Source organism: Anomaloglossus baeobatrachus, chromosome 10 (genome assembly GCF_048569485.1).
Source record: "Anomaloglossus baeobatrachus isolate aAnoBae1 chromosome 10, aAnoBae1.hap1, whole genome shotgun sequence".
Classification (NCBI taxonomy): domain Eukaryota; kingdom Metazoa; phylum Chordata; class Amphibia; order Anura; family Aromobatidae; genus Anomaloglossus; species Anomaloglossus baeobatrachus.
In genome coordinates, this window is record NC_134362.1 from 156,222,505 (window position 1) to 156,294,593 (window position 72,089).

Here is a 72,089-nt window from a genome sequence, read left to right on the forward strand (position 1 = left end):
GCCTCCTAGCCAAGGTGTGTGGGCTACGAACCTCACACCTGTCAGTTTCCGCTGCAGACCTGTCACCACAGGCCTGCTGCACTCAACTTTTCTCAACTCCAACTGACTACTGTCACTGTCAACTAGCCACTGGCCACCGACAAACTGCTGTTTCTCCTGCCTCAGGCCCTCTAGACTTCTTGGTGGGTGTGGCCAACCTCCTGGCACTGCCCCCTGGTGTGACCATCAAGCTCAGAGGGAGGTGACTAGGTTTTAATGTGATTGGCTGCTGTTACCTTTTTAGGGGACCATTGTTATGCGGCTAGTCCAGGGCGTCACACTAACATACTTGCACAAGGGTTTTCAAGTGATTTCTAAACATCCATTAAACTTCTAACACAGTTAGCAAAAACAATGTACCATTAGAACACTGGAGTGGTGGTTGTTGGAAATGTGACTCTATACACCTATGTAGATGCATTCAAAACCAGACGTTTGCAGCTAGAATAGTCATTTACCACATTAACAATGTATAGGGTGTATTTCTGTTCAATTTAATGGTAGCTTCATTGAAACAAATGTGCTTTTCTTTAAAAAATAAGGAAATATCTAAGAGACCCTAAACTTTTGAACTGTTGTGTATGTGAAATCACTCCAGAGTGCAAAAAGGAGACTTGATTACATTTGCGCGAACATTTGTGGCTTTTATAAAGAAATTGTTATTGATGAATCAACTGATAACATCTGGAAATCCAACTAGAGATGAGCAGACCCTTGGATGTTGGGTCCTGTGGGTTGAGCCACACTTAAGATAAAGTTCTTGTCATGTGGTGTTCGGTTCCACACTTGCGTGGTGCCACTACAGTGTCGGACTCACATTATAGAGTCTGATAGGCAACCTGAGATCTCCTAGTTGCTCAGCCTCAACGAGTGTTGGCTGATTCATTTCCACTGCTGCCCAGCCCAGGAGTTAATTCTTGTGGATTTGTGTGTGGCTCCTAGGAAAAGGTTGGAAGCTTGTGTTTCTGAGCCGATATTAGCTTCACCATAGCTCCAGCGATTCTGGTCCTTTGTGGTGCTCTAGTTCTTGGTGATCTGTAGTTGCTATTTTGAGTGGTGTGGAAGTTTCCCAGTTGTGTGTTTCCTTCCTTCCTTTTTCTTTATTCCCCAGCATGTGGCTTCCTCTGTTCCGAGCATCGAGCGTACCCAAGCACAGTGATGCTCAATCTAGTGGTTTGCATAAATACACTGTGCAGAATTATTAGGCAAGTTGTATTTTAGAGGATTTTTTTTATTATTGATCAACAACTATGTTCTCAATCAACCCAAAATATCAAAGCTTAACATTTTTGGAAGTTGGTGTGGGTTTTTTTTAAATTTGGCTATCTTAGGAGGATATCTGTTTGTGCAGGTAACTATTACTGTGCAGAATTATTAGGCAACTTAATAGAAACCAAATATATTTCCCTCTCACTTGTTTATTTTCACCAGGTAAACCAATATAACTGCACAAAATTTAGAAATAAACATTTCTGACATACAAAAACAAAACCCAAAAAATAGTGACCAATATAGACACCTTTCTTTATGATGACACTCAAAAGCCTACCATGCATAGATCCTGTCAGTTGCTTGATCTGTTTACATTCAACATTGCATGCAGCAGCCACCACAGCCTCCCAGACACTGTTCCGAGAGGAGTACTGTTTTCCCTCCCTGTAGATGTGTACCACCCCGCTCTCGGCTGCAGCCGAGCCGCTCGGATCCGGGCTCGTTGGTGGGTGGCTCGAGCGTCTCCGGACCCGGGGTCACTTCGCTCTGAAAGGGTGCTGGCGCTACTCAGGGGGGTGGTAGGTAGGTGTACGGCCGGAGCCGGGTTTAAGTTTGCGACGCCACCCATGGGTTGTGGTGAAGGTGGACACCACCGCTGCGGTTACTGGGCACCCGGGGCAGATGGGAATGCAGCAAGGTCTTAACCTCTCCGTGGGCAGGAGTGGTGGCCCCGGGAACCGTTGGGGAGAGCTTGGTGGTGCAGGGTGGTGCGTGGCCAGATGGCTTTGTTGTACTCACTGTTATTGACACACACAAGTCTCTGGTAAACAAAGTTGATGGTGGTCGGTGCTCGCAGCCGGCTGCGTCTGGTCCCCCACCCGGTTCGGTGGTCTTTGCCTTTCTCCTGCACCATGTAGTGTATGTGTAGACTGCCTGCGCTTCAGCGACGGGAGACCGCTCCCTGGCTTTGTGTACGTCGGGAGAGCCCGTTTGCCTGCAGACGCTGGCCTGTGGGATCTCTCTGCCTGTGCGGTGGCTTTCTATCCCAGTTGGTGGGCTGTTGTCTTCAGTCAGGACTTGGGTGGGAAAGGACATATAGTCCAGACCGCAATCAGTTAATTAACTCAGTCCAGTGGATTCTGGACCTCGTTTCAGGGTCTGAGTACCCCCCTGTGTGCTCCAGTTTCCAGTCGGTTCCCCGGGTCGGTACCGGCGGGTCACTACCCTGTTCCGGTCTACCACGGTTCCACCGAGCCGTCTTCCCGGCTCCTGCAGGCTGAGGCCACCGTATGCCTCTTAGCCAAAGGTGCCCGTGCTCCAATCCCGGCACCTGTCAGACTCCTTTACTCTTCACTCACTACTACTCACTGACTGACTGACTGACTCTTTTCCTGCCTCAGGCCCTCTGAACTCCTCAGTGGGTGTGACCAACTACCTGGCTTCGCCCCCTGGTGTGTTCATCATGCTCTGAGGGAGGTGACTAGGGTTTATTGCTTGGCTGGTGTTACCTAGTGAGGGATTGGTGTTGTGCGGGGCGCTATCTGTGACTACCTGGCTAGTCCAGGGCGTCACACTCCCCCTTGGTTAACTACAGACCATCCGCGGGCTGTCCGGCCACCACCGTTTATTTTTCTGAACTGCAAAAGATAAAAGAGAACATGTATACAAGTATACCAGTAAAATATATCTTTGTACCGTGTTAGCCAGTAGAGATAAAAAAATTGTTTAAAAGAACAGAGAGTCCTCAGTGGTTGATACCTTTTAATGGCTAACTGAAAAGATGGTAATAATTGCAAGCTTTCGAGACTACTCAGGTCTCTTCATCAGGCATGGTATAACACAAAATCTGAAGAGTCACGTATTTATACACAACAGGACTTAGAATACCAACATATTTACAATTACGAAAATGTTTGTTTCTTCCCTTAACAGGAGGCATTTTGCTAAAAAAACGTTGCAAACAGGTAAAAATACATTTTTATTAACCGGGAACGGGACCGGGTCCTTTCAGTTGCCCACCCAAGCAAACCTGAACCTTGATGCTGCCTCTAAAAACAGGTCAGCACCCCTTTTTCCCAGTCCAGGAATCAAGTTCGGGTCCGGGTGTTGCCCAGGTACAAAGTTCCATACCCAGCAGTCTCTCAGAGGCCCCACGTCCAGGGGACGGGCAGTATGGTAGCCGGGAACCGCTACCTTTTTTAACAGGCTTGGAATCAGGTGAGAGTCTCGGGTGATTGGCATTCATTCACACACATATGTACATAATCAACATGTTGCACCCCTAGATGGCAGTTTCCCTGTACCTAAGCGGGGGCTGACCTAGGTTAGGGCGCGTGGACCTCCTAGTCCCAACGCTTTCTGGTGGAAGCAATGGGGGAGAGGGGACAGCCGGTCCCTCTTCCCGAGTGTCAGCTATGGCGGGTAGAGACCTGCGGTGGCATGGTGTCGGTGCATCCCTGGGCGTTTGCTCGGGTGGCTCACTGGCGGGCATCTCCGGCTCCATTTCTTCCGCTGGTTGTGGGAACATTATCACAGGAACAATCACCGCGCCGTTCTGTGTAGGCCAATCAGCTGGAAAGTCACCCATCACTGTATGGATCACCCCTTTTTTTTCCTCCACGCTCGGCGTAGGCACAGGGACCTCATCTACCAGTCTCAGGAGACCCGGGCATCTCTTCAGGTGATCCCTGGAAACAGTGGCCGTAATTTTCCCCTGGTCGCCACTAATCAAGTTGGTCTTCTCGTTCTCCCATCCAGTTGGCTGTATGACGTAGGAGGTCCTTTCCCACTGATCGTCGAGCTTATGTGTTCTCCTTTTGTGCTTCAGAACCACATCCCCGGGTCCAAAAGGGGCAGCCTGAGCCCGCTTGTTGAAGCGCTGCTCTTGCTTTTCTTGATTTTGACGCAGATTCCTTTCCACGTACTCTTGAATCCGTTGGTACTGTGCCTGTCTCTTGGCATCCCAGTTGCCAGTGGGAGGAAGAGTCTCGGGCACTTCTATGTCCATTTCTAGATCTACTGGCAGCTGTCCCGGCCGGGCTCTCATCAGGTACGCGGGGGTGCACTTGGTGGAGCTGCAGGGGATGTTATTGTATATATCTACCAAATCAGGCAGCTTCTCCAGCCACAGATTCCGTTCTTCCAGGGTTAATGTCTTGAGGAGGTTAAGGACCAGATGGTAGATTTTCTCGCACATCCCATTAGTTTGGGCATGGTAGGGTGTGGTCCGGATCTTCTTCCACCTGTACAAGTGGCAGAACTCCTGAAACACCTCTGCTTCAAGGTCCTGATCTGTGAGCACCTTCTCGGGATAGCCATGCGGCCGGCAAAAGTAGGCCTGGAAAGCTCTGGCTGCAGTATGGCCTGTCAAGTCTTTAACGGGAACAACCACCATGAATCTTGAGTAGTGGTTGACAATGGTCAGGGCATAGGTGTACCCGCTTCGGCTGCGCTTGAACTTGAAGTGGTCCAAAGCGAACAACTCTAGTGGCTGGTGGGTGACAATTGGCTGTAGCAGGGCCTTCTGGCTGGCTTCTTCCCGTCTTCTCAGCGTACAGGGACCACACTCTCGGCACCAGGCCTTCACAGACTCTCGCATCCCACTCCAGTAAAACCGCTCCCTCAGCAGCATCTCCAGCTTCTTCCAGCCGAAGTGTCCTGCGCCATCATGGTAGGCCTGCAGGACCTTGGGTACACATGCCTGGGGTACCGCCAGCTGGCGAACTTTCTCATGAGTCTTCGGGTTGATCAACCACCTATACAGCTTCCCTTGATGCAGGTACAGACGGTCTCTCTCTTTCCACAACTGCTGAGCTTTGGAGGGGGCTGTGGGGTTCATCCTGGAAGAACCCTGGGCAATCATTGTTTTGACCAGCTGAACTGCAGGTTCCTGATCCTGGGCTTCTTGCCACCCCTGGCTGGGCAGCGGGTCAAGGTTCGCCTGCTGTTGGCTAACGCAGGGATTCTCACCCCGTGACCGATGGAATGCGGGTAGCTCGATCTCCTCCAGGCTGTCTTCCTCCATTCCCTCATTGGGCAAGTGTGGCATCCAAGACAGCGTATCCACATTGGTGTTCTTGCGGCCAGCCCTGTACTTGATGGTGAAGTCGTAATTGGACAGTCGAGCCATCCACCGCTGCTCCAGGGCGCCCAGCTAAGCCGTATCCAGATGTGTTAACGGGTTGTTGTCCGTGTAGGCAGTGAACTTCGCCACCACGAGGTAATATTTACACCTTTCTGTTATCGCCCACACGAGGGCCAAGAACTCGAGGAGCTGTAATTCTCGGGGTTCCTCTCTGTTGGCAGGAGCTTCCTCAGCTGCTGGAAGGACTCCTCGTGCTTCTCACCCCAGACAAACGGGGGTCCAGGAGATCTACCATTCTTGGCCTGTCCCACGATGAGGTCTTGCATGGGCGCGGCCATCTTCGTGTACCCCTTGATAAAACGGCGGTAGTAGCCCACTAGGCCTAGGAACTGCCTCACCTCCTTCACCCATGGTTGGTTGTGGCCAGCTCTGGATAGTGGTAATCTTCTCAGGATCCGGGGCTACACCTTCCACACTCACCACGTGACCGAGGTACTGCACTTTGGGTTTCAACAGATGGCACTTAGAGGGTTTTAGCTTTATCCCGTACTTGGCGAGGGCCGCAAACACTTCTGCCAGATGCTCCAGGTGGGCTTCATATGTCTTGGAATACACAATCACGTCGTCCAAGTACAGGAGAACAGTCTCGAAGTTGAGATGCCCCAAACAGCACTCCATAAGCCTCTGGAATATCCCCGGGGCATTGCACAGTCCGAACGGCATACTGTTGAACTCGCAGAGTCCCATGCAGTCTTCTCGCGGTCTTCCCATGCAACCGCCACCTGCCAGTAGCCACTAGTAAGGTCAAGGGTAGAGAAATAATTAGCAGTCTTCAGCGCAGCGAGTGACTCTTCAATACGAGGAAGAGGGTAGGCATCTTTATGCGTTATCTGGTTGATCTTCCGGTAATCCACACACATTCTCATGGTACCATCCTTCTTCCTCACCAGGACCAATGGAGCTGCCGAGGGACTACAACTATCCCGAATGACCCCTGCCTCCTTCATGTTCCTCAACATGTCATTGGCGCACTGGTAGTGTGCAGGTGGGATTGGCCTGCACCTCTCTTTAATGGGTGGATGCATACCCGTGGGGATATGGTGTTGAACCCCTTTAACTCTCCCAAAATCTAGTGGGTGCTTGATGAAAACCTGTCCGTACTCCTGCACTACCCTGTATACCCCTTCCTTGTGGTGCATAGGTGTAGCCTCGGTGCCGACATGCAACTCCTGGCACCACTCCTCTAATTGTTCGGGTGGAAGGTCACTGCCTGAGTGTGGTGTAGTGGTTGTGGGGGTTGTTTCGTGGATAGCATGTGCGTCTACGGTGAACAACTTGGCTATGGTGGCATAGTGGGGGAGCCTGACCTCTTCCTCTCCACAATTCAGCACTCTCATGGGCACTCTCCCCTTTTTGACATCAATCACTCCCCTGGCTGCCATTACTGTGGGCCAGTGCTCCGAAGGCAAAGGCTCTACCATTGCCGGGTAATCCTGTCCTTGGGGTCCTAATGCTGCCCTACACCAAATCATCATCTCACTCCGCGGCGGCACTACCAAAGGCGCAGCGTCCATCACCCGCACACCACCAATCTCTCCACCTGTCATGTTCACCTGCTGTCTCTGCAGGAGGGGCCGGATCTCACGCTGCAGTGCCCTCTGCCGACTCCCTCCCGCAGTGGCAGACAATTGTTGCAACAGGCTCAACACCTCCCCCATACAGTGCTCAATCACGTTGGTCTCGAGGACCACCTTTGGGTTACGGTCACTGGAATCATTCAGTACCACAATCATCCCTTGACATCTCAGCTCTGTTTGTCCCACAGTCAGGGTCACTTCCTTTAACCCCACCTGGATCATAGGGAGCCATTGGCCGCAATGATAGTTAAGCCATCATCCAGAGGAGCAAGTTCACTATCAGCCCAGTATCGCTGGTACAACGAGTAAGGCATAGTCATTACCTGTAATCCGGTGTCAAGCAGGGCCATGGTCGGGACACCATCCACCGCCAGGGAGATAATGGGGCGGCCTCCAACGTACTGATCCCGCCAATCAGCTGGGCCTTGAGGATCTACTCCTGAGGATTGGCCCTTGGCCTCAGGGGTTGCTCGTTTAACGGACACCGTCTGGAGTAATAGCCGGTCTTGTTACACTTGTAGCAGACAGCAGGTCCATACCGTGGGTCGTTGTTCCTCCTCCGCTGCATCCAAGGGATGTCCTCCGGGCTGTCGGCGAGCTGGATCTTCTCCACGGGCTTGACTCTCATCAGTAGCTGGAGAGCGGCGAGGATCCGGGTGAAGTCCTCATTCAGGCGCCGGACCTGCGATGTCAGATCTTCCGGAGCTCCGGTGGCTGCAGCAGGGGCCGGCAGGGCCAGCAAGGAGGGCGATACCGAAACGGGAGCGGTATCAACCGGCCAAGATGGTGGATCGGGGGCGCCGGCTTCTGATGTTTGTAGGGCCTTGATGGCCCGCTCCTTCAGCACTGCAAAGTCCAGGTTGGCGTGCTCCAAAGACCACAGCCGCAGTTGTTTGCTATCTTCGGCGGACCCCAGTCCCTGCAGGAACTGCTCCACTAGTGTACTACCACGCGCTCAGCTGTAGCCGAGCCACTCGGATCCAGGCTCGTCGGTGGGTGGCTCGAGCGCCTCGTGACCCGGGGTCACATCGCTCTGAAAGTATGTTGGTGCTGCGTAGGGGGTTGTTAGGTAGGTTTACGGCCGGCGCCGTGGTTTGAGTTAAGATTGTGACGCCACCCACGGGTTGTAGTGAATGTGGACACCACCGCTGCTGTTCACTAGGCTCCCGGGGATGGTGTTGCGCAGCTAGGTGTTGACCCCTCTGTGGGTATGGGGTGATGGTCCCGGGGCCCGGTTGTGAGGGTGCGGGTGGATTGGTGTGGTGCGGTGCGGGGCGGTGCGCGGCCCGAAGGCACAGTTGTACTCTGACAGATACACCGGAGTCTCTGGTAAACCAAAAAGACGGTGGTTGGTGCCTGCAGCCGGCTGCGTTTGGTCCCCCACCCGGTTTGATGGTCCCCGCCTTTCTCCTGCACCTTGTTTTGTAGCTGTGGACTGCCTGCGCTTCAGCAACGGGAGTCCACTCCCCGGCTGTGTGTGTGTCGGGAGAGCCCGTTTGCCCGCAGACGCTGGGATCTCTCTGCCTGAGCGGTGGCTTTCTATCTCCCTCGTTGGGCTGTTGTCTTCAGTTGGGACTTGGTTGGGAAAGGACCTAAGGTCCAGACCTCAATCAGTGAATGAACTTAGTCCGGTAGATTCAGGACCTCGTTTCAGGGTCTGACTACCCCCCCTGTGTGCTCCGGTTTCCAGTCGGTTCCCTGGTTTGGTACCGGCAGGCCACTACCATGTCGCGGTCCCTTACGGTTCCACCAGGCCATCTTCCCGGCTCCTACAGGCGTTGACCACCGTCTGCCTCTTGGCCAAAGGGTGCCCAAGTTATGACCCAGACCCCTGTCAGACGTTACCTCTCTCTTTCACCTCCTAAACTCGACTCCTCAACTTGACTGCTTGCACTTCCTGCCTCAGGCCCTCTGAACTCCTCGGTGGGCATGGCCAATCGCCTGGCTCCGCCCCGTAACTCCGCTTCCGTGCAGATCTCGAAGGCGACCTGGAGTTTATCAAAAATGGCGGTTACTGAGGCCCGATCCGCGTCTGCCCAAGTCTCCACCTCCCGCTCGGCCGCGCGATCAGCTGCCCTAGCACTACTGCTGCACGCTGCTTGCCAGTCATGGCATACAAATCGAGAATCGTGCATATCTTTTTCTAGAACACCTGCAAGGTGTCAGGCTTCCCATCGTACTGGGGTAGCCAGGCAGCATCGGGCACGTAGGGCAAGGAGATTGGCATTACCTGGGCGACCGTCGGAGCTGCGGTCTCCCTCGCTCCTGCGACCGGAGCGAGCACCACCACGTTCCCATCGTCGGGCACACCTGCGGGCGCCGCCGCTCCAGCGACTGGCGCCACTCCGCCGTCGGGGTTAGGCGCGGACATCTTCCCGCTTCTCCCCCTTGGTCTTTTCGCGGCACTCCCTTTTTCTGCTGGGCAGTTTCGCTTTTCGACCGCTCACTTTTCTGCATGGCCGCGTTCCCAGGGGGCGGAGCTTTGGCTTTCGTGCCCTTTCTGCGAGGAAGAAGACTCTGGCGGGAATCTTCGCGCCAAAAGATGGCGGCAAGATGGCGGATTCTGAGAATTTCACAACGGATCACCGCTGACTTCACTTCACTAGGTAAGTGAATAGGTAAGTATCCTGTTCGTGATGCCAGAAGAGTCGATGTGTACCGCCTCGCGCTCGGCTGCAGCCGAGCCGCTCGGATTCAGGCTCGTTGGTGGGTGGCTCAAGTGTCTCCGGACCCGGGGTCACTTCGCTCTGAAAGGGTGCTGGTGCTACTCAGGGGGGTGTAAGGTAGGTGTTCGGCCGGAGCCGTACTTAAGTTCGTGACATCACCCACGGGTTGTGGTGAAGGTGGACACCACCGCTGTGGTTACTGGGCACCCGAAGCAGATGGTGATGCAGCAAGGTGTTAACCCCTCCATGGGCAAGGGTGGTGTCCCCGGGACCCGTTGGGGAGAGCTGGGTGGTGCAGGGCGGTGCGCGGCCGGATGGCACTGTTGTACTCACTGTTATTGACACACACAAGTCTCTGGTAAACAAAGTTGATGGTGGTTGGTGCCCGCAGCCGGCTGCGTCTGGTCCCCCACCCGGTTCGGTGGTCTTTGTCTTTCTCCTGCACTGTGTAGTGTATGTGCAGACTGCCTGCACTTCAGCGACGGGAGTCCACTCCCCGGCTTTGTGTATGTCGGGAGAGCCCGTTTGCCCGCAGATGCTGGCCCGTGGGATCTCTCTGCCTGTGCAGTGGCTTTCTATCCCAGTTGGTGGGCTGTTGTCTTCAGTCGGGACTTGGGTGGGAAAGGACCTATAGTCCAGACCGCAATCAGTTAATTAACTCAGTCCAGTGGATTCTGGACCTCGTTTCAGGGTCTGAGTACCCCGCTGTGTGCTCCAGTTTCCAGTCAGTTTCCCAGGTCGATATCGGCGGCCCACTACCCTTTCCCGGTCCACCACTGTTCCACCGAGCCGTCTTCCCAGTTCCTGCAGGCTAAGGCCACCGTATGCCTCCTAGCCAAATGTGCCCGGACTCCAACCCCGGCACCTGTCAGACTCCTTCACTCCTCACTCACTACTACTCACTGACTGACTGACTGACTCTTTTCCTGCCTCAGGCCCTCTGAACTCCTCAGTGGGCATGGCCAACCGCCTGGCTCCGCCCCTGGTGTGTTCATCACGCCCTGAGGGAGGTGACTAGGGTTTATTGTTTGGCTGGTGTTACCTAGTGAGGAACTGGTGTTGTGCGGGGCACTATCTGGTACTACCTGGCTAGTCCAGGGCGTCACAGATGTTACATTTTATGAGGGGCCACAGGTTCTCTATGGGGTTAAGATCAGGTGAAGAAGGGGGCCATGTCATTATTTTTTCATCTTTTAGACCTTTACTGGCCAGCCACGCTGTGTAGTAGTTGGATGCCTGTGATAGAGCACTGTCCTGCATGAAAATCATGTTTTTCTTGAACGATACCGACTTCTTCCTGACCACTGCTTCAAGAAGTTGTTTTCCAGAAACTGACAGTAGGCCTGGGAATTGAGCTTCACTCTATCCTCAACCCGAAAAGGTCCCACAAGTTCATCTTTGATGATACCAGCCCATACTAGTATGTCACCTCCACCTTGCTGGCGTCTGAGTCAGAGTGGAGCTCTCTTCCCTTTACTGATCCAGCCTATTTCCCATCCATCTGGCCCATCAAGAGTCACTCTCATTTCATCAGTTCATAAAACCTTTGAAAAATCAGTCTTAAGATATTTCTTGGCCCAGTCTTAACGTTTTATCTTATGTTTCTTGTTCAAAGGTGGCCGTTTTTCAGCCTTCCTTACCTTGGCCATGTCCCTGAGTATGGCACACCTTGTGCTTTTTGATACTCCAATAACGTTGCAGCTCTGAAATATGGCCAAACTGGTGGCAAATGGCATCTTGGCAGCTTCACGCTTGATTTTCCTCAATTCATGGGCAATGATCTTGCAAAAAGGTTGTTTTCAGCTCACCTGTCATCTGATGCCATGAAGATCTTCAGGGTGCACAGAGTCCACCAGCCAGTCCACGCTGGTATAGAAATGAGAGGAAAGGAAGTGTTATGGACTCGGCACAATAGCCTTAAATATATCTTGGGTCCTTTATTGAAAAAATACTTTAAAAATCAGCCAGAGAACGCATTGCACCAAGTATCATCTGGCTGATTGTTAATCAGCCAGATGATACTTGGTGCACTGCGTTCTCTGGCTGATTTTTAAAGTATTTTTTCAATAAAGGACCCAAGATATTTTCAAGGCTATTGTGCCGAGTCCATATCACTTCCTTTCCTCTCGCAGTTATCTTGTGCCTTTTTTGCCCAACACACTTCTTGCGACCCTGTTGGCTATTTGCCATGAAACGCTTGATTGTCAGTGATCACGCTTCAAACGTTTGGCAATTTCAAGACTGCTGCATCCCTCTGCAAGACATCTCACAATTTTGGACTTTTCAGAGCCCGTCAAATCTCTCTTCTGACCCATTTTGCCAAAGGAAAGCAAGTTGCCTAATAATTAAGCACAACTTATATAGGGTGTCGATGTAATTACACCACACCTCTCCTCATTACAGAGATGCACATCACCTGATTTACTTAATTGGTAGTTGGCTCTCAAGCCTATACAGCTTGGAGTAGGACAACATGTATAAAAATGATCATGTGATCAAAATACTCATTTGCCTAATAATTCTGCACACTGTGTAAAGCACCTTAACTCTAAACTTGAACACTAATTTTTTGGGTCAAGTCTGTGTACAAACACCAAACGTTACTGTTTGGGTCCGCTCATCTCGCAATCCAACACATTAATCCCAAATATAAAAAAACCCGAAAAAAAAACCACTTGTGCAAGAAGCAAGGAAAAACAGACACAAGATACCAGAAACTAGACATAAAAGATGCAAATGTAATAATGAATTGTGTCCTATCACCTTTATAAAATAAACAAGTGATAGAATCGATAAAGCAGCTTACCACCTCTTGTGCTCTTATAAACACTTTGGCTTTACTGTAGCCCCTAAAATTACTTCTTCAGGAGTTTCAGTGTGTCTGTTCTATTTATCAGCTATAGAACAGTGTACAACTGTGTCCAAGTAAATATCTTTAAGTAGTTACTTAAAGAGGTTATCCACTGGTGTTATTTTGATTGCCAATCCTTAGGATAGGTCATCAATTGGCCGGAGTCTGACACCTGGCACCCCCAGGTGTTCACCAATCAGCTGTTCTCGGTGCCGACTTGAAATGCTCAGTTCCGTCTTCAGATAGGCCGAAGCTGGGTACTGCACATCCGCTCATATTTATTTGAAGGGGAAATGGATGTGCAGTAACTGTTGACTGGGCAGCTCCGGAACAGTGCATTTCTGGTGGCCTGCTATCGCCAGCACCAACAACAGCTGATAGGTGGCTGTGCAGGGTTTCAGACCCCTGTTGATCAGACATTGATGACCTATCCTAAAAATAAGTCATCAGTGTAAAATCAGTGGACAAACTCTTTACGAGAATTTCTCAGTAGGACCAAATTTCCTAAGTCGTCTATATGGGCATGTAGATCATAGGAAGTTGAATAAAATGATATCTTGATATCTGTGATCTGATTTCTTAAGCCAGAGAAATCTACGTTTTTCTTGTATGTAAATGAGCTCATAAGGAACTGTCACCAGATTTGGCGACTATAAGCTGCAGACACCACTAGAGTTGAGCGCGGTTCGTGGTTTGTGGTTCTCCAGTTCGCAGTTCGAGTGATTTTGGGGGCTGTTCTAGATTGAACTAGAACTCGAGCTTTTTGCTAAAATGCTAAAAACTCGATAGTTCTAGTTACGTTCGAGAACGGTTCTAGCAGCAAAAAGCCAAGCTAATTACTAGCTGGCTTTCTGCTGTAATAGTGTAAGTCACTCTGTGACTCACACTATTATGAAATTTCAGCGTAAAATGTACGGGAACAGCGCATTCAGATCACTGCTGCTGGGATAATGGCGATCGCCATTTTTTTTTTTTTTTCTGTTCTTCCTTCCCTCCCTAAGCGCGTGTGTAGTGGGGCGGGTCAGCATGTCAGCCAATCCCAGAAACACACACTCCTAAGTGGACTTTTAGCCAGAGAAGCAACGGCATGTGTGATAGGATGTCCATGTCACATGTCCCTGCATTATAAATACGGGCATCTGCCCGTCTGGACGACATTATCTGCCTTCTGCGTCTGGGTGTCAGTCACCGCTGGCGTAGCTCCTGTCTCCGATACTGCTGTGTACGCTATACACACAGCGCTATACAGAATAGGGATAGAAGTTTCTTTCAGTCCTTGTAAGGGCTAATTACAGCAGGCTCAGAGCCATAGGTGACAGTCAGGTCCGTGGAAAGAGTTTTTAACAGCTACAGATAAGAGCGTCTGTGTAGCTAAGGTCAGGGAGTTCCTTGCTGCATTTCACCATTAGGAGGGATAGAAAGTGAGGCTTCCTTTCCTCTACCCAGACCCACAACCCGGCCACTGTACCCTCCTGCCGTTTGCACACTCAAGCTCATTGTTACTAAGCCATTATACTAGCAAACACTGAGGAAACTTAGTGGCATCCTAAAAGTGGCTGTTGGACTTCATTAGTGTCCCACTAGTGCAAATCTATTTGCAGAACCTCTGCATTGCACACTCAAGCTCATTGTTACAAAGCCATTATAATACCAAACACTGAGGAAACTTAGTGGCATCCTAAAAGTGGCCAATTGAGTTGACCATCAGGGTTTTCGGTAGGGGTACTCTGGCGCCGGGACTACGGCTAGTTTACTCTCAATGGGGTTATCACAGGTGGTCGGTCCCGGCTTCGTGCCCTGGGCGCTCACTCTGCGGCTGGGGAATGGTGTACAGGGATGATTTTGGGGATACAGTTAGGTCCAGAAATATTTGGACAGTGACACAAGTTTTGTTATTTTAGCTGTTTACAAAAACATGTTCAGAAATACAATTATATATATAATATGGGCTGAAAGTGCACACTCCCAGCTGCAATATGAGAGTTTTCACATCCAAATCGGAGAAAGGGTTTAGGAATCATAGCTCTGTAATGCATAGCCTCCTCTTTTTCAAGGGACCAAAAGTAATTGGACAAGGGACTCTAAGGACTGCAATTAACTCTGAAGGCGTCTCCCTCGTTAACCTGTAATCAATGAAGTAGTTAAAAGGTCTGGGGTTGATTACAGGTGTGTGGTTTTGCATTTGGAAGTGTGTCGCCCTGGGCAAGCCAGGGGACACAGGTCACACACCACCACACCCCACACTCCAGGTAGGCACATCTGCTAACCAGAAATCCTTGTTGCCTTGCTCCAGGAGTCTGATGATGCACACCAGGGGGTGGGCCAGGCGGTTGGCTCCGCCCACCAAGGAGCTCACAGCTCTGGAGGCAGGAAGTAACCAGGCAGATTAGCCCAGGCAGGGCTTGAGTGCAGTCTAGTCAGGGAGGAGGAAGTGGAAGGAGTGGAGGAGTAGTCTAGACAGAGCAAAAGTAAACAACTAAGGAAAGTAGTAAAGGAGAAGAGTAAGCAAAGTGACAGAAGGAAAGAAAGCCTGAGAGCCCAGCTTTGTGTAGGGCCAGAACAGCAAGGTCAGCGACGGCGGTGACTGTTTGGAGGGGGACAGTTTGGAAGTTCCTGGAAGGACCCCGTTGGCTGTGTGCCCGGTGGTCTGGAGCAGTGTTCCGAAGGACAGTCAGCACCAGGGCAGGGGCCTCTCGGACCCCGGCAAGGCTAGGAGTCGCCAGATTTGCCAAATCCGTCAGCGACGGGGACGCAGATCCCCCAGCAACCAAGTCCCGATTGACGGCAACAGCCCGACCATTACCGGGGAGACACCGCCACCGCCAAGGCACAAGTTTCCCCAGGGCCAGCGCCTGCGGGCGAAGTGTAGAGCTCCTCCGGCCCAGATTGCAGTCGGGGAGCGGGTAACCGGAGGGAATCCACCGCTACCATCAGACAACATAGGTGCAAGGAAGAGAAACGTCACCGTTACCTACCGGGAGTGCAGGTGCAGCCGTCTGTGGGACCGTCCTACCAGCCGTTGGTTTACCGTACAAACTGTGTCCGTGTGTCAGGCTGAGTGAGTACCATAGTGCCGCAAGGCACAGCGCTGCCCCCGCGTCCCTGCGCCCTCCAGGCCCTACACTTCACATCTCATCACCGGGCCCCGGGATCACCAACCCCTACCCACGGAGGGGCAACACAACACCTGGCTGCTCCGCATCACCATCCCCGGGACCCCCACACTGAGCAGCGGTGGTGCAATCACCACAACCGTGGGTGGCGTCACGAACTATAACAATCCCCACACCCAACAAACACCCCCTTTCACTCACGGGCGAGGAGTGTCGCTCGAGACACCCCGGGATCCGGCCCACGGCTCGAGCCACCAGGAGCAACTGCCGGACCCGAGCAGAAGGGGTGAGCGCGGTGTGCTGACACCCTCCTCCCCGCCCGCGACAACTTGGCGTCACGAACAGGATCTTACCGCTCTGCCGTCAGGTAGAGGTGCGCCTTGTTACCGCCGGAGGCATCCGGCAGAAAAATTTCAGAAGCCGCCATCTTTGGCGCGAAAAGTTCCCGCTCGAGCGTCTTCTCGAGCAGTAGAAGCGCGAAGGCCAAAACCCCGCCCCGAGAGAGGAGGGGCCGGAAAGAGCTAAGGGGGACGGAAACAAGATGTCTGCGCCCGACGGAGCCGCTGGAGGAGCGGTGGTCGCAGCCGCAGCGGCACCCGCGGAAGGGAATGGGCCTGCCCAGGTCTTGGCCGCACCGGCGGGAGGTGCCGCAGCTCCCGCGCTTGCTCAGGTCATGCCGTTTTCCTTGCCCTATGCACCCGGAGCTGCCTGGCTGCCGCAGTATGACGGGAAACCGGATGCCCTACAGGCCTTCCGGAAAAAGCTTAACCCGTTGCTGGAGCTGTACCCCCTGACTGATAAGCAACGTGCTGCGATAGTGCTAGGCCAGTTAACCGGTGCGGCGGAGCAGGAAGCGGAGACTTGGGCCGAGGGGGACCGGCTCTCTGTAGCCACCATCTTCGAGAGGCTACAGACTGCCTTCGAGACCCGGACCGAAGCTGAGCTGAGGATGCAGTTTTACCAGTGCCGGCAACGAGCTGGGGATAGCATTCGGGACTATGCTCTACGTCTGCAGACCGCCCTCCGCACGCTGAAGCGGGTGAACTCTATTAATGAGGCGGATAGCAACAAGATGTTAGTGGAGCAATTTGCGCAGGGGATGAGGTCCCCTGAGGATCGTAAACAACTCCGGCTGTGGGCCCTAGAACACCCTGATGTGGACTTTGCTGTGTTAAAGGAGCGGGCTATTAAAGCACTACAGCCCCTAGCTGCTGAAGTTCTGGAACCTGTCCCGTGGCCCGTCGAGACAGCTCCTGTTACGGCAGCCTCAGCCAAACCAACCTCTGTAATGCCTGCAGCCCCGAGCAGCACCGTCGAAGAGTTGGCCACCCAGGTCCGTCGCCTGGACGGAGACCTTGCCAAAATCCTTGCTGCACTGCAACCTCTGACCAGATCCCAGCCTCCAGCGCAGATACAGCTCGCTGACAGTCCCGAAGATGTTCCCTGGATGCAGCGGGGAAGTGTTAACAACCCGCGGAGCAGACCTCCAATCTGCTACAAGTGTCGTAAGCCGGGCCATTATTACCGACAGTGCCCGTTAAACGAGCAACCCCTGGGGCCCCGGGCCAATCCTCAGGAGTAGAACACCGTGGCCCCCCGGACTGGCGAGACCGATATGTCGGGGCCCGCCCTATCATCCCCGTGGCTGTGGACGGCATACCAGTGATGGCTCTCTTGGACACTGGATCACAGGTAACTACCATACCGTACACGTTGTATCAGCAGTATTGGGCCACAGACGAGCTGGCGCCTCCAGACCCTAGTATAAATTTGATTGCCGCTAATGGACTTCCATTGACCCAGGTGGGGTATAAAGAAGTGGCTATGACAGTGGGGCAAGCTGAACTGCAACATCAGGGCATGATTGTGATTATGAATGAACCCAGTGATCATAACCCGAAAATAGTGCTGGGAACCAATGTGATGGAACACTGCATGGCTGATGTGTTGAACCTTTTGCAACGGCTAGCCGCCACGGCAGCGGGGAGCCGGCAGAGGGCTGTGCAGCGTGAGATCCGCGCCCTGATGTACCGCCAGCATGTAAGCTCAACCGGAGGGGAGATTGGTGGAGTGCGAGTGATGGATGTTGCTCCATTGACTGTGCCCCCTAGGAGTGAGATGATGATCTGGTGTAGGGCAGCAGTAGGGCCTCAGGGGCGTGACTACCCTGCGATGATGGAGCCCATGCCTTCCGAGCACTGGCCCACTGTAGTGGCCGCCCGAGGGGTGGTAGATGTGAAGAAAGGGAGAGTGCCTGTGAGAGTGTTGAACTGTGGGGAGGAAGAAGTCAGGCTCCCCCGGTATGCCACCATTGCCAAGCTGCTCACCCTGGACCCTCACACTATCCGGGAAGCCCGTCCATCCACACGCCCACCTACCACCAGCACTTCCCCACCCCAGGGGGACACCAAGGAGTGGCACCAACAGCTACATGTGGGCACTGACGACACCCCTACACATCACAGGGCCGGGGTACACAGGGTGGTGCAAGAGTACGAACAGGTTTTCAGTAAGCACCCCCTAGACTTTGGGCGGATCAAGGGGGTCCAACATCACATCCCCACAGGTGAACATCCCCCTATCAAAGAGAGGTATAGACCTATTCCCCCTGCACATTACCAGTGTGCCAAGGATATGTTGAGGAATATGAAGGAGGCAGGGGTTATTCGGGACAGCTGTAGTCCCTGGGCCGCTCCGTTGGTACTGGTTAAGAAGAAGGATGGTACCATGCGGATGTGTGTGGACTACCGGAAGATCAACCAGATAACCCATAAAGATGCCTATCCATTACCTCGTATTGAAGAGTCTTTGGCTGCACTGAGAACTGCAAATTACTTCTCGACCCTTGACCTCACCAGCGGATACTGGCAAGTGGCCGTGGCCCCAGAGGACCGGGAGAAGACCGCCTTCACCACTCCGATGGGACTCTGCGAATTCAATAGCATGCCGTTTGGGCTGTGCAATGCCCCTGGGACCTTCCAACGGTTGATGGAGTGCTGTCTGGGACATTTAAACTTCGAGACCGTCCTGCTGTATTTGGATGATGTGATTGTTTATTCCCAGACGTATGAAGCCCATCTGGAGCACCTGGCCGAGGTGTTCGCGTCCCTTGCCCAGTACGGGATGAAGTTGAAGCCCTCAAAATGCCACCTGCTGAAACCCAGAGTGCAGTATCTAGGGCATGTGGTGAGTGCGGATGGCGTCGCCCCCGACCCTGAGAAGATTACTGCCATCCAGAGCTGGCCGACACCAACTACAGTGAGGGAAGTAAGACAGTTCCTGGGTCTGGTGGGGTACTATCGGCGCTTTATAAAGGGATACACGAAGATGGCTGCCCCCATGCAAGATCTCCTCGTGGGACAGACCAAAGGTGGTAGACCCATTGGGGCCCCACTATCGTGGGAGGACAAGCATGAGGAGTCCTTTCGCCAGTTGAAGGCGGCCTTGACCGGAGAAGAGGTCCTGGCGTACCCTGATTATGGGAGCCCGTTCATCCTCCACACGGACGCCAGTAATGTGGGGCTAGGAGCGGTCCTATCCCAGGTCCAGGATGGAAAAGAGAAGGTGATTGCCTACGCTAGTCGAAAACTCCGGCCGACCGAAAGGAACCCTGAGAACTATAGCTCCTTCAAGCTTGAGCTATTGGCGTTGGTGTGGGCTATCACGGAGCGGTTCCGCCACTACTTGGCAGCAGCCAAATTCACCGCGTTTACGGACAACAACCCGCTGACTCACCTGAACACGGCCAAGTTGGGTGCGCTGGAGCAGCGGTGGGTAGCCCGGCTAGCCAACTATGATTTCACCATAAAGTACCGAGCTGGTCGGGTCAACATAAATGCCGATGCACTCTCCCGGATGCCCCATTTGTCAGAAGAGGGGTGCGAGGATGACGACCTCGAGGAGATCGAGCTGCATGCGTTTCACCAGCTGCCTACTGAGAGGGTACAAGTCTGTCAGCAACGGGTGGATCTGGACCCGCGGCCCAGTCAAGAGTGGCAGGACGCCCAGGACCGAGCGCCGGCTGTCCGCCTTGTCAAGACTCTGGTGGAACAAGGTGCTATGGGAATAGACCCTGCCGCTCCAGCTGAAGCTCAACGCTTGTGGAAAGAACGAAAACGGCTTTAGCTACACCAGGGGAGGCTGTACCGTGAGCTGATCAAAGCGAAGACCCATGAGAAGATATGCCAGTTGATCGTTCCTCAAGCTGAGGTCGCTACTGTCCTGCGGGCATACCATGATGGTGCTGGCCACTTCGGGTGGAAGAAGCTGGAGATGCTGTTGAGGGAGCGGTTCTATTGGAGTGGGATGCGTGAATCGGTGGAAGCCTGGTGTCGAGAGTGTGGTCCTTGTACACTGAGAAGAAAGGACGAGACCAGCCAGAGGGCACCGTTACATCCCATAGTCACTCATCAGCCGCTGGAGCTGGTCGCCCTGGACCATGTCAAGCTCACCCCTAGCCGAAGTGGGTACACCTACGCATTGACCATGGTAGACCACTACTCAAGATTTATGGTGGTAGTCCCCGTTAAGGACCTAACTGGTCGAACCGCTGCTCGAGCGTTCCAGGCTTATTTCTGCCGACCCCATGGGTACCCCGAGAAGGTGCTGACTGACCAAGGCCCGGCTTTTGAAGCAGAGGTGTTTCACGAATTCTGCCAGTTGTACGGCTGCAAGAAGATCCGGACCACTCCGTACCACGCCCAAACCAACGGCATGTGCGAGAAAATGAATCACTTGGTCCTGGGGCTCCTCAAGACGCTACCGCTGGAAGAACGGAACATGTGGCCAGAAAAGCTACCTGACTTGGTCGACATGTATAATAATATCCCGTCCAGCTCGACGAAGTGCACCCCAGCGTATCTGATGAGGGCTCGGCCTGGCCGCCTGCCGGTGGATCTGGAGATGGGGTTGGAAGCCCCAGAAGCACTCCCTTCAACGGCAGAGTGGGAAAGTCGGAGGAGGGCACAGTACCGGCAAATCCAGGAGTATGTGGAGAAGAACCTCAGTCGAAGCCGAGAGCAGCAGGAGCACCGGTTCAACCAGAAGGCGCCTGCAGGTCCTTTCCAGCCAGGGGATGTGGTGCTGAAACGGAAGAGGAAAACCCACAAGCTGGATGATCAGTGGGAGCAAGTCCCTTATGTCATACAACCCACAGAATGGGGAGACGGGAAGACTTACCAGATCAGTCGTGACCAAGGGGACACCCTAGCCACAGTTTCCCGGGACCATCTAAAGAAATGCCCCCCAGCGCTGAAGGCAGAGGCCGAAGTACCGGTTCCTCCACCAGTGGAAAAGGCAGCAGAGGTAATCCACACTGTAATGGGTGACTTCCCAGCAAACTGGCCTACACAGAACGGCGCGGTGATACTTCCAGTGATACTGTTCCCACAACCCGTGGATGGAGAAGTAGTGGAAGCGGTCAACCGTGAGCCAGAACTAGTGCCAGTGCCCAGGGATGAACCTGTACCCAGCTCCCCTGCACCTCCGCCTGCCCCACACTGTAGCAGGGAGGAGGAACTGATTGTTCCCTCTACCCCACTGTCTAGTACCACTGACACCGGGCCCCGAAGGTCCACCCGTTCCAACCTAGGTAGACCCCCACTTAGGTACAGGGAGACCGTTCTATGAATGAAAGGGGTCCGCAAACGTAAGAGTGTTGTTGTTTGTTTGAAAAAGTTGAAAGTTTTGAAAAATGGAAAAACACTGATTGAACCGAGTTTTCACCTGATTGTCTGCAGTGATTAGCAACCGGCAGGAGCCGGCACCGTTGTCCCCGTGGGGACCGTTTAAGTTTATTTGCATGGGAACTATCTATGGACAAGCCTGTGAACTCTGCAGGGCAACCACAAACGTTAAGTGGCTTGTAAATATGTTGGGTACCGTTACCGTTTCCGCAATACCGCCTCCGGAGAGGCAGGTTGGAGGGAGGGCCCTGAGCAGAGCAGGCCAGGGCCCAGCCACCAAAGGAACCGGTGGCCACCCTCTGGAGGGGAAGGACAGATCCCGCTCGGGTGACTTGTGCTGGACTGTGGGTCAAGGGGTGCTGCCTGGGCTTTAGGGGCAGCATCAGGGCCAGGTTGCTTGGGTGGGAGAGAGCGGAAACCGTGACCGTGTACCGTTGCAACGTTTAAGTAAATGTGCCTCCCGTTTGGGAAGAGTTTTTGATTAAAAATGTTATTGATGTTTGATTAACCCTTGTTATCCCCTTTTACAGAAAAATAAAACCGGTGTAGGACGGCAGCCCGCGGACGGTCTGCATTTTGCTAAGGGGGAATGTGTCGCCCTGGGCAAGCCAGGGGACACAGGTCACACACCACCACACCCCACACTCCAGGTAGGCACATCTGCTAACCAGAAATCCTTGTTGCCTTGCTCCAGGAGTCTGATGATGCACACCAGGGGGTGGGCCAGGCGGTTGGCTCCGCCCACCAAGGAGCTCACAGCTCTGGAGGCAGGAAGTAACCAGGCAGATTAGCCCAGGCAGGGCTTGAGTGCAGTCTAGTCAGGGAGGAGGAAGTGGAAGGAGTGGAGGAGTAGTCTAGACAGAGCAAAAGTAAACAACTAAGGAAAGTAGTAAAGGAGAAGAGTAAGCAAAGTGACAGAAGGAAAGAAAGCCTGAGAGCCCAGCTTTGTGTAGGGCCAGAACAGCAAGGTCAGCGACGGCGGTGACTGTTTGGAGGGGGACAGTTTGGAAGTTCCTGGAAGGACCCCGTTGGCTGTGTGCCCGGTGGTCTGGAGCAGTGTTCCGAAGGACAGTCAGCACCAGGGCAGGGGCCTCTCGGACCCCGGCAAGGCTAGGAGTCGCCAGATTTGCCAAATCCGTCAGTGACTGGGACGCAGATCCCCCAGCAACCAAGTCCCAATTGACGGCAACAGCCCGACCATTACCGGGGAGACACCGCCACCGCCAAGGCACAAGTTTCCCCAGGGCCAGCGCCTGCGGGCGAAGTGTAGAGCTCCTCCGGCCCAGATTGCAGTCGGGGAGCGGGTAACCGGAGGGAATCCACCGCTACCATCAGACAACATAGGTGCAAGGAAGAGAAACGTCACCGTTACCTACCAGGAGTGCAGGTGCAGCCGTCTGTGGGACCGTCCTACCAGCCGTTGGTTTACCGTACAAACTGTGTCCGTGTGTCAGGCTGAGTGAGTACCATAGTGCCGCAAGGCACAGCGCTGCCCCCGCGTCCCTGCGCCCTCCAGGCCCTACACTTCACATCTCATCACCGGGCCCCGGGATCACCAACCCCTACCCACGGAGGGGCAACACAACACCTGGCTGCTCCGCATCACCATCCCCGGGACCCCCACACTGAGCAGCGGTGGTGCAATCACCACAACCGTGGGTGGCGTCACGAACTATAACAATCCCCACACCCAACAAACACCCCCTTTCACTCACGGGCGAGGAGTGTCGCTCGAGACACCCCGGGATCCGGCCCACGGCTCGAGCCACCAGGAGCAACTGCCGGACCCGAGCAGAAGGGGTGAGCGCGGTGTGCTGACACCCTCCTCCCCGCCCGCGACAGAAGCTGTTGCTGTGACCAGACAACATGCGGTCTAAGGAACTCTCAATTGAGGTGAAGCAGAACATCCTGAGGCTGATAAAAAAAGAAAAAATCCATCAGAGAGATAGCAGACATGCTTGGAGTAGCAAAATCAACAGTCGGGTACATTCTGAGAAAAAAGGAATTGGCTGGTGAGCTTGGGAACTCAAAAAGGCCTGGGCGTCCACGGGTGACAACAGTGGTGGATGATCGCCGCATACTTTCTTTGGTGAAGAAGAACCCGTTCACAACATCAACTGAAGTCCAGAACACTCTCAGTGAAGTAGGTGTATCTGTCTCTAAGTCAACAGTAAAGAGAAGACTCCATGAAAGTAAATACAAAGGGTTCACATCTAGATGCAAACCATTCATCAATTCCAAAAATAGACAGGCCAGAGTTAAATTTGCTGAAAAACACCTCATGAAGCCAGCTCAGTTCTGGAAAAGTATTCTATGGACAGATGAGACAAAGATCAACCTGTACCAGAATGATGGGAAGAAAAAAGTTTGGAGAAGAAAGGGAACGGCACATGATCCAAGGCACAGCACATCCTCTGTAAAACATGGTGGAGGCAATGTGATGGCATGGGCATGCATGGCTTTCAATGGCACTGGGTCACTTGCGTTTATTGATGCCATAACAGCAGACAAGAGTAGCCGGATGAATTCTGAAGTGTACCGGGATATACATTCAGCCCAGATTCAGCCAAATGCCGCAAAGTTGATCGGACGGCGCTTCATAGTACAGATGGACAATGACCCCAAGCATACAGCCAAAGCTACCCAGGAGTTCATGAGTGCAAAAAAGTGGAACATTCTGCAATGGCCAAGTCAATCACCAGATCTTAACCCAATTGAGCATGCATTTCACCTGCTCAAATCCAGACTTAAGACGGAAAGACCCACAAACAAGCAAGACCTGAAGGCTGCGGCTGTAAAGGCCTGGCAAAGCATTAAGAAGGAGGAAACCCAGCGTTTGGTGATGTCCATGGGTTCCAGACTTAAGGCAGTGATTGCCTCCAAAGGATTCGCAACAAAATATTGAAAATAAAAATATTTTGTTTGGGTTTGGTTTATTTGTCCAATTACTTTTGACCTCCTAAAATGTGGAGTGTTTGTAAAGAAATGTGTACAATTCCTACAATTTCTATCAGATATTTTTGTTCAAACCTTCAAATTAAACGTTACAATCTGCACTTGAATTCTGTTGTAGAGGTTTCATTTCAAATCCAATGTGGTGGCATGCAGAGCCCAACTCGCGAAAATTGTGTCACTGTCCAAATATTTCTGGACCTAACTGTATACGTGACGCCACCTGGGGTGTCTGGCAAGCGGATATACCAGCGCTGCCCGCGGCCGGCCTCTGAGGCAATGGTGACGGCAGCTTAAGATCTCTCAGCTCCCCACAGGTGGAGCTATTCTACCTCAGGGCGGCGGGTCGCTGACCAGGAGGGAAGCGACCGAGCGGTGATGGCTGCCTTCTTCTCTGACGTCGTAGGGTCCTGTCGAATGGCGGAGAGATGACACACCGAGTCCACATCAGCTTAAACAAGTCCTTTTTACTAACATCTGGTTTGTTTTGCACAGTACACAGAAACAGTTCGGTTACCAGAAGGCCAATGGTCACAAATTTCGGAGGAGATTTAATGACAGAGTTTTTTTTCTGAGGTAACCTTTCTTTGTCTCTTTCTCGGTCTCTGCTCTGAGGGCTCTGTGACTCCTGACTCGCCCACCCCAGGGCTATGGGACACCCGGTGCCGGGCCGGACTAGTCCGGGGGGTAGTCAGTGGTGGTGGGGCCCGACTCCGTGGCCCTGGTGGGGTAAATTAATATGGCTTCAGTGGGGGTGCTTAAAGTTTATATTATTCGTGACGCCACCTGTGGTTTGCGGCTATTAAGCGGCTGCTGCTGTATGGGGCCTCCGGGATTCCTAATGGAATGGCAGCTTGGATGGTCCTGCTCCCCACAGGTGGAGCGGTGCCCCAGGGCAACTATTGGTGCTTGTAAGTGTGGCACCTTGGACTAGCCATGGCGTCACAGGTAACACACAAACACCCCCACCCCCACTAGACAGTAACATTAGCCAAACACAAAATCCTTGTTGCCTCCCTCCAGGGTCTGATGTCCACACCAGGTGGGGCGGAGCCAAGCGGTTGGCCCCACCCACTGAGGATTTCACAGGCCTGGAGGCGGGAAAAGTGACACAACAGTGGAGGAGGTTGAAGTGAGAGGAGTAAAGTGGAAAGTGTCTGGGTTTGTGGCCCAGGCTCTGACAACAAGGTTGGCAGACGGTGGTGGCCATCTGCAGGAGTGGTGAATCAACGCGGAACCGTATGTCCGGGGTCGGGCCGCCGCTGCTGTATGAGGCCTCCGGGGGATGATATGGCAGCAATGGTGGTACTGCTCCCCACAGGTGGAGCAATCCCCGGGGCACAGTTGGTGCTCGTGAATGTCTATGCAGCTGAAAATAACAGAGACCACTTCAAGGGTGCAGTTCAAGTTCTTTACTCACAGTTCTTGTCACAGCTGTAGGGACCCTTGGACTGCTGGGACCACTGTCAGGGACCTCCGCCGTTTCTGGGTGATTCTGAGAGTGAAAACCGGTGCCCTTCTCTTAGTGTCTCTTTCTTCTGCTGTCTTCCTTAGCCTTGCCTTTGTTAGGATGGACCTGGCTTGGCCTCCACTACAGCCTCCAGGCTGGGGGGTCACCTGTCGGCTGATTACCCCTTTTCTGGAAGTCTGCTATGGGTTCTGGCCCTGGGAGTTTACAACGTTCCCTGGGCCTCGGTTTTTACTGTTTGGAGATTGTCTTTGCACTCCTCCAGTCTCTAGGGACCGTCCCCTGTCGCAGCTTGATCACTCCACCGATGTTAATGTGGAACAGGCCACCGCAGCCTACAACTACCCGTGGCGCCTCTAGGCCCTCTCCTTGGTACCTCTAGGACTGCTCGTGGTACCTCTAGGGCTACCCGTGGCCCTGCAACTCCTTCTGTCTCCTACGTGGTGTCACCTGGACCTCTGGGTCTCAGGATCTTCACCAGGAAGCGTCTCCTTCTGTTTCTCTGCTCCTGCCTGACTTGGAGCTTTCTTTCCTTCTTTCTTTCTTTCTTTCTTTTCTGCTCCTTGCCTGCCTCCAGCAGGCCTCCTCCTCCCTCCTTTCTCTTGTTCTTCTTCTCCAACTACATGCTCACTCTCTCACTCCCTGAGGAAGACTGACTAAACTTGACCTTCCTCTCTGTGTCTGCTCTCAGATGGCTCCTCCCACCTCCCCAGTTGCTAAGCTACCACCCTATGGGAGCAGGGATGGGTCTTACGGCCCCTCTCAGCATGCAGCATGGGAGGGTTGCCTGCCACTTTCCCTGGTCCCAGTATGTACCTAACAATGGGTGTAGTGTGGATTTACCAGGGGACCGGAGTTCACTCTCTTCCTCTCCCAGAATGGGGCATCACACCGCTGGATGGGGTGCAATGACCTGTGGCGACGGAAGCCTCAGGGGCGCCACACTCCCCCACAGCAAATCCCAGCACGTCCTCGGGCTGAAAAACAACAAAAACATGTGGAGAAACTGCAAAATTTTTGTTATGCAAAGCAATAAAACAATTAACATTTCTTCCCTTTATGGGAGGCACAAATACTTTAACGTTGCAAATTTCTTATAAAGAAACTATGTGTGCACTTTCAGTTCATTGCACGGTTTGGGCGCTTCCCCCATAATTCTGGTAGGGGGCACAACGGGTGCAACTATATACATCTTCGGCTACAACAAGTCCAGTAGCCTGGCAGTTCGTTTCCTTTCAACAACAAAACGACACAATCAACCAGCCATTAAGTCCAATGGCCTGGTTACATAAGACACATACACATTCACTGGGGCCCACATTCCAGTTCAGTGGCCCGGTAACACATAAACATGGGGGTGACGTCTTCAAAAAGCATGAGGGGCAGTACATCAGGAAAGGGTGTCATCTTCGAAAAGAATGAGGGGCAGAACACAAGGGACTTCTTCAAAAAGAATGAGGGGCAGACAGGGGCTATATACAGTTCAGCATCTCTTCATCTTTACTCACGAGGGTAGATGCGAGAGTCCAACTCCGGCATTGCTCCTGGCAGCAGGTACGCCGACGATATCATCGTCTGGGTCCCCTGGGCGCTGGTCCCTGACCTTCTGCGCTGTCCTGCAGCCTGGATTGGAGTGGGGCTGCTTGCAGGTGTTGCACGGCGTTGCTGCAGAGGGCTGCTTGTCTGCAGGGGGCTATTGCTGTGGTCTTTAGGGCCCTGTTTCGGCCGGGCTCCCTGCATCACACACGCCATGGAGATTCGGGTCTGCGTTTCTTGCGTGGCTGTCGCAGGACCTCTGCTCAATTCTGTGGCCTGGGTCTGCCTTGAGGTAGTGCTGCTGCTAGGGGAGAGGCTGCGTGGTTGCATCGTGCGGCGCCACTCTGGTTCTTCTTGCTGTTTCTTCCTTCAGGATTCGCACATGCAGCGCATACCACCCACGGTTCCCCATCAGCCGTGTGTATTCTACCACATCACCCAGCTTCGCATCTCTCCCTGGGTGGCCTCTGGGCAGGTGCTCCTCGATGTCTCTTCGGGCCACAAACACGTCCTTGCCCAGGCCAGGCTCCCTGATGAAGCCCCAGCCACCAGCTTGTCGGAAGTCCACTACTAGGCCCCGTCGCACTGGGCCCTCGGATCCCTTCAGGGCCTTCCTGACCTCTTCTTTGGAGGCCAGATTAGCGGCTTCTCTAGCCCTCCGTTTCTCCTCCCGGAGTTCCCGCTCCCTCTGGTACTCTACTACCAGCCTCCGGCATGTCAGCTCGTTGGCCAGGGGAGTTTCCTTGGGGAGCAGCGGCCGCTGCAGTCCCCCGCTTTCAATGGGCGCTGCGTCCCAATTCACTCCCGGGGATGCCATTCCCAGGAGACTCACAGGGGGACTCGGTAGGGGGCCCGCTAGCTGTTCGGGGTCCACCCCTCCCCAGGCTCCGTCTGTGGGGGTCTCAGGCAGGCCTCCGGTGCCCCACCGGGTGTCCGCCGGGTAGGCTGGGAAGGCCAGGGGGTCAGTGAAGGGGCTAAGCGGGGGCGCGTGGCGGGACCCTGGGTCCGGACTGGTCGGGGTTTCTGGTTGCTCACCCTGCTTCTGCTCCGCGGCATCCATCCACCGCTCCAGATCCTCCGGCACCCTCGGCGTTCCTTTCTGCCGGTCCGCTTCCACTTCCACGCTGCTCAGCCTCTGGGCCAGGACTCGCATTTCCTCCCGGAGCAAGTTCAGCTCAGGATCCATTCTTCCGGTCCCTGGTGCACTTTGCTGCAGCTCCTCCGCCATGCTGCCGACCTGGGGAATGCTGACTGGAACACTGCTCGGGTGCTCGACCACGCCACTCGGCTGCACCCTTTCCCTTCTTGGAGGCGGGGCCGGAGGCTGCACTAGCATCTGGCGCCAGACTGGCGCCCAGCCCATCACGACCGGCATCACTCCGTTTGCGATAAGGTACATTTTCTTTATCTGCTGGTCTGGCATTTAGACTCTTTCTGCCAGCCGGCCAGCTTATCTGGTCGCCATTTCTTCTTCTTCCGCCTTCTATGGCGGGCACCGCTTCGCGCTCTTTTCTTGGACAAGGGGGCGGGGCTTCTCTTCGCGCCCTTTCTTCTTTCACGCCCCCCTTCTTCCCGCGCTCAGTGGCTTCAATGGCGACAGTTTCTCACAGTAAACACAGGCTATCTCACGATTCTTCAGGCGCACAGTACCCGGTGTGACCGGGCACGAAATCCTGTTCGTGACGCCAAAGTTGACTCGCCCACCCCAGGGCTATGGGACACCCGGTGCCGAGCCGGACTAGTCCGGTGGTAGTCAGTGGTGGCTGGGCCCGGCTCCGTGGCCCTGGTGGGTGTCAGTAATTGATGTGGCTTGCTGAATAATGGTTGTGTTCGTGACGCCACCTGTGGTATGTGGCTATTAAGCCGCCGCTGCTGTATGAGACCTCCGGGGGATGATATGGCAGCAATGGTGGTACTGCTCCCCACAGGTGGAGCAATCCCCGGGGCACAGTTGGTGCTCGTGAATGTCTATGCAGCTGAAATAACAGAGACCACTTCAAGGGTGCAGTTCAAGTTCTTTACTCACAGTTCTTGTCACAGCTGTAGGGACCCTTGGACTGCTGGGACCACTGTCAGGGACCTCCGCCGTTTCTGGGTGATTCTGAGAGTGAAAGCTGGTGCCCTTCTCTTAGTGTCTCTTTCTTCTGCTGTCTTCCTTAGCCTTGCCTTTGTTAGGATGGACCTGGCTTGGCCTCCACTACAGCCTCCAGGCTGGGGGGTCACCTGTCGGCTGATTACCCCTTTTCTGGAAGTCTGCTATGGGTTCTGGCCCTGGGTGTTTACAACGTTCCCTGGGCCTCGGTTTTTACTGTTTGGAGATTGTCTTTGCACTCCTCCAGTCTCTAGGGACCGTCCCCTGTCGCAGCTTGATCACTCCACCGATGTTAATGTGGAACAGGCCACCGCAGCCTACAACTACCCGTGGCGCCTCTAGGCCCTCTCCTTGGTACCTCTAGGACTGCTCGTGGTACCTCTAGGACTACCCGTGGCCCTGCGACTCCTTCTATCTCCTACGTGGTGTCACCTGGACCTCTGGGTCCCAGGATCTTCACCAGGAAGCGTCTCCTTCTGTTTCTCTGCTCCTGCCTGACTTGGAGCTTTCTTTCCTTCTTTCTTTCTTTCTTTCTTTCTTTCTTTTCTCCTCCTTGCCTGCCTCCAGCAGGCCTCCTCCTCCCTCCTTTCTCTTGTTCTTCTTCTCCAACTACATGCTCACTCTCTCACTCCCTGAGGAAGACTGACTAAACTTGACCTTCCTCTCTGTGTCTGCTCTCAGATGGCTCCTCCCACCTCCCCAGTTGCTAAGCTACCACCCTATGGGAGCAGGGATGGGTCTTACGGCCCCTCTCAGCATGCAGCATGGGAGGGTTGCCTGCCACTTTCCCTGGTCCCAGTATGTACCTAACAATGGGTGTAGTGTGGATTTACCAGGGGACCGGAGTTCACTCTCTTCCTCTCCCAGAATGGGGCATCACACCGCTGGATGGGGTGCAATGACCTGTGGCGACGGAAGCCTCAGGGGCGCCACACATACACCGGGGAGCGGACTACTGCTGGGGACCCATCGTAGTCAAACAGTACACAAAGGTGCAGGAAAAGACAGCCGCCATCACCTGTCCGGGGAGAGACACTGCAGCCGGCTGCGGGACCCGTCCATCCAGCTGTTTGGTTTACCGAGGACTTTGTGCATCTCTTACTGAGTGAGTACACCCGTGCCATCCGGCACCGCGCCGCGCTGTCCCTGCAACCCTGCACCTCACCAACCCTGTCTCCCCGTCACTCCACTGGGCCCCGGGACTACCGACCCCTACCCACGGAGGGGGAAACAACATCCCAGCTGCTCCCTACCATCGCTCCCGGGATTCCCGTCACTAGCAGCGTTGGTGCCTATCTTCACCACAACCCGTGGGTGGTGTCACGGACTAAATCCCCCAAAACCAATCACCCTTTTCTCTCACGGGCGAGGAGCGCTGCTCGAGTCCCCGGATCCGGCCCACCGCTTGAGCCACCGAGCAGCAGTCGCAGCAGCGCCGGACCCGAGCGTTAGCGAGCGCAGCGGCGGCGTCCTCCCCGCCCGCGACATAAGTGTCGATGTAGTTGCGGTGTAGGGCAGAGCCGACAGGGCGGTGAAAGGACCGAACACAAACAACAGTCTCTTTATCTTCTCCTCTTTTACTGGGTAAACGGTTAGTCCTGGAAGGCCGTTACAGGTGGTAGAAGGCTCCGGCCGGCCTGGAAGTAACTGGGGTGCTCTTTTTGGCCAGCTGAGTATGAGCCTACTCCCTGTTCTTCCTTTGCTTTCATAGGACCCTGCACTCTGAATTAGCAATGGCCCTCTTGCTGCTGGGACCGGTGGTACGTCCCTCTCCCTGTGTGGTAGGCTGCGCAGGCCCTCTCTGGTGCTTTTCTGCTAGGGTCCACACCGGGCCCTGGTGATGCAGCTGTACCTTCAGGTTGCTTATGGGCCAGGGGCTTGCAGCTCTCCTGCCCTTCAGATTCAGTTACCAGGGAAGGGTTTCACACCCTGGCAACCACAGACTCCGATGTCTAATTCTCTTCTGTGCCTCTCTGCCAATCCTGCTTTACTGGGCCAAGCTATTCCAGCTCCAGGCCCCAGTCCACAGGACAGCACTACTCTGTGTCTTCACTCTCCAACTTCCCTAACAGACTGCACACTAACTCCTCCCTCAGGTCAGGCTTGAGGAATGCTCCCTGGAACTCCAGGTTCAGAGCTCCCTCTGCTGGCCTGAGGGAGAAATTGCGTTGGATGTTGGTACTTACTGGCCAATGATTTCCCCAATTACCTCCAGGCTCAGCATTAACCCTTTGGAGGGGCAATGCTGTTGTGGCATCCAGGTCCTGGGGCGCCACACTCCCCCTTAGTTAAAACCAGTACTCCCGGACTGAGGAAACAAAAACAAGAACATTTGAACATTTCATCCCATGGTGGGAGGCACATTTTCTTAAACGTTACAAACTTAAATAACACTATAAGAATCTAGTGTGGCTCCCTGCCATGTGTGTCCATTACACTGCTCCATGGGGGACCCGCCGCAATAAAACCCCCAATGTAGGCTCTGGGCATGCGTCAGAGCAACGATGACCCCTTTGTATGCACGCCGGACGGGTTTTTCTTCTGGGGTGTTGAGCACACTGGTGCTAACTATGTACAATTAAAGTGTTGGCCACTCATAGTCCAGTGGCCCAATTATCCATTTACGTAATCACCTAAAATAAAAAGCATTTTATACGAGACATTTTAAATAACTATATACACTCTGTTAGGTATTCTATTTTCTATGTTCTATACCTTGGGGGGGCTGTCCCCGAGTGCTGCGTTGGGACCTGCGTAGCTCTGGTGTTTGTCCCTGACTACTTGGAGTGTCTGCTACCTCAGTGCTACTGGTAGGCCTAACCCTGATAGGTATGCGTGATGGTTGCCTACGGAGTCTTAGATTCGCTATGGGTACGACAGGTTCACCACTGGCAGGGGGTTGATTCTCCTGTTCCACTGCTGGCGTGACATCTATTGTTGGGACCGACTTGTCTTCAGGTGGATCCGAGACCTCTTCTGCTGCTGGTTCGACCATTTGCCGGAATGTCAATACTGGTACCACTATAGCATTATTTATTTGGGTCCATGTTTTGGGGAATTTTCCAAGTATTGTTTGGATCATCTTTTCCTCTTTTTCTTGAATTTGGGGACTTTCTTGTACTTCTTCTACTTCCTTTTGGATTTTGCACCGTTCAGGGCACGCTTTCAGGCGGTCTCTAGAAACTGCTTGATAGGTCTTGCCTTCGTCTTTGCTTATGAGACACACTTTACTATTGTCAAAATTGGAGGGAATAATGGTGTAGGGTTCATTCTCCCACTGATCATCTAATTTATGTGTTCTCATCTTTTTCTTGAGGACCTGTTCTCCAGGTGCTAAGGGAGTTGCTGGGGCTGTTTGATTGTAGCTCTTTTCTTGTCTCATTCTGGCTTGGGACAGGTTCTTTTCCAGGCATTCCTGAACTTTGCGGTACTGTTGTTGTCGCTCTGTATCCCAATCTTCTATCTCTTGAACCGCCTCAGGTGACACAGTTCCCATTTCAAAGTCTACAGGTAACTTGCCAGGTCTTGCTCGCATCAGGTAAGCATGGCTGCAGTTGGTCGAGTTTACTGGGATATTATTGTACAAGTCCACTAGATCTGGTAACTTCTCTGGCCATTGGTTTCTTTCTTCCAGAGGTAGAGTCTTGAGCAAATCAATAACCACATGGTTCATTTTCTCGCACAATCCATTGGTTTGGGGGTGGTACGGTGTGGTTCTGATTTTCTTACAACCGTACATGTTACAGAACTCTTGGAACACTTCTGCCTCGAATGCAGGACCTTGATCAGTCAGTACCCTTTCAGGGTAACCGTCAGGTAAACAAAAGTATGCCTGAAATGCTCTAGCTGCTGTTCTGGCTGTCTGGTCCTTCACGGGCACTACTACCAGGAAACGAGAGTAATGGTCCACAATGGTGAGGGCGTAAACATAGCCTGACCGGCTTGGTGTTAACTTCACGTGGTCCAGGGCCACCAACTCTAGGGGCTGCTTCGTGACAATTGGCTGTAGGGGAGACCTCTGACTGGTATCATCCTTCTGCCTCAGGTTACACGGACCACAATCTCGGCACCACTTCTCGACTGCCTTTCTCATGTGCACCCAGTAGAACCGATCGCGGAGTAGGATCTCCAACTTCTTCCACCCGAAGTGTCCTGCTCTATCATGGTAAGCTGCTAGGACCATTGGAGCATCCCTCTGTGGGACCACTATCTGCCAGACGAGTTCATTCGTTCGCCAATTGACATATCTCTTGTATAGCTTACCTTTGTAGAGAAACAGTCGTCCCCTCTCCTTCCACAGCTGTTGGGCTTCTTGTGGAGCATCGGGACCAAGATTGGTTTCAGCTTGTGCCAGCTTTTTTTAACTAATCGGACGGCCGGGTCACTGTCCTGGGTTTCTTCCCATTTATGGTGGAGTTTTGGGTTGATAGAAACCTCTTGCTGACTCGAGCGCTTTCCTCTTACAGCATGCTCACACTGGGAGACACCTTGTCCATGGAAAGCTGGTAACTCTATCTCTTCCAGTTCATCCAGGTCTTCTCCAGACTCGAGTAAGTGAGGCATTCTGGACAGCGCATCCGCATTGTTATTCTTCTTGCCAGCCCGGTACTTGATGGTAAAGTCAAAGTTGGACAGTCGAGTCATCCATCGCTGTTCTAGTGCACCTAGCTTAGCTGTTGCCAGGTGAGTCAACGGATTGTTGTCCTTGAAGATGGTAAACTTGGCCGACGCCAGATAGTGCTTGAAGCGTTCAGTCACTGCCCAGACAATAGCGAGGAACTCCAGCTTGAAGGAACTGTAGTTTTCTGGATTCCTTTCTGTGGGACAAAGCTTTCTACTGGCGTAAGCTATCACCTTCTCTCTGCCTCCCTGCACCTGGGACAGAACTGCTCCCAATCCCACATTGCTGGCATCTGTGTACAGTACAAACGGCTGGCTGTAGTCAGGGTAGGCCAGAATTTCTTCTCCAGTGAGAGCCCTTTTCAGCCAGACAAAGGATGCTTCTATTTGGTTGTTCCATTCAAGCGGAGGGCTTTGCTTCTTAGCCTTCTTTGGCTGGCCCACCAGGAGATCTTGAAGAGGCGCTGCTATCTTTGTGAAACCATCAACGAACCTTCGGTAGTAGCCCACCAGCCCAAGGAACTGCCGCACCTCCTTTACCGTGGTGGGTCTTGGCCAGTCCTTGATTACTGTGACTTTCTCTGGATCAGGTGCCACACCTTCTGCGCTGACCACATGACCCAGGTACTGTACCTTTGACTTCAAGAGGTGACATTTGGATGGCTTTATCTTCAGGCCATACTCTGATAAGGACTCAAACACTTCTGCTAAGTGCCTCAGGTGGTCTTGATAGGTCTTGGAGTAGACTATGACATCATCCAGGTACAATAGCACGGTTTCAAAGTTGTAATGGCCCAAGCAGCACTCCATCAATCTCTGAAATGTTCCTGGGGCATTGCAGAGCCTGAACGGCATACAATTGAACTCGCAGAGACCCATTGGTGTCGTGTATGCAGTCTTCTCCTTGTCTGCCTCTGCCACGGGAACTTGCCAATACCCACTGGTGAGATCCAAGGTGGAGAAATAGTTAGCTGATTTTAAAGCTGCTAATGACTCTTCTATTCTGGGTAGTGGATAAGCATCTTTACGTGTAATGCGGTTAATTTGCCTGTAGTCAACACACATTCTCATTGTGCCATCTTTTTTCTTTACAAGCACTAGTGGAGCTGCCCAGGGGCTACAACTATCTCTGATAACCCCAGCCTCCTTCATTTCCCGTAACATTTCTTTGGCACGCTGATACTGTGCTGGGGGTACAGGGCGGTATCTCTCTTTAATGGGATGATGGTCACCAGTGGGGATTTGATGTGTAACCCCTTTTACCTGCCCAAAATCTAGAGGGTGTTTGCTGAAGATCCGCTCGTATTCCTGTACCACCCAGTAAACTCCATGCTTTTGGTGTGAGGGGGTGGAGTCGGTGCCCACATGTACTTTTTGGCACCAGTCCTCCAGCTGTCCCTTGGAGCCATTGTCTTCCGCCTGGTCGGACGGGATCAAGGGTTCCACTGCTTTGATGGTATTGTTACTGACAGTGTACAGTTTTGCTACAGTGGCGTACCAGGGCAATTTGGCTTCCTCCTCCCCACAATTCAGGACGCGGACGGGCACTCTTCCCTTGCGGACGTCTGCTACCCCTCTGGCTAGCAGGACTCCAGGCCTACTGTCTGAATACACAGGTTCCACCAGGGCCTGGTAATCTTGACCCTTGAGGCCTATTGCTGCCCGACACCATATCAGCATCTCACTTTTTGGGGGTATTGCAATGGGGAAGGGGTCACTTACCCTCACACTGCCAATTTCTCCTCCGGCCAGCTCTACCTGCTGCCTCCTCATCAGGGCTCTGATCTCCTTCTGTAGGGAACGCTGCTGCCCGGAACTGGCAGTTTCAGCCACCTGCTGCAACAAAATTATCACTTCAGCAAGACAATTTTCCATTACATTTGTACCAATGGTTAGCAGTAGGTTAGATTCCTTGAGATCAATATCTATAATTATCATCCCTTGACATGGCAATTCTACCCGCCCCACTTTAATGGTTACTTCCTTATACCCAATTTGAGGCAAGGGCTGACCATTACTGGCCACAATTGTTAAATCCTCATCTGGGCCATGGTCAATGTCTGAATCAGCCCAATATCTTTTGTACAGTTTATAAGGGATGGTTGTTACCTGGGACCCCGTATCCAGGAGAGCAGTCAAAGGGATCCCATCCAGCACAATAGGAAGGACCGGTCGTCCTCCCACATACTTGCTGCGACAGGGAGTTGAGCCGGGCTTTCTTAAGGCCCCGTCACACTAAGCAACATCGCTAGCAACATCGCTAGCAACATCGCTGCTAACGAACAACTTTTGTGACTGTGGTAGCGATGTTGCTGTGTGTGACATCCAGCAACAACCTGGCCCCTGCTGTGAGGTCGTTGGTTGTTGCTGAATGTCCTGGGCCATTTTTTAGTTGTTGCTGTCCCGCTGTGAAGCACACATCGCTGTGTGTGACAGCGAGACAGCAACAACTAAATGTGCAGGCAGCAGGAGCCGGCTTCTGCGGAGGCTGGTAACCACAGTAAACATCGGGTAACCAAGAAGCCCTGTCCTTGGTTACCCGATATTTACCTTTGTTACCAGCCTCCACCGCTCTCACTGTCAGTGCCGGCTCCTGCTCTGTGCACAATTAGCTGCAGGACACATCGGGTTAATTAACCCGATGTGTGCTGTAACTAGGAGAGCAAGGAGCCAGCGCTCAGTGTGCGCTGCTCCCTGCTCTGTGCACATGTAGCTGCAGCACACATCAGGTAATTAACCCGATGTGTGCTGTAACTAGGAGACTGGGGGCTGGTCACTGGTTGCTGGTGAGCTCACCAGCAACTCGTGTAGCCACGCTCCAGCGATCCCTGCCAGGTCAGGTTGCTGGTGGGATCGCTGGAGCGTTGCAGTGTGACATCTCACCAGCAACCTCCTAGCAACTTACCAGCGATCCCTATCGTTGTTGGGATCGCTGGTAAGTTGCTTAGTGTGACTGGACTTTTACACCTGGGGGTTGGCTCCTGGCCCCAGGGTCGGCCCGTTTAAAGGACAGTGCCTTGCTAAGTGGCCCGCCTGGCTGCAGCGGCGGCAGATCGGTTGTCCAGCAGAATCATACCGGTCTGTGTCTTTTCCTCGGGTCGGCGGAATCCTCCTCTGTCGCATCCATGGGACGTCATCTGGACTGGAGGCCAACTCGATTCTCGCCTGCGGTGGGGTCACTTGTAGAGACTGCACGGTCTTTGCAAGGGCAGCCACAGTCTTGGTCAGTTTCTGGACCTGTTGTCTGAGCTCGGCAGCGGGATCTTTATCCAGGGACTGCGCCTCGGCCCCTGCAGTGGCTCGGGTTGCAGGCACTACCTCCAGGTAGGTGATAGCAAGTGGCCGGAGGGATGCTGGGTCATTTGGTGTAGATTCCCTCAGTACCCGAATGGCCTGGTCCTTAAACTTTGCAAAGTCCAGAGCAGGGTTCTGCAGGACCATGATACGCAGCTGTGTCCTGTGGGCGTCTGACAGGAGCCCTTCTCTGAACTGCTCAGTTAGGAGTTTGTCTTCTTCATGTACACTCTCTTGGTCCACCTGTTTAACTGCTCTCAGTGCCTCCTGCAAGTTTAAGGCATAGTCTTGTATGCTGTCTTTAGCCCTTTGTTTGCACCCAAAAAATTTCATTTTTATTTCTGCTGCAATGCGGGTGTCAAAAGTATTCTTTAACTTGGCCAGTATATGGGTTACTGTCCCTTTATCAGTATCAGGCCAGGACTTTACTTCACGCTGGGCTGCACAGGTTAACTGTCCTATTATTATGCCCACTTTCTGGCTCTCAGTCAGAGGGTACACTTTAAACAAGCTGTGCAGTCTTTCTCTGAAGTCGCTCAGGGAATGTGACTCCCCGAAATACTGTGGTAGCCAGTCCGCTCCCGGAAGGTATGGCATGGTGAGCGGCATTACAGGCACTGCAGCGGAGGCTGGGGCGACGACGAATGGGAGTGTATCGGCCGGTACCGCGACGTCTTGGGCTACAGCACCCACCTGCCCTTCCTCGGCGTCGGACATCTTTCTTCCCCCTTAGTGGACCTTACCAAGCTCCGCTCTCTTTTCAAAATCTCTTCAGGGTTAACGGCTCTCCACTCTGATGGCGCGCTCTCTTCGTGCTCTTTTTTTAGGCACGCCCCCTTTCTTCCTGCGCTCAGCAGTGCTAATGGCGACGGCAATTTTCAAACAGTAAAACACACAGTCTTTTCAGGCGCACAGTACCTGGTGGGTCCGAGCACGAAATCGTGTTCGTGACACCAAAGTTGACTCGCCCACCCCAGGGCTATGGGACACCCGGTGCCGGGCCGGACTAGTCCGGAGGGTAGTCAGTGGTGGCGGGGCCCGACTCCGTGGCCCTGGTGGGGTCAATTAATATGGCTTCAGTGGGGGTGCTTAAAGTTTATACTATTCGTGACGCCACCTGTGGTTTGCGGCTATTAAGCCGCCGCTGCTGTATGGGGCCTCCGGGGCTGATGGAATGGCAGCTTGGATGGTCCTGCTTCCAACTATTGGTGCTTGTAGGTGTCGATGTAGTTGCGATGTAGTGCAGGGCTGATAGGGCGGTGAAAGGACCGGACACAAACAACAGTCTCTTTACCTTCTCCTCTTTTACTGGGTAAACGGTTAGTCCTGGAAGGCCGTTACAGGTGGTAAAAGGCTCCGGCCGGCCTGGAAGTAACTGGGGTGCTCTTTTTGGCCAGCTGAGTATGAGGCTACTCCCTGTTCTTCCTTTGCTTTCATAGGACCCTGCACTATGAATTAGCAATGGCCCTCTTGCTGCTGGGACCGGTGGTACGTCCCTCTCCCTGTGTGGTAGGCTGCGCAGGCCCTCTCTGGTGCTTCTCTGCTGGGGTCCACACCGGGCCCTGGTGATGCAGCTATACCTTCAGGTTGCTTATGGGCCAGGGGCTTGCAGCTCTCCTGCCCTTCGGATTCGGCTACCAGGGAAGGGTTTCACACCCTGGCAACCACAGACTCCGATGTCTAATTCTCTTCTGTGCCTCTCTGCCAATCCTGCTTTACTGGGTCAAGCTATTCCAGCTCCAGGCCCCAGTCCACAGGACAGCACTACTCTGGGTCTTCACTCTCCAACTTCCCTAACAGACTGCACACTAACTCCTCCCTCAGGTCAGGCTTGAGGAATGCTCCCTGGAACTCCAGGTTCAGAGCTCCCTCTGCTGGCCTGAGGGACAAACTTCGTTGGATGTTGGTACTTACTGGCCAATGATTTCCCCAATTACCTCCAGGCTCAGCATTAACCCTTTGGAGGGGCAATACTGTTGTGGCAACCAGGTCCTGGGGTGCCACACTCCCTCTTTAACCCACTCGTTAGTTTTGTCACTGGTTTTCCCAGGGGTCTGATGCTGCACGGTTTCTTTTTCTATCCCGCAACAGCGTCGTGAACTCGGCTTGGTGTTAGTAGTCAGACTCTTGATGGGTACCCGGACTCCTCTTATTTAAGATCCCAGGTTAATGGTCAATGGTTTGAGGATAAACCTGACAAACCTCCTCGGTTCCGTTATACCGGTGTCGACCTGAACTCTTCAGCCGGCTCTCGCCAGACCTAAAGCGTCCCCTTTCCGTCTGGGTTACCCCTTTTCCTGTGTCTTTCTTTTCTTTCGGGGTACCCTCGCTCAGGACGTCGGGCCTATGTTATTTCTAGCCCTTCTTTCAGTTGTCAATTTACTCTCGTCTCTGCTTTTCACTCTTTACTGACTGACTGTTAACTGACTGTCACCCAGTCGTCCTGACAACCATGTCGCATCTCACGCTCAGCTAGGCTCCACCCCCCTATGGACCTACTATATAAACAGTCCCAGGAATATGAAGGTAGGGGCTGCTGAGTCAATGTTACTCAATCTAATATAAGACTCTGCATTTCTTCTCTCTTTCACCTGTGACCAAAGGGCACTGCACCTTGATGTTAAGGTGCTGCATTCCCTGTAGCGCCTAACCACAGGGGTGCCACAATTTCATCCCTGATTATTCAATCCTTGCCATAAAAGACATTACAAGAAGAGCTTGGTAGGTAAGTACACATACAGAAAGCAAAATGTGGCAGCAGGCTGCAGCATGGGTACGATGTATATGGTTGTCAAATTCTATTATTAAATCAGGTGTGCAAAAATAGACATGAAGTTATTTTTTAAAATATTTTTATTTTCTATTTTTTAACAAAATACAACCCTTTTCCCAAAAATGATAAAATAAGAAATGCTAATTAGGTAAACAACAACAAAAGACAGAACCTTCAATAAGGCGCTGTATTGGTGAGGTTTCACAAATAAAACATGTAAAAAGAAGAAGGTAACACGTCAACTTTGTGAGGTAGACAGTCAAAATTTTTATTTCTGGATTTGCAAGAATTTTATTTTATTTTTGTACAAACTAATTATTCCCACCTTCATAAATGAACAGGAACCTGGCAAAAACGTTGGTCAAGCTGCAATACTGTGAATAAGATGATGGTCCAATCTGTGTTATACAGGAGAATGTGCTTTTATTGACGCGTTTCGGAGTTATTGCCCATTGCTTTCTCAGAATAGGCACCAAGTTGAACTAATCAGACACTCCACATGGATATCTGAAACTAGTACCCAAGTCCTCACCTCACGAACATAACCTTGCCAATGAACCAAGAACTATAATAAATGGTGAAGCAATGATCTTAGATACCTGAAGTTCTAATGATCCATCAACTAGGACCGGAGGAAAGGAAAGAGGGGCTCCCAAACCCACAAATTTCTTTAACAGCGATTTATTAAGAACAATATGAATCTTGTAGGATGCTGGTAACACCAGGTGGAAAGCCAGCAGATTAATGACAGGAGTGATTCTGAATAGACCAATAAACCGAGGTCACAACCTTAAGCTTAATGTTTCTTGTAGACAACCACACTAGATCACCCACACACAAGTCCGGACCAGGCACACGTCTACAGTCATTTGCATTCTTATACTTAGAACCCTTGTCACGCAAATACTGCTGGACCTTCTCCTATGTAGATCAGAATTCTGAGATCAATTGGTCCTCTCAAGTACCCCTAATGAGTGCCCCTCCTGAAATGTACAGAACTAGAGATAACGACCATAGACATGAATAAAGGAGATACATCAGAGTATTCATGGCAGCAATTAATGATAGCAAATTCGGCGGTAAGAAGGAACAAGGACCACTCCTCCTGATTTATGTGAAACAAAACAAGGCAAACACTGCTCCAATTTTTGATTCATGCATTCTGTTCGTCCATTGGACTGAAGATTGACCACCGACGAATGAGATAGTTTAAACTTCAACAAAGAGCAGAAAGTCCTTCAAAAGATGGCAATAAACTAGGTTACTCTATCAGGATCAATATTAGAAGGGACTCCATTGAGTCTGAGAATCTCATGTATAAACACCTTGACTAAAGGCCCAGTCACACTAAACAACTTACCAGCGATCCCAACAACGATACAACCTGATAGGGATCGCTGGTAAGTTGCTAGAAGGTCGCTGGTGAGATGTCACACTAAGCGACGCTCCAGCGATCCCACCAGCAACCTGACCTGGCAGGGATCGCTGGAGCGTCGCTACACGTGGAAGCATACTGCGCTTGGTAACTAAGGTAAATATCGGGTAACCAACCCAATATTTACCTTGGTTACCAGCACACACCGCTTAGCGCTTGCTCCCTGCACACGTAGCCACAGTACACATCTGGTTAATTACCCGATGTGTACTCCGGCTACGTGTGCAGAGAGCTGGGAGCCGGCACTGACAGCTGAGAGTGGCGGACGCTGGTAACGAAAGTAAATATCGGGTAACCAAGGTAAGGGCTTCTTGGTTACCCGATGTTTACCGTGGTTACCAGCGTCCACAGAAGCCGGCTCCTTCTGCCTGCACATCAAGTTGTTGCTCTGTCGCTGTCACACACAGCGATGTGTGCTTCACAGTGGGAGAGCAACAACTAAAAAATGGTCCAGGACATTCAGCAACAACCAACGACCTCACAGCAGGGGTCAGCTTGTTGCTGGATGTCACACTAAGCAACATCGCTAGCAAGTTGTGCCTCAGCAGCGATGTTGCTAGTGATGTTGCTTAGTGTGACGGTACCTTTACGTCTTAGCATTAGGTAATGACGGTAAGGCGATAAAGTGTGTTATTTTAGAAAACCTATCCACCAATAAAAAAATGATCTTATTACCAGCAGAGGAAGGTAAATACATAATAAAGTCCATGGTAATGTCTGTCCAAGGTTGACTTGGAACACTCAAAGGTTGCAGACATCCTGTGGGACGAGAGTGAGATGCTTTTGAGCGCTCACGTAGACATATAGGATACCACATCCCTCTGGATTCTGGGCCACCAAAAGCAACGCAATGTGAGATCCAGAGTACCTTTCACTCCAAATACAGGTTCCTAGACAGTGTTTCATACAATAAGAGTCCCATTTAATTATGTCTTAGATATTGCAGTCAACAATAGTGTTATGTAATGCAAACCAGGGGAAGCCTAATACTATTTGTGCAGGGAGGTCTTTAAGCACACAGCATGGTATGATCTCCAAATGGACTACCCCTATGCGGAGTTCTAACCCCTTTACACTCTCAAACTTGAAAAGGAGGTAACGAGTCAATGGCAAAAAAATGGACTAGATAACTCCTTTACCCCTAACCCTAAAGACTGAGCAAATTGTCCACCAATTATGTTTTTCCCTGAACCACAATCCAGAAACATCGTAAAAGTGACATCTATGCCCCCAACCTTAATGTTAGCGAGGATGAAAAACCATAGTAGAGGAAATATATAGACCCAGGTTGGAATCCCCCAACCCACCTTAGTTTAAAAGTTTTCTGACTGCCATTTTACCTTGGGTACAGAGGGACAGGCACTAACAAAGTGTCCCTTATGACCACAGTAAAAACAAACTCCCTCTCTTTCAGCAGTAGTGAAACTTTTCCTCTCATGGGACGTCCCTCCAAGCTGCACAGGCTGGATTGAGGACTCTGGAGTTAATGTCGTTACAATTACGCCTCCCAGAGACTCTTGGTATTATGAGACCTCTGTCGGAAATGGCAATCAATATGAATTACAAGCAACAAAGCACACTCAAGAGAAGGAGGCGTTTCATACATTACCAATTCCTCCTTAACCCTCTTAAACAGATGCTGAAAAAACTGACTTTTTTGAGTGCAGGGTCATTCCACAGTGTGTCCACACACCAAGCCTGGAATTTGGTGCAGTAGTCCTCCGCTGGCCCCCTAATGCAGAGAACAGATTTTTAACATGGCTAAAAAAGATTTGTTCTGATCATCATAGGAGAGCCCGAGTGCTGAGAAAACCTGTCCACTGCCAAAAAATGATTACTCATGGGGTAAGGAAAAAGTCCATGCTTGTGGGTTCCCACTCATGAGCGACACCTCAATTTTCACACGAGGAGTGAGAATATAGACAGAAGTGTGGCACCCCTGACCTGGTCAGGCACCACTTAGTGCTGCACGCATGCTGGGGGCAGTACAACACAGGTAATCCAGAAGGCTGACCGGGGTGTGGTTACGCAGGCACCTAGTAGCCAGGTCTCCCACATTGACCTTTGAAGGGACCCCTGGGGAATCCAGGAGGGGACGTGGCCTCCATCTCCACTCAAGGGGTGTGGTAGAGAGGCTGGTTGCTAGAGTTGCGGAGGCAGGCACAGAGGGGAGGGAGCAGTGAGCCAGTCAGTTAGTGAAGCTAAGGGAGAGAGAGCAGTTGCAAGGAGGAAACTTGGAGGCTGTCACCAGTCAGACACCGCAGGTGCAGTGGTTACTGACGGGGGAGAACGGTCACCTGGTAGTGCCGCCCAAAATCCACCTAAGGCCGGAGGCAGAGAGGTGGCTGAGTATGGAGACTGCCAGGCGAGGACCGGGCCCGCACGGGGTTACAGGTCCCCAGAGCAGGGGCCCATTCAGTTGGCCTGCTCAACCTGCAGGTGGGGGTACTTCATACCCTCCACCATAACACCACAGAGTCCAGAGGCACGTAGCAACGAGAGGGCCCATAGTTCACAAGAGGCAAGTAGCCGGAGTGACCTGGTCCAGGCTACAAGCAGACGGGCCGAAAAAGGGGAGAACAGGCAGAAGCAACTTCCCTGGGTGACCCCGTAGGACTGCAAGTCTGGGTCACCACAAAAACACAAGGGCTAGGAAGGCGAGTCAGTAGCCACCCTCATAAGTCAGCCTGAAGTAGCCTGGTTTCCACTTGGAGTATCACAGCATCGCCTGGATTACTCACCCCTGCCATCTGACGTGAGTAAAAACCCTGAAAGACATTCTTGCTGTGCGTGGGAGTCATTCTGCGACCTGTGGTTCCACACACCCAAACCGGGCCCTGGGGCCAGCCTCACTCTTGGGAGACTATCACATCTAACTGCGCCTACCATCAGCCCCAGGCGTCCCCTAATCTGCAGTGGCGGTCACCCTGACCACAATACCAAGAGTGGCGTCACGAATCCTAAAGAAGTCAACCTACCTGTGACCAGAAGGACCCAGGACGTGCCATCCCTGAAGACCCTAAGACAACCTGAAGGTAACGGGGCCACGGGGCGGCACAGAAGTACAGTTTACATGCTACTCTAAAGGTTACATCCTCCTGAAAATCTTTCCAGGAGAGGCAGTTTAGATTCAGATGATTTGGCAACCAACAGAGATTGCGCCGGTGTGGCACACTGCGCTTGTTGCTGTGCTGCCTCCTTTAACTCAACCACCTGGAGAGACAAGTGTGGCACCCCTGAGGCTTCCGTCGCAGCAGAGACATTGCACCCCAGCCAGAGGTGTGATGTCCCATCCTGGGTAAAGAAAGGAGTGAACGCCGGTCCACAGGCAAATTCACACTACACCCATTGTTAGGTACACACAGGGACCAGGGACAGTGGCAGCAACCCTCCCATGCTGCATGCTGGGAGGGGCCGTAAGACCCATCCCTGCTCCCATAGGGTGGTAGCTTAGCAACTGGGTGGGTGGGAGGAGCCAGCCGAGTGAAGAGTAGAAAGGAAGGTCAAGAGAGAGAGGAGTTTGAGTTTTACCTTAGGGAGGAGGAGAGTGAGGAAGTCTGCGAGAGGCAGAGGAGAAAGCTGAGAGAAGTGCTCTAGTCAGCCAGGAGCAAAAGAAGAAAGGGAGGCTTCCTGGTGAAGACCCTGGGACTCAGAGAGTCCAGGTGACACCAAGCAGAGAAAGGAAGGGATTCCAGGGCCACAGATAGCTTTCAGGCTCGTGGCCTGTTCCACAATAAGAAGGTTCGGTGGAGGGATCAAGCTGCACACAGGGGACGGTCCCTAGAAACCGGAGGAGGAAAAATCATCTCCAACAGTAAAAACCGAGGCCCAGGGAAAGCTGCAAGCTCCCCGGGCCACAGCCCACAGCAGAACTTTTGGAAAGGGGGTAAATAACCGACAGGCGAGCACCTGGCCCGGAGGCTGTAGTGGAGGCTGAGCCAGGTTCAGCCAACAAGGGCAAGGCTTAAGGAGACAGCTGAGGAAAGGAACACATAGAGGGGTGCACCGGCTTTCACTCCAGGATCTACCCAGGATCGACGGAAGTCCCTGACAGTGGGTTCCAGCAGTCCGAAGGCACCAGTGTGCTGCAGCCCAGGAACTGTGATTAAACATCTTGAAATTGCACCCCCTGGTGTTGTCTCCGTTATTCCGCCTGCACTTACACCGCAACTGCATAAACACTTAAAAGCACCAACTGTTGCCTCGGGGCACCGCTCCACCTGTGGGGAGCAGGACCATTCAAGCTGCCATATCACCAGCCCCGGAGGCCTCATACAGCAGCGGCGGCTTAATAGCCACAAACCACAGGTGGCGTCACGAATAATACAAACTTTAATCACCCCCAAGTCATCAGCCATATTAATTGACACCCACCAGGGCCACGGAGTCGGGCCCCGCCACCACTGACGACCCCTGGACTAGTCCGGCCTGGCACCGGGTGTCCCATAGCCCTGGGGTGGGCGAGTCAACTTTGGCGTCACGAACAGGATTTCGTGCCCGGACCGACCGGGTACTGTGCGCCTGAAGAACCGTGTGACAAAACTGTGTTGAAAGACTGTTTTACTGTGAGAACCGCCGCCATTACAGCTTGCAAAGAGCAGGAAGAAGGGGTGCGTGACCGAGGAAAGGGCGCGAAGAGAAGCCCCGCCCCCTTGGTCTTGCAGAAGAGCGCGAAGCTAAGACCATGTCTGCTATGGCGCGCTAGAAAAAGACAATCCCTGGCAGTGCATGCTGCTGTCTGGAGGAAGAGAGAAAATGGCTCCTGTAAGCGGAGGCCAGGAGGAGCTCACCTGGATCAGGCCTTTGACTGCCGCTGAGCTGGAGGCTGAGGTCGGGAGGATGGCTGACGGGATGAAGGAGCAGAGCGGACGGGTGACAGCCGTGTGGGGGAAGGAGATGGTGCTGGCCATGAGGAGTCTGCAGATGTCAGTGCAGCGAGGCCTGTGTGGAGGTGCCGCCCACGACCATCCGGAGCCCACACCAGCGATGGCGATCCTGCTGCAGAGCATCTCCGGCCTAGACCTGGGTGAGTCCTATACTGCCCCTACCCGATCGGGTGTGCTGACCCCGCCGGCGTTACTACCAGAGGCTGCTGTGATGCCCGCCGCGATCCCTGCTGTGATCTCGAATGCAATCCCTGCTGCGATCCCGACTGAAGTCTCTGCTGCGATGCCCATTAAGATCCATGCTGCGATGCCTGCTGAGACCCAAGCTGTGATCCATGCTGCGATCCTGACTGAAGTCCCTGCTGAGACGTCCGGCGCAGAAACACCCTATCCGGCCAGATCAGACCAGGCCGCAACGCCGTCTATCCCAGCAACTGTTGTGGCTGAAGAGCAGACTCCTGAACAGCCAGCGGAGGACGCAGCTCCGATACCATTACCCCGCAACAGTCCCAGCACGAGCTCCCAAGGGACCCAGACCAACCTGGCTACAGCTTCCATGTCACCGGGAGCTGAGCCAGAAGAGGACCTCTGCAATTAAAAGAAAGAAGAAGATGCCGAACTGTAAATAGCCCCTGTATGTCTGTCCATTGTTCTTTTTGAAGACGACACCCTTCCCTGCATTCCTGCCCCTTTGTGCTTTTCGAAGATGTCACCCCCCCACTGTTAATGTGTTACCGGGTCACTGGACTTGAAAGTGGTCCGCAGTTACATATGTTTATATGTGAAGTATGTTGATGTGTAACCAGGCCACTGGACATAATGTGGCTGGTCTGCTCTAGTTTAAAAAGACTTTAAAGTTTTTGCAACGTTCAAGTATATGTGCCTCCCATAAAGGGAAGAAAAGTTTTTTTGTTTATGCATGCATAACAAAAATTTTGCAGTTTCTTTCCACTGTTCTTGTTTTTCAGCCCGAGGACGTGCTGGGATTCGCTGTGGGGGAGTGTGGTGCCCCTGAGGCTTCCGTCGCCACAGAGACATTGCACCCCAGCCAGAGGTGTGATGTCCCATCCTGGGTAAGGAAAGGAGTGAACGCCGGTCCACAGGCAAATTCACACTACACCCATTGTTAGGTACACACAGGGACCAGGGACAGTGGCAGCAACCCTCCCATGCTGCATGCTGGGAGGGGCGGTAAGACCCATCCCTGCTCCCATAGGGTGGTAGCTTAGCAACTGGGTTGGTGGGAGGAGCCAGCCGAGTGAAGAGTAGAAAGGAAGGTCAAGAGAGAGAGAGTTTGAGTTTTACCTCAGGGAGGAGGGGAGTGAGGAAGTCTGCGAGAGGCAGAGGAGAAAGCTGAGAGAAGTCAGCCAGGAGAAAAAGAAGAAAGGGACGCTTCCTGGTGAAGACCCAGGGACTCAGAGGGTCCAGGTGACACCAAGCAGAGAAAGGAAGGGATTCCAGGGCCACAGATAGCTTTCAGGCTCATGGCCTGTTCCACAATAAGAAAATTCGGTGGAGGGATCAAGCTGCACACAGGGGACGGTCCCTAGAAACCGGAGGAGGAAAAATCATCTCCAACAGTAAAAACCGAGGCCCAGGGAAAGCTGCAAGCTCCCCGGGCCACAGCCCACAGCCCACAGCAGAACCTTTGGAAAGGGGGTAAATAACCGACAGGCGAGCCCCTGGCCTGGAGGCTGTAGGGGAGACCGAGCCAGGTTCAGCCAACAAGGGCAAGGCTTAAGGAGACAGCTGAGGAAAGGAACACATAGAGGGGTGCACCGGCTTTCACTCCAGGATCTACCCAGGATTGGCGGAAGTCCCTGACAGTGGGTTCCAGCAGTCCGAAGGCACCAGTGTGCTGCAGCCCAGGAACTGTGAGTAAACATCTTGAAATTGCACCCCCTGGTGTTGTCTCCGTTATTCCGCCAGCACTTACACCGCAACTGCATAGACACTTAAAAGCACCAACTGTTGCCCCGGGGCACCGCTCCACCTGTGGGGAGCAGGACCATCCAAGCTGCCATATCACCAGCCCCGGAGGCCTCATACAGCAGCGGCGGCTTAATAGCCGCAAACCACAGGTGGCGTCACGAATAATACAAACTTTAATCACCCCCAAGTCATCAGCCATATTAATTGACACCCACCAGGGCCACGGAGTCGGGCCCTGCCACCACTGACGACCCCCGGACTAGTCCGGCCCGGCACCGGGTGTCCCATAGCCCTGGGGTGGGCGAGTCACAAGGCCTACAATTGCCTTGACAGTGCAGCAAATAAGTCCATGCTAAAAATTTAAGTGTTGCCAGCTATAAGGTTACTATGACTATGGAGATAAGCAGAGCTCCTAAGCTGACCCTCAGGCTAGGTCCTATGCTATCCCTAGTCTAAGGGATACCAATAAAGCTGGGGATGCCTGAGTCTCCTTCCTGGCCCTGCTCCTGAACAGCCCTGATCTGATACCTCTTCCCCCAGGTGTGAAATTAATCCCAAAAAAATAGACAGACAGGGGAAACCAAAACTCTGTCACACAGCACAAACTCATCTATATATATATATATATATATATATATATATATATATATATATACATATAATTACCTTATTCTGTCTGTCTTGCTCCAAAATTATGTCATTACAGTGACAACCGTCGCCACACTGCGCGCGCTAAAGAGCTTGTGACCAACGGCTCAGCTAACTGAACAGCCCGAACTACGGGCCGACAGGGCGACGCCCGACACTTTTCCCCGCACCCACATGGAGCCCTGACTCCCCAGTGAGTGCTGCACCCCCGGGAGCCCACACCGGCAGCCCAGCCGACACATACCCACCGCTCGCCTCCGCCCCCGCACACATTACCCCACTTGGCTCCACCCCCCACACTCCGCCCTCCGCATGTATACAATGAACACACACACGAATAGTCACCTGTCCCTAGCCATGCAGTCCCCAGCACTGACATCCTCAGCGCCATGGCCCCGCTCGGCTCCACCACCCCGCACTCCGCCCCCCCGCACACATTACCCCATTTGGCTCCACCCTCCGCACTCTGCTCTCCACATGTATACACTGAACACACACACACACACACACACACACCTGGATAGTCACCTGTCCCCAGCCATACAGTCCCCGGCACTGACGTCCTCAGCGCCATGGCCCCGCTCAGCTCCACCCCCCCTGCACTCCGTCCCCTGCACACATTACCCCGCAGGATGGGGGCACATGTCAGGATGGTGACTGCACCATGATAAGGGCACATACCAGCATTGGGCCACAGCACAGCATCAGCATATTTTTACTTAACTTTACACTGTTCATGGCCTTCTTTCATTACAAGCCATGGACATCATTAAACATTAGACTCATCTATTAAAACTGTTCCTTCTGTTGTTTGTCATTTTAAAACCAATAAACAATTATAACAATACTAAATTAAACCTAACCCATCCAGTCTATTCATTACCTTATTATACAATCTGCTAACCTACATACACATTCTAGACTACCCGATACGTTAGGGGTGCTTCACACACAGCGAGCTCACTGCCGAGATCGCTGCTGAGTCACGCTTTTTGTGACGCAGCAGTGACCTCATTAGCGATCTCGCTGTGTGTGACAATGAGCAGCGATCTCGCAGCAGGGGCCAGATCGCTGCTCGTTACACACAGCCCTGGTTCGTTTTCTTCAAAGGCGCTCTCCCGCTGTGACACACAGATCGCTGTGTGTGACAGCGAGAGAGCGGCAAATGAAGCGAGCAGGGAGCAGGAGCCGGCGTCTGACAGCTGAGGTAAGCAGTAACCAAGATAAACATCGGGTAACCAAGGTGGTTACCCGATATTTACCTTAGTTACCAGCCTCTGCAGCTCTCACGCTGCCTGTGCTTCCGGCTCCGGCTCTCTGCACATGTAGCTGCTGTACACATCGGGTTAATTAACCCGATGTGTACAGCAGCTAGGAGAGCAAGGAGCCAGCGCTAAGCAGTGTGCGCGGCTCCGGCTCTCTGACATGTAGCTGCATTACACATCGGGTTAATTAACCCTATGTGTACTGTAGCTAGGAGAGCAAGGAGCCAGCGCTCAGTGTGCGCGGCTCCCTGCTCCCTGCACACACAGCTAAGCGGTGTGCGCTGGTAACTAATGTAAACATCGGGTAACCATACCCGATGTTTACCTTAGTTACCTGTCTCCGCAGCTTCCAGACGGCGGCTCCGTGCAAGCGCAGCGTCGCTTGCACGTCGCTGCTGGCTGGGGGCTGGTCACTGGTCGCTGGTGAGATCTGCCTGTTTGACAGCTCACCAGCGACCATGTAGCGATGCAGCAGCGATCCTGACCAGGTCAGATCGCTGGTCGGATCGCTGCTGCATCGCTAAGTGTGAAGGTACCCTTAGAATCGGGCCACCTTCTAGTAGAGCTATAAGACAATAAAAGATAAGGAGGAAAAGAACAAGACAATGAGTAAACTCTAAAAAGCAAAACTTTCCATATAGTCTGAAACACAAAAACACACAGACCAACACAGTATAACCTATAGCTGGCATAGGTAGAAGATTTCATCCACTTCTTTTTAATAGCCAGTGCATGTAAAGCAGACATCTGCAGGCTGGCTGATGTGTCAATTAATAACCATGGACCTCTCCAGCCTGATAATACCAGTCCCCAGGTGTCTGCTTTACCTTGGTTGGTGTTACGAACCGGTGCCACCATAGCCGCAAGCAGCCTGCTGCGGTTCCTGTTGCGCCCAGGCACCGGCTGCCGTTCTTGGCCGTGCCTCGGGTCGTCCAGTTGGCTGCTCTTTCCACCACGTCTAAGTGTGGAGAGGCGGCTAGTGCGCATGCGTGCGCCGATTTACCCCAGCCAGAGTCTAAGCCCGGTGTTTTGCCTAGTGAGCATGCTCAGATTGATTGTGGTATGTCTGAGACTAAGTCCTCAGTTCAGGCTACTGAGCATGCTCCCACAATTAACCCTAACAGCCTCTTTGCACAGGTACTTGGACTTCGTGCTGTGTCTAAGTTCTGGGATGTGCCTACTGAGCATGCTCAAACTGATAGTCTGCTTTCTGAGCCTGTTGCTCAGGCTACTGAGCATGCTCAGGCACTTAGTGCATCACAGGCTAGGTCCAGTAAGGATCTCACTGAGCATGTCCGTGAGGTGGCAGGCCCTGATAGGGCAGAGGGTGTCAGGTGTCCTGATGACGTGGCAACTCCGGACTGGCTCCAGAGGCCCGCCCCTATGATCTGGCACTTCACCATTGGTCATCAGACGATGACTGGTGAAGTGTTTGGGGCGTGGCTGCCATGAGGTCATCAATGACGTGGCGGTTCCAGATAGGTCGCATGTGACGTCACTGATGACATGGCACTCTGCTATTGAACCTTGGTGGTTCTACCTGGGTTTGGGGTGGACCCAGGTTATAAAAGGGTCTGGAGACAACATGGAGGTGCGTAGTCTTCATTTAGAGTTCTTGGTGGCATAAGCCTTGTTGGAAGCGGTAGGTAGGGCTAGGCGAACGGTGCCTGTCACGCCAAGATTCGTGGCTCAGCACATGAGGGTCAGGCGCTGTGCTTCCTTGCTACTGTTCCTGTTGTTCTAGAGCAGTCCAGTGGCGTTAACTGGGCTGCGGATGCTGCATCACCTGTTCAGTTGTGCCTCCTATGCACACGGACAGAATACCTGTTGCGTCACCTGTCCGAGAGTGCCCTCTACACACACGGACAGTGTACCTGCTGCTCCACCTGTCCGGTTGTGCCCTCTACGCGCACGGACAGCGCACCCCAGAACCCCTGTGAAGTTAACAGGGTGTTCCTGGATTGGGTGTGTGAACCCTATTATCCTCCTCGGCTTCCCAGTCAAATGCTACTGGTGTGACTACCTGGTCTGACGTGTCGTTTACACATGTAGCCAGTCGAGTGGTGGCCAGAAACGCTAATCGGAGGACCGCTCGGCCTGACGTGTCTTACACACGTGGCCGACAGGGTGCTGTCGCAGCGGTCTTCTCGGTCAACGCTAACTGGTTACTATCCAGCCTGATGTGTTGTTACACACGTGGTTGGAGTAGCGTCTGCTCCACCGAAACGCTAACTGGGTTGTCGTCCGGTCTGACGTGTCCCTACACACGTGACCGGTTCCTTGAGTTATCTCAGAGCCATCCAGCTCTATAGTCTCCGCCTAACCCACAGGGTGCCAGCAGCTCCATTACCATCTGGAGCACGGTGGGCCCCGACTGGCGATTGGGATATATACCCCTGGTCCTAATCTGCCGGTCCCCCCGTAACAGTTGGTTATCAAAAAAGAGGAGATCTCACACATTTTTTTTTCTTATTTAAATCATTTAGAAAACATCATGGGGTCACCCCTATTTCTGATAATTAGCCAAGGTAAAGAGGACAGCTGGGGGCTTGTATTATTAGGTTGAAAAGATTGATGGTTATTTGGCCCTTACTAGCCTAAAGATAGCAGCCCACAGCCACCCCATTAGTGGTGCATCCATTAGATGTGCCACTTCTGGCTCTCTGCCCCACTCTTCCCGATTGCCCTGGCACAATGGCAATAGAGGTAAAAAGTTTGAGGTTGATGTCTGCTGTGAATTGACAGCTTGCATCAAGCCCACGGATTAGTAATGCATAGGCATCTTAAACAACACCCCCATTACTAACCCAGCAAGTGTAGAGTTAAAATAAACCCACACACACTTATCTAATATATAAAGCTGAGTGTATGTATGTGTGTGCATGTCCGCAAAAGAAATCTGCATCATCGCATTTACAATCAAAAAGTTTGCACAACCACCTCATTTAACTCAGGGAAAGTCATAGACTATATTTTGAGGGGAAAATTTAACCCTGCGCTTTACAGTTCACCAAAACACCTGTTAACATTAAAATCAATGGAGCTGGGAGCTACAGGTTATTAATAGGAGCTATGATTGGTTGCTATAGGCAACAAAGGACATTCTAAGGGGCCCTTTGCACACTACGACATTGCAAGCCGATGCTGCGATGCCGAGCACAACAGTCCCCGCCCCAGTTGCAGCTGCGATATCTTGTGATGGCTGCCGTAGCGAATATTAACGCTACGGCAGTTTCACATGCACTTACCTGCCCTGCAACGTCGCTCTGGCCGGCGACCTGCCTCCTTCCTAAGGGGGCGGGTCGTGTGGCGTCACAGCGACGTCACACGGCAGGCGGCCAATAGAAGCGGAGGGGTGGAGATGAGCGGGACGTAAACATCCCGCCCACCTCTTTCCTTCCGCATTGCAGATGGGACGCAGGTTCCTTGGTCCTGCGACTACATACACAGCGATGTGTGCTGCCGCAGGAACGAGGAAAAACATTGTACCGTAGCTGCAGCCAAAATAATGAAAATGACCGACACTACACCGATCATACGATACCGACGCTTTTTGCGGTCGGTAATCGTAGTTAAAACGATTTACACACTACGATGTCAAGAGCGCCGCCGGATGTGCGTCACTTTCGATTTGACCCCACCGACATCGCACCTGCGATATCGTAGTGTGGGAAAGGGCCCCTTAGTGTAAAAAAGCTTGTGTGAGGTAATATGATGTTGGTGGAGAGATGGATAGACAGACAGAGCGAGACAGACAGACAGAATCAGAGGGAGAGATAGAGAGAGACAGACAGAGAGAAACAGAAAGAGAGACAGAGAGAGAAGGATAGAGAGATGGGTTTAGAAAGACAGACAGAGAGAGAGACAGAAAGATAGAGAGAGAGGTAGACAGGGAGAGGGATAGACAGGCAGAGAGAGACAGAGAGAGAGAGAGACACAGAGAGACATAGACAGAGAGACAGACAGTGAGACAGAGACAGAGAGAGACAGCGAGACAGAGACAGTAAGACAGACAGACACAGAGAGACAGACAAAGAGACAGAGAGAAAGAGAGATACAGGCAGAGAAATAGACAGTGACAGAGAGACAGATGGATAGAGAGACAGACAGAGACAAACAGAGAGACAAATAGAGAGAGAAACAGAAAGACAGACAGAGTTGGAGAGAGACAGACAGTGAGAGAGAGATAAAGAGACAGGCAGTAAGAGAGAGACAGACAGAGAGACAGACAGAGACAGAGAGACAGACAGAGACAGAGAGACAGACAGAGACATAGAGACAGACAGAGACAAATAGAGAGACAGAAATAGAGGAAGACAGACAGAGGAAGAGGCAGAGAGTAGAAGAGTGGAGAGAGACAGAGAGACAGTTACTATCCTGGCCAATGCCGGGTACTACAGCTAGTTGAGTATAAAGTTTATTTGAATAACTCACACTCCCTTGTTCACCAATATATTAATTAAAAAAAATCCTCGAAGTTCCGAAGTAATCCAGTGGTGTAATCTCCCACGATGCCCATCAATTTCTATAGATCTTCATTCTCATAACATTCTCCTAATCATATCCATCCAAATATATCTTTTAATCCTTGATTTACTGTTCCTAAAAATAACTCTATAATATATAAAGATTTACCAACAGATCATAGTTTTCAGATCACCTCAGTGAAACTTCTCTCTGTTTTTTTGAACTTACCTCAGCTCAATAAATCAACTTGATAGATCAAAAAACGTATAATACTGAGAAACTTCCTCTAGAAGCCGTCTTCTTATCTTCAATGCACCTTTGAAAATCGCTCTGCCTCTTTTATCTCTGAAGCATAAATGGCCTTTAATTGTTCTTGTTTAATTACATTTTCCTGTTCAAGAAAGGCCAGAGCAGAATCGTGTTATATAATTCCTTCACATATAAAAGATCAGTTCTTTCCCAAACGGAAATCGTACTAATCACAGCAAGAGGGGGGTAGGTTGTCATTTCATAACTATTTTTTTTGGAGATTATAATAATAAAAGAACGACTTATTTATTTTTACAATGTGGGATAATATATTGTTTTTATATTATGTGCATTCTTTGATGATTACACAAATAACAACAATACCTTGAATGGTCATATGTATGTGCTCTTCTAATTATTGAATTCAATTATTAGGCCGTCATGTTGAATTTCTTTTTGGCTGTAATTATAGTAAAACTACAATGTTTGGCTGCAACTTTTAGTAACTTGCTGCAAAACGAGTGTGGAAAAAAATATATTAAATGTTGCCTTGCTGCCAACCTCATTGCAAACAGGTGCATTGAATCAAATGTATCAATTGTGTAATTTTTTAGTAAATTAAATCAAATGGTAAAATATAGTTTTAATTTCTAATCTGTTTTTTTTTTATTTTTTTTTTAGTTTGTATATTATTTTGGCGATGTATATCTTGCTTGAGCCGTTACCAGCCCTTAGAGATACAGTTCAGTATACATTACAGATACAGTATACAGTAGAAAGACAACCATTAGAACAGTTAGGACCCCATTTCACAATATCACGAGAGTCCCAATCAATAACAGGGTTATGCATCTGTAACCAGGGGAATCCCAGCACAAGTCCCGCCGGCAGGTTGCCCATGATGTGACATGAGATACTGTACGTTTCTGATGCAGGGACCCCACTTTAAGGAGAATTCCTCAGAGACAAGTTCGAACAACATTCCGGGACAATAGTGTCTGATAAATAGCAACAAGGTAAACAGGAGTCTCAAGCCTAAAGGCCCCGTCACACACAGAGATAAATCTTTGGCAGATCTGTGGTTGCAGTGAAATCATGGACATATTGTTCCATTTGTACACAGGCACAAACCTGGCACTGATTGTCCACAATTTTACTGCAACCACAGATCTGCCGCAGATTTATCTGTAAATCAAAAAGGTCCATGGAGCCTCTGTTAGGAGTCTCAACACAGAAACCAGCCAGATATCCCTCCGGAAAGGGCCCAGCCAAGGGGTGACTCTTTTTAGGAGACCACCATAACTACCATATTAAGTGGCCCTTTTTGTCAATATCCAACTTTTTGACAAGTTTAAAGATATGACAAGGGAAATACCAAGGCCAGGTATCCATCCACAGACAGCTGTTTCGGGGTATTGCCCCTCATCAGTGAGAAATCAGACGGTAGGAGGGGCAGTTCTTTCTCCAATGTCCCGAACCTCCACAATAGAAACATAGCCTCCAATCCCATTGCCATTTTCTTTCCTTCTCCTTTGAATCAGTGGCAGCGACCTCCATGGATTCCGTGTGTTGAACAACCTCGGACTTGGCTGGGCATAATGTGGCATCTCGCTAAGTCAATCCTCTCTCCGCAACCTCCAATCCATAAGTACGGCCTGGGTCATAGCCTCCTCCAAAGAACTGGGAGGAGGATGAAGGGCCAGGGCGTCCTTGAGATAATCAGAAAGTCCTCTCCTGAACTGGCATCTCAAAGCCGAATCATTCCAGGACACCGCGGTGGACCACTCCCTGAACTATGAGCAGTACCATTCAGCAGTGCGTCTGCCCTGGGAGAGCCCCATGATCATGTCGTCCGCCACCATTACTCTGTCAGGTTCGTCATAGATAAGTCCTAGGGCGTCAAAAAAATCTATCCACAGACGTACAGTCAGAGGCTGTCGGAGGTAATGAGAAAGCCCAAGTCTGAGGAACCTCTCTGAGTAGTGAGATAATTAACCCCACCCATTGAGTTTCGCTCCCCGAGGATCGGGGCCTAAGGGAAAAAAGTAACTTACAGTTCTCTTTAAAGGAGTGACATTTTTCCTTTTCTCCGGAGAATGTAACAGGGACCCTTACCGTGGGTTCAGGACTGAGTAGTAAGATATCAGTGGGCTCACGTTGTCTAACAACTGACTGTGCCATGGAACCCTGGAAGGCTTTAACAGCAGCCGTTAGCTCCCCCTGAAGCTGGTTATGTGATGTGGCCAGGGCCCTATGTTCTACAGTCAAATCCTGCATCATTTGGGTCAGATTTGCCATCTGATCAGCCAGGGTACGTAATGGGTCCATTAAGGGAAAAAGTATTTGGGCCAGTGATAATGTCACAATGTAATGCTGTAAAAAGGCTAGTAAGATGCAGTACAGCGTAATCCCTACTAGGTGGCAGCAGAGTAGTGAAGGAGAGACAAAGAAACACTGTAACGGAAAGGCAGCTGAAGTAGAGCAGAGTAACTTCAGCAGGCAGTTAACAGGCGAACCACCAGGGAGCAAAAGAGTAGTCAAACAGTCAGGGTCTAGCCAGGAAAGTCGAGTCACTGCAAAGGGAGGACCAATATCAAAGTCAGAAAGCAGAACCAAGTCAGAAGCTGGGAGATCAGGTATGCAGAGGGAAACACAAACAACAGACAGGAGAGGAAGTCAGAGGCTGGGACAGGCAGACAAACGGGGGAGGGTCAAATTCAGGACACAGTAGCAGGAAGGCAGGACAGATTGGGAACACTCACCAGACCAGTATACACGCTGCAAGGCAGAAATATCACTGGCACTGAGCCATAGGTAGAGAGGCAATATATAGCGTCCTGGGATCCAGAATGAGGCAAGGGAAGTTAACCCATGACATGACCAGGCCAGAGCTGGGTGTAACTAGCAGCAGGGAAAAGCTGGCCTGGATCATGACAGCATTGCTGCCCAGAAAACATGAAAAAAATGTGAGAAAAGATGGTTATTTTGCAAAATTGGCAAAATTTACTTTAGCCCAATTACCACGCCTAGGTATAACTCTCAACTGGGTCGTAATCTAAATTTCTGCCTCATTTCGTGTCAGTCCTGACCTTTTATGTGGGATAGAAAAGAACCTGCAAAAGAAAAATTAAAATACCTGTGGTCATTGGGAGGAGTGCGCAGATAAAGGACATGACTGCATAATACAAAATAGAAGAAGAATTGCCGGCACTTCCTAAAGTGAAGGTCTTAACTGGTGCAAACTGAACACAGCATACATTATCCAAAATAACTGTTGCACTCAGGTAAAGGGAAGGGAAAAGAGGCAGAAATTTAGATTAGTTGAGAGTTATACCTGGTAACTGGGCTCAAGTAAATTTGGCCAATTTTATTTGCGAAAAAATTCATTTTTTTCTGTTTTTTTTCCCTGTTTTCTGGGCAACAATGCATATTCTCATTTCATTATTCACTATTTACATCCTTCAGTTATTTTTTCCTCTCCTTTACTTGAGTGCAACTGTTATTTTGGATAATGTATGCTATGTTCAGTTTGTACCAGTTCAGACCTTCAGTTTAGGAAGTTCCGGTAATTCTTCCATAACACATGGTATATGAGAGCCAATCAGGAGCGACTATTATAGCCAGTATAAAAGCCAAAGCAAGGAACTTAACCACTTTAGGGTGATTTAAGATAGAAAGAGGACGTAAGAATTAACGGCTCAGTAACAGAGAAAGGAAAAAAAGTCATATAACATTGGACAAATGATCTAGTAATATGTGAAATAACTTCAGTAACGAAATAAAAGAGAATAGTCTGGAAATATTACAGAGATTTAATTGATAGGGGAAAGAGTGAAAAGAGAGATGACAGCATTAATGCCAGATGGACTGTACGTGATCAGTGATTTGCTGTAGCTGGAATCTGTCTCGCTGCATTTACATTATAATTACAAATATTTTTTCTTCATACTTAATGCACTAAAAAGCAGAAGCAAGGGAGAAAATTGTTTTTTGCAGAAAAAAAATCTGAAATCAGTGTCAGTCAGAGACGGTGCACTTGCTTGTCATGAGCGACTGTACTGAGTTCTTACATTTCTTGTGCAATTGTTTTGTGAAAGGGGAATGATTTGAAAAAAATAAATACAAAAATAATTTTTTAAAATGCAGACATTTAGCTGCAATTCTCTACCTCACAAAGCGTGCGTGTCACAAACTATTTTTTTTATTTTACTTATCTGTTTTACTAGACATATTTTACATCCATACAGTACCTGCCACACTATTACAATGGCCAGTTGCAGGTGCTGGATTTTTGGTCTCATACCTACCTAGCATTTATTATTTGGTCATTTTTGGGAAGGTCATTGAAATTTTTAGAAAAAAAAAATGTAGATTTTTGCACAACTGTTTTACAATCCAGTTTGACAAGGGTACATGTCACACCTATCATGATGATAGCTGTCAGATTCTGCTTTCTCTAAAGGCCGCTTTACCCGCTGCGATATCGTGACCGATTTCGCTAGCATGGGTACCCGCCCCCATCGGTTGTGCGACATGGGCAAATCACTGCCCGTGGCACACAACATCGCCCAGACCTGTCATACTACTTACCTGCCCTGCGACGTCGCAGGGCCGGCGAATTGCCTCCTTTCTATGCGGGCGGTTTGTTCAGCGTCACAGCAACGTCACAGCTGCATCACTGAACCGCCACCCAATAGAAGCGGAGGGGCAGAGATGAGCGGGACGAACATCCGCCCACCTCCTTCCTTCCACATAGCGGGCAGGAGGCAGGTAAGGAGAGGTTCCTCGTTCCTGCGGTGTCACATGGAGCGATGTGTGCTGCAGCAGGAACGAGGAACAACTTTGTTACTGCTGCAGCAATGATATTAGAGAATGGACCCCCATGTCACCGATGAGCGATTTTGCACGTTTTTGCAGTGATGTAAAATCACTCAAAGGTGTCACACGCAACGGCATCGCTAAAGCGACTGGATGTGCGTCACAAATTCCGTGACCCCAACGAGATCGCTTGAGCGATGTCGCAGCGCATACTTACCTATTGGGTATTTTTTATTATGTCCTTGTAGACAAGGTTTGAATAATCGGGGTTGAAAACATTATAAAAAGTTGATTAGGTCGTTATTAGGGATGATCGAATATCACAAATATTCGGCAATATTCGGCTTCGCGAATATTCGACGAATAGGTCGCCGATATGAGAATATTCGATATGCAATTGAAGACTATGGGAAGCCCGAATAGTTGCTATTCGGCAATCATTCAGGTTTCCCAAAGACTTAGGGGCACTTTGCACACTGCGACATCGCAGGTGCGATGTCGGTGGGGTCAAATTGAAAATGACGCACTTCCGGCATCGCATGCGACATCGCAGTGTGTAAAGGCTGGATGATACGATTAACGAGCGCAAAAGCGTCGTAATCGTATCATCGGTGCAGCGTCGGCGTAATCCATGATTACGCTGACGCGACGGTCCGATGTTGTTCCTCGCTCCTGCGGCTGCACACATCGCTGTGTGTGAAGTCGCAGGAGCGAGGAACGTCTCCTACCGGCCTCACTGCGGCTTCCGTAGGATATGCGGAAGGAAGGAGGTGGGCAGGATGTTTACATCCTGCTCATCTCCGCCCCTCCGCTCTGATTGGCCGCCTGCCGTGTGACGTCACAGTGACGCTGCACGACCCGCCCCCTTAACAAGGAGGCGGGTCGCCGGCCACAGGGACGTCGCACGGCAGGTGAGTGTGTGTGTGAAGCTGGTGTAGCGATAACTTTCGCTACGCCAGCTATCACCACATATCGCTGCTGCGACGGGGGCGGGCACTATCGCACTCGGCATCGCAGCATCGGGCTGCGATGTCGCAGTGTGCAAAGTGCCCCTTACATTGCGCATCGAATTTTCGAAAATAGTCGAATAGCGGCAACCTATTCGTCTAATATGGGCGTAGCCGAATATTTGAGGTATTTAATCATCCCTAATCGTTATACAAAATGTATGGTAAATGCAAAAGTAGCAATGGAAGAAATAGTGTAAGGCTATGTGCGCACTAGGCGTTTTTGCCGCGTTTTTAGCGGCGTTTTTTACTGCGTTTTTGTGCTGAAAACGCAGTGACATTGCTTCCCCAGCAATGTCAATGGGTTTTCAGAAGTGCTGTCCTCACACAGCGTTTTTTTTTAGCTGCGTTTTTGTGGTGACCACAAAAACGCAGCATGTCAATTATTTCTGCGTTTTCCACTGCGTTTTTCACTCATTGAATTCAATGAGATGTTAAAAACGCAATGAATAACGCATATAGCCGCGTTTCTATGACTAAAAACGCAGCTATAAACGCAAGGGGTGGGTACTACAGTGACGTGTACAGGAAGAGGATTCCTTCTGTTGGTAAACACAGAAGCATGAATCCTCCCGGTACCGTCACCGCTGCCTCCACCTCCCGTCCTGTGCATGTCAGCTCCGTGCGGCGCCATGTCTGGGCGGGAGGTGGAGGCAGCGGCGAAAACCAAAGTGAACACTAGAAAAATAAAAAAATGTCATATACTCACCTGTCCGCAGGGTCCGGTGCAATGCCCGCTCCCATCTCCTCCCGGTCCCGCCGCTCTGGCTGTGTGCAGTCTCCCCGGCCGGCAGGACCTTGCTTGCAGGACCTGGCGCTGATCACCTGATGCAGTCACCTGACGCATCAGCTGATCGTGGTGTCGCCGGCTTTTTCGCGCCCGGCCGGCTATCAGCTGATCCTGCCGTCAGGGGACTTCATCAGCTGATTACCGGCAGCTCCGGCAGCGATCGTATAGGATCAGACTCCTGTCCAATCGATCGCTCCAGGAGCTGCCGGTAATCACCACAGCACATAAGTGAGTATTATTTTTTTTTTTTTTTCTACTGATGCATCAGCTGCTTGTATAATCGGCTTTTATACAATCAGCTGATGTGTGATGGGATTCAGGCACTTGATCCTGACACATCATCTGATCGCTTTGCCTTCCAGCAAACCGATCAGATGATATTGGATCCTGATTGGACGGCGCGGGACCCTGACCCAGGATTACTGCGGAGGGGGGTTTATTTCAATAAAGATGGAGTCACTAATTGTGTTGTGTTTTATTTCTAATAAAAATATTTTTCTGTGTGTTGTGTTTTTTTTTTATCATTACTAGAAATTCATGGTGGCCATGTCTAATATTGGCGTGACACCATGAATTTCGGGCTTAGGGCTAGCTGATAATATACAGCTAGCCCTAACCCATTATTACCTAGCTCGCCACCCGGCTTCAGGGCAGCTAGAAGAGTTGGATACAGCGCCAGAAGATGGCGCTTCTATGAAAGCGCCATTTTCTGGGGTGGCTGCGGGACTGCAATTCACAGCGGGGGTGCCCAGAAAGCATGGGCACCCTGCACTGTGGATTCCAATCCCCAGCTGCCTAGTTGTACCCGGCTGGACTCAAAAATTAGGCGAAGCCCACGTCATTTTTTTTTTTAATTATTTCATGAAATAATTAAAAAAAAAGGGCTTCTCTATATTTTTGGTTCCCAGCCGGGTACAAATAGGCAGCTGGGGGTTGGGGGCAGCCCGTACCTGCCTGCTGTACCCGGCTAGCATACAAAAATATGGCGAAGCCTACGTCATTTTTTTTTTCTTTTTGGGCAAAAAACTGCATACAGTCCTGGATGGAGGATGCTGAGACTTGTAGTTCTGCAGCTGCTGTCTGCTCTCCTGCATACACTAGTGAATGGAGGATGCTGAGACTTGTAGTTCTGCAGCTGCTGTCTGCTCTCCTGCATACACTAGTGAATGGAGGATGCTGAGACTTGTAGTTCTGCAGCTGCTGTCTGCTCTCCTGCATACACTAGTGAATGGAGGATGCTGAGACTTGTAGTTCTGCAGCTGCTGTCTGCTCTCCTGCATACACTAGTGAATGGAGGATGCTGAGACTTGTAGTTCTGCAGCTGCTGCCTGCTCTCCTGCATACACTAGTGAATGGAGGATGCTGAGACTTGTAGTTCTGCAGCTGCTGTCTGCTCTCCTCCATACACTAGTGAATGGAGGATGCTGAGACTTGTAGTTCTGCAGCTGCTGTCTGCTCTCCTCCATACACTAGTGAATGGAGGATGCTGAGACTTGTAGTTCTGCAGCTGCTGTCTGCTCTCCTGCATACACTAGTTCTGCAGCTGTCTGCTCTCCTGCATACACTAGTTCTGCAGCTGTCTGCTCTCCTGCATACAATGAACATTTTGAAGAAGGAAATGACATCAGACCTTTTTTTTTTTTTTTTTTCATCAACAATCTTTAATGGCATTGTGCACTGATTAAAAACGCAGTGAGCAAAAACGCAGCAAAAAACGCACCAAATCGCGGCAAAAACGCATGTGTTTTTGCCGCGTTTTTTTTAGCCGCGGGTGCGTTTTTTAGACAAAAACGCACATAAAAACGCAGCGTGAAAAAAACGCCTAGTGCGCACATAGCCTAAAAGAAAAAAAAAAACGTAAAGTCATGGCTAAAAATGTTGTAGCTGCTAGCAGCAGAAGCATCAGTATTAGTTTTAGGCTGGACTCACACTAGCATAAGGCATCTGATGCAAGAGCAATGGATGCGATATGCTAATGACCCCCGGCTCAGGCTCTGCTGCGAGCGTGAGCCAAGTGTCATGTGACTGTGAAGCTGAGTGCGGGCACTGCAGAGGAGTGGGAGGGGTTAATCCCTCCATCTCCTCCATTGTCAGCCTGTGTGTATATCGCACTGCACTGGGATAACATTTGAGTGCAGTCCGATGTTTCTCTCGCACCCATTCACTTGAATGGGTGCGAGTGATACGGCTCTCGCAGAAAATCGCAGCATGTTGTGACTTTTCTTGTATCAAGAATCTGGATGCGAGAAAAGCTGACTAACTCCTCTCCCTCATTGACTAACATTGGTCCAAGTGCAATACGAGATTTTCTCACGTTGCACTCGTCCGTTTTTCACGCTCGCGTGAGAGTGCCCTTACACTAGGTACAGGGAAGTACCAAGCGCACGGCGAAAAGGAAGGGAAACCCTGTGTCTAAGGAAGGGGAAGAAGGTGACCCATAACCAAACTTATCTCTGGTCCCTGGGGTCCCTCACTACCCTAGATTGGTTGCACACCTATGCGCTGAGCCGGGTACCTGACCCTAGGAATCCTCAATGCTGGGCCCTAAATAGAGAATGGGTGGGATGAGCTCCTCATCAACCCCACTAAACACTATAGAAGACACAAGGAGAACACATGGGGAAAATCATGAACTACTTATCATCAATTGACTCCAGTAGAAGTTCAGAGGGGCTTTCAGGAACAATACCACAGAGGAGTACAAGCCTCCTGCTTGCAACCTCGGCTTGAAGGAACTGAAAATATCACCAGCATAGTCCAAAGGAAGGTAGGGGTATTGAAACAGCAAGGGACTACTAATCAACAGCTGGATGGAAGTTAAGCTCCTTCTGGGTCCAAAAGGGAGAGAGATGAATCCAGCAGGAAAGCTATCTATACAAATAAATACTGACAGCAGGAACAATGGAAAGTAAGGGAGCAATCTGCACAGCAAGACGATGTGACCTTCAATGGCCAGAAACCACATGACTGTCACATCCATGACAATTACCACTGGCACCAGCTACCTAAGCAGTAGTACTACCAAAGACTGGCCACAATATGCCTCCTTAGCTTCTGGCAAGCATATTAGTGGGGATGAAGTAGGAGATGCTATGGAATAAATGGAACATCAGTTGTATCAATCACAGCAGGAGTATGTTACCTCTATCAGCGACATGATCAGTTTGAGTCATTTTTATGCACAGATCAGTCTGTTTGATCACAAATGGTTGAAAGGGATAATTTTTGGCCCACATTTTTTCATTTTAATAAACAAGAAAAGTCTGTCAGTGCAATGTAATATTAAGTATAGTCTGTTGGCTTCTACATTGATGCCACTTTGACTTTACTTAAAGAGAAACAACCAGCAGGATTTTCATATATAAATTAAAGCCAGTGCTATACTGGCGCTAGGATGCTGAATACAACCATACCTTTTGTTTAGAGCTATGATTTATTATTTCAGAAATATGTGCAAGTAAAGTTCCAGCAACAGGAAGCAGGTGCAACAGGAAGGTTTAGAGACTGGATGTTCGAAACGCGTCCTCTCTAACATGGGCTTGATTACCACAGTATGGACTTTTTTAGAATATATGAATAAAGAATCTTCATTTTAAAGAAATTTTCTGCCTGGACCTGAGTGCTGGTGAATTCTTCTTTCTACTATTTCTACAAGGACTTGCTTGGTTTAGAGACTGAATAAGAACTGGATGTTCGAAACGCGTCCTCTCTAACATGGGCTTGATTACCACAGTATGGACTTTTTAAGAATATGTGAATAAAGAATCTTCATTTTAAAGAAATTTTCTGCTTGGACCTGAGTGCTGGTGAATTCTTCTTTCTACTATTGCAACAGGAAGGGAGTATGTGAGTCAGGTCTTGCTATCTATTTATGCTCCTGTCTGTCTACCTGAACCAGAATTAACGTCTATGATGCTGACAGTGGGAGGAAGGCCAGGCAGTCAGACAGGGGCAGAAATAGATAGCAAGGTCCGACCCACATATTTCTTCCTGTTGCACCTGTCAATCAAATAGTAGTGCATTGCTGGAACTTTACTTGCACATATTTCCGAAATAAAACATCCAATCTCTGAACAAAAGGTATCCTTACATTCAGCATCCTAGCGCCAGTATAACACTGGCTTTACTTTATATATGAAAATCCTGCTGGTTGGTTCCCTTTAAGCTATGTTTACATTAAAGGGATTCAAAACGGTTGGATACATTCCTAGACGTCCTCAGAATATTATAAATGTCTTTTCAAGATCATTAGAATACCTGTGATTCAAGGCAAATTTATTCACCACTAGTTGAATTTTTGGAATAAAACTTAGTGAATTTGAATTTCAGAGATTCGAGCATCTCTAAGTGGTTATGAAAACCAAATTTTTTAGCACTCGGCAAAGTTGCGAAAAAAGCCAGTATGTTTTAAAAGTACAGTGAAATTATCATCTTTTATTTTGGGCTAAAACATCTGTTGTATGGTCAGAATGTGCTAATTTATATCATTATGAATGTAGGCTCCCTTATTTTTTTAAAAGGCACTAAGGCAGTAATAGCTCAACAACTACTAGTTATTTTTTCTCTTTATGATAAATGATAAATGCCTCCTGAGTGATCATAACTCTTCATGCATGATTACCATTTGAAAAATCCTTTCTCTTTTCACTTTACAGACAGAAAAATGGTTGAGGAGCGGATGCCACCCAACAGAATGTTGAATAGTCCTTTAGAAATGATGTAATGTTTCTACGGAAAACAGCTGAAGACAGATGGTAAGTTCAAAGATAGTAGTGTTATATTGTATCTTCATGCTAAGAACCACATCAAAACAGCATCTGAAAAACTGCATGTACTTTTACCACTATTTAAGTTTCAAAAAACTCCCATGAACAAATAAAAAGCATGAAATTGCTCACAAGAGTCAAAACACCATACAATAAAAATATAAAATATATATATATATATATATATTTTATTGGAAAAATATTTAAAAAATTTAAATATTACGATTATTTCCATATAATTACTAGGAAGAAAAAATACTTAAAAAGGCAGGGTTATTCCGGAAAGGCAAAAGACGGCGGAAATAAATACCAGACGGATCACCAAAAGGCTATAATTAAATATCCATCACATGATAACGAATAATAATAAAATACCAGAAAAAAATAATTAAATGCAGTGCATTTCCAATAGTAAAGTTCCAATAGCAGATATCTGTGTAAAAATAAGGTGCAATAGTGCTCGAGTAAAAGTACTGCAATGGATATTGCAAAAATGAAGCTATAGAGAAGGATATTAAATACCTAAGAAAAGGGTCCATAGAACTCGTCAGCTTCAACCCGACGCGCGTTTCATCTTGCGTTAGACTTCCTCTGGGGGGTAGTGAAGCAAGTGAGTTTCCCACTATTTGCCACTGTTTTGTGATGCAATTGTCCAAGTGGTTTTCACAGGTGAAAGCAATTATTTAATGCTTCATCTGTAAAACTTGCAAAGACAATTACATTATTATAAAACCAGAGAAAATATTAGAATTAATGCATGATGTCTTTAAAATGTAGTTTTGATATCTATTTTTATTTTTTATTTAACACCATACCTTAACTGCTATGTCTGAATATTCCGTGATGTATTGAGTGGGTATTGAGTTTTTCCTTCAGCAACTCATAGCATGGGTTTATTGGTTATGGATAGAGATGAGCGAACCCGAGGTTTGGTGTTTGATGTTCATACCGAACACAGACTTTAGAAGAAAAAACATGGTTCGGAGTTCTGGTATTTACTATATAAAACACTTGCGTGAGTGTCACTGTGCATGAGTACACCCGGTGCTAAGCCTAGTGTTTGAATTGCTCACATTGGGGGTAACAACAGTATGTTCAGATGTAGTATGCACCAATCAAAAACAAAAATGGAAAAACCCTTCTTATCTCCCCCGGACGTTTTCTGTCTATGGCAGGCTGCATGTGGGCGGAGACCCAAACTGTCAATCAGTGACTTCTATTGGAGTTCAGGTGAAGTCCAGGTCCCAAACCTAACTTTAACTAAAGTCCGGCTGAACCTGCCAAACTGAACTTCCACAAGACCGCTCAAATCTAGTTATGGATATCTGATATGTCAGGTATTTTTATGAAGCTTACACATCATATAATATTATTATCTCAATACTTTTGTATCATACATTGTAATAAAAAGTCCTATTATATTTGTAAAAGTTTTTTTTATTAACGATTTATATAGTGTAGAAAAATAGGAAAGATTGTCAGCAAGGGAGATGTTGTGAATATCATCAGAGATGGTGCTGTTCCCGGTAGAGGGGGATCTGGAGTATAAAGTGGAGAAAATTTTGGATTCCCCTCTTAATAGATGGAGACTTCAGTACCTTGTTAAGTGGAAAGGTTACGGCCAGGAGGAAAATTTTGGAAATCATTAATCCTGTATCTTTTTGTTTGACTCTTCCCAAATCTTTTAAGATTCATAATGTTTTTCACAAGTCTCTGTTGAAGAGACATGTTAAACCTGCAGTTCCTACTGCTGCACCTCCTGACCCTGTGTTGGTAGAGGGGGATCTGGAGTATGAAGTGGAGAAAATTTTGGATTCCCATCTTAATAGACGGAGGCTTCAGTACCTTGTTAAGTTGAAAGGTTACAGCCAGGAGGACACTCCTGGGAACAGCACCATCTCTGATGATATTCACAACAGGGAGACCTCACATGGTGACCTCGCTGATTTAAATGATGCATTTGTCACTGTCATCTCTCTATTTTTGGAGAATGATGATGAATTTGGGGTTGGGATCCCTCATTTCCATCTGGGACTCTTCAGTTAACCGTCGTTTAATTTTTTTCATTACACCAGGAGTTAATCGCAGTTTTTTTTGTCCAGCAGTTCCTAGCTGAGTGTTTCAGCTGCAGCTGCTTTGTAGCCATGCACCTTCAGGTTTAAATAGAGGTGCCTTCCCAGCAATCCTTGCTGAAGATACAAAATCATTTGTTCTCTGGCCGCCTTGCAGGAGGGTTCTGCTGTGGAGGTTTCTTTATCCTTTTGTTGCTTTTTCCCCTGTTTGTCTTACCTTACCTTGTGTCTTGTTAGTTCAGCAGTGGGGTCTAGGGAACATCACCTGCTCTTCACTAGCCAGGGCATCTATGAGGTCTTCTCAGGGTCTCAGGTTCCTGCTCGGCGACAGTTGTGGAGACTGTATAGGGACTGGCTAGGAGAGTAGGGACAGCTTCAGGTGAGGATAGGAGGTGTCCCACCTACCCCTCTCACTAGTTCCAGGGCCCCCCACTTTTATTGTGTCCCCCTTGTTTGTTGTGCTTTTGTTGTGCGTCAGATGCATGTAGGTCTAAACGCCCCCGCCACGTTTTTCATACTCGGCAAGCGTGATATGCATAGGCAATACAAAAATCATACATGCAGTCATAATAAAACTAAGAGCACCCTCTTTGAATTCTATTTTTTAAAGTATCAGGAGTAGAGAGGAGAAGATCCATCTATGGAGGATCAAGTTTAAGTTGAAAGCAGGTGAAATTGTCTATTTTCATGACTTATTAGACTGCAGTGGGCACATATACTGTTCTTGCACTGGAGTTCTCCTTTGTCTGTGTCCACCAGTGGCTCCGGGTAAGTTTTTTTTAAATTTGCGAATCACTTATGCCAACCACTGTAATTACAGTGGTGGCATGAGATTTTAAACAGAGGAGGCAGGTTACTGCAAAAGCAGTGACCTGTCCTTCAAAAACCAGAATCAGGAGGCGAGGCTGAGGAATCAAAGACAGGGAGGAGAAGACCTAGTGTACAGTCCTGCCCCTGTGCACTAAAATCTAATTAGCAGAAAACTTCAAATGGTGATTAAAGAAGAACAAAGTGGATTTCCTCATAAAAAGTATCAGTATAAGGCTATGTGCGCACGTTGCGTACTGTCACTGCAGAAACTTCTGCAGCGATCTGAAGAGCACACGTGCGCTTCAAATCGCTGCAGAAAATGTCCGTAGTGAAAAAAAAAAAAAAGCTGATTTCATGCGCTCTGACTGCAGCTCCTCCCATAGACAGAGCAGGGGCTGCAGGCAAAGCGCACAGAAGAAGTGACATGTCACTTCTTAGAACGTGCGCTTCGGGCAGCAGCCGAAGCGTTGCGCTCTAAGACGCCACGTGCTCACGTCTCCTGCATAATCTTCATAGATGTGGCGCGGGCGGCGGGGCGCTGCGCTCACCACGCTCGGGTCCGGTGCTGATGCTCGGTGGCTCGAGCGGTAGGCCGGATCCGGGGACTCGAGCGGCGCTCCACGCCCGTGAGTGAAAGGGGGGTAGTTCAGTTTGGGGATTTGGTCCGTGACGCCACCCACGGGTTGTGGTGAGGTTGGGCACCACCGCTGCTATTGACAGGGATCCTGGGAGCGATGGTAGGGAGCAGCTGGGATGTTTCTCTCCCCTCCGTGGTTAGGGGGTTTGTGGTCCCGGGGCCCGGTGAGGTGTCGGGGAGGCAGGGTTGGCAAGGTGCAGGGTCGATTGGACTGCGCAGCGCGGTGCCAAATGGCATGGTAGTACTCACTCAGCCACAAATGGATGCAAAGTCTCTGGTAACCCAAACGGCTGGATGGACGGGTCCTGCAGCCGGGTGCTGTGGTTTCTACTGGACGGTTGGTGGTGGCTGCCTTTCCCTGCACCTTTGTGTATGTTCGGTCCCGATGGCTTCCCACCGGTAACCCGCTCCCCAGCGTGTATATGTGCCGGAGGAGCCCTTTTGCCTGCAGGCTCTGGCCCTTGGAACTCTAGCTGTGGCGGTAGCTGTATTTCCTTTTGCTGGTTGGACGATTGCCTTCAATCGGGTCTTGGCTGTTAGGAAACTCCAGGGGTTACGGTCACTGACGGATTTGACCTATTTAACGGCGACTCCAAGCCTGGTCGGGGTCCGCAGGCCCTGCCGGTTTGTGCTGGCTTCACTTCGCTCCCCGGTTCGGTACCGGCAGGCCACCGCCCGTCCTCGGTCCTACGGTTCCGCGTCGATCTGCCTCTCCTGCAGATGGCCACCACCGTCTGCCAACCTTGCTCTCGGTGCCCGGGCCACGTACCCGTACACAGTCAGTTTGCTCCTCTACTACCACTTTACTCCTCACTCTTCCACTTCCCTAACTGCACTCGAGCTCTGCCCGAGCTTAACTGACTACTGTTTCCTGTCTCCAGGATTGTGAACTCCTCAGTGGGTGGGGCCAACCGCCTGGCTCCACCCCACCTGGTGTGGACATCAGCCCCTGGAGGGAGGCAACAAGGATTTTGTGTCTGGCTGATGTGCCTATCTCGGGGTGGAGGTGCATGTTGTAGTACTTGTGACGACCTGGCTAGTCCAGGGCGCCACACATGCAGTTACGCTGCGCTACAAAGCGCAGCGTAACTGCATGTAATTATGCAACGTGCGCACATAGCCTTACAGACAGCCTTGTCTTTACTTAACATTACAAAATGTGAAAGAATTACAAAATGCTGGCAGGTTCTCTTTAAACTGAGTTAAGCCTATTTTTGGTTCATATGCTGTCTATATAATTGAAGACTTGCATGGACAGCACACGGACCAAAAGTGGGTCATGGCATAATTCAGGCAAATATTTTTATCCAATTAGATTAGTCCAGTCCAATTGATATACAAAATGTGTCCATTGAACTTAATGGGACCATAATTTTAGACAGAAGTTGTAGTCTCACAGTGGACAAACATTATGTAGTTCCACTCACGTTACTTTTGGAAGCCACCTTGTTTTTAAGAATGAGTTTTCTAAAATGTAGTATATCATATTTTGCTACAGGTTTCCCCTTAAATTTCATGTTGTGTATAAATCAAGCCGTAAAAGTAAATTGACTGTTAATATGCTTTAAATCATAGCTGCTTCCCCTATATCCTTCCAACTAAAACAATCCATATTAAAATTGCGCCTCCTAAGTAGGTCAAACTGTGCTACAAAGTTTTGATTTAAAATGTAAATGTAAAGGAAACAATAACTTTGACCTTGGTTCGTCAAAGTAAAGAAAGAAATAAAGTCACTTTAGAACCTTAACATCAAAAAGAATAAATAATTGTTTTTTTCTTTTTTTCATTCCTATATGGATCATCAGAGCAGTTAGTGGCAAGCAAGAGGTCTTTGATTTGAGGCAGATGTCCCGGGGTTCTGTCCTGTGCTTATTCCTCTCCTCACATCAGGAAAATAGGCTGATCCCTTGATTAAATTCATATTTGTTTTAATCTTCTCTCTCGTCTGATCTGCAGTTCAAACATTCTAATGAAAAGAGTGGTCTGTCTTGCTGTGTACAGACGGGCGAATGTCAGGACTCTCTCTTTCTCTACCGCTTTGTTCTAGTCTATCCTAATATTATGAGCAGCAGTTCACAGGTTGATGCCTGAGTTACCTTCTGTTTGGAAGTAAATATGTGTTCATCGCTCACACAGTATCATTTAATTTATCAGTCTACTATTTTCTTAAATAGTTTGTTCCATCTTATAGATGTACGTCATATTTAGAGATGAGCTAACCCGAAGTTCCATACCCAACGCAGACTTTACCAAAACAACCAGAGCTGGGTTCAGAGTTCGGGTGCT